Source organism: Malania oleifera, chromosome 10 (assembly GCF_029873635.1).
Source record: "Malania oleifera isolate guangnan ecotype guangnan chromosome 10, ASM2987363v1, whole genome shotgun sequence".
In the NCBI taxonomy this organism is placed as follows: Eukaryota; Viridiplantae; Streptophyta; class Magnoliopsida; order Santalales; family Ximeniaceae; genus Malania; species Malania oleifera.
Window position 1 is genome coordinate 25431426 of NC_080426.1, and position 72089 is coordinate 25503514.

At 36.0% G+C, this 72089-nt stretch overlaps 2 protein-coding genes across 7 annotated transcripts; one reads left to right on the forward strand and one right to left on the reverse strand.

Annotated features, from left to right (window-relative positions):
- Positions 1–6945: 6945 nt before the first annotated feature.
- LOC131167119 (small ribosomal subunit protein uS2-like) lies at positions 6946–10612 on the forward strand. The gene is made up of 5 exons (XM_058125938.1): positions 6946–7211; positions 8168–8430; positions 8631–8828; positions 9362–9575; positions 10293–10612. Exons 1-5 carry the CDS (start codon positions 7079–7081, stop codon positions 10400–10402), a joined length of 918 nt encoding a protein of 305 aa, XP_057981921.1. The 5' UTR covers positions 6946–7078; the 3' UTR covers positions 10403–10612.
- A 1306-nt stretch (positions 10613–11918) lies between these two features.
- LOC131167120 (phosphoinositide phosphatase SAC2-like) lies at positions 11919–37795 on the reverse strand. Of its 6 annotated transcripts, none has more exons than XM_058125940.1 (17): positions 37607–37795; positions 37142–37373; positions 29021–29225; positions 28763–28928; positions 27859–28081; positions 27169–27245; positions 26638–26825; positions 26460–26557; positions 26172–26305; positions 25948–26076; positions 24714–25071; positions 23394–23515; positions 22695–22808; positions 19392–19580; positions 17592–17786; positions 14195–14282; positions 11919–12650 (listed from the first exon to the last, which is right to left on the reverse strand). In XM_058125940.1, the coding sequence occupies exons 2-17, from the start codon at positions 37235–37237 to the stop codon at positions 12531–12533; spliced, it is 2502 nt and encodes an 833-aa protein (XP_057981923.1). In that variant the 5' UTR covers positions 37238–37373; positions 37607–37795; the 3' UTR covers positions 11919–12530. The 6 variants fall into 6 exon arrangements, with proteins under 6 accessions (XP_057981923.1, XP_057981922.1, XP_057981926.1 ...); XM_058125939.1 differs by having other exon boundaries at positions 37480–37794; XM_058125943.1 differs by having other exon boundaries at positions 17592–17768; positions 37607–37792.
- Between the last annotated feature and the right edge of the window lie 34294 nt (positions 37796–72089).

Sequence of the window (72089 nt, forward strand, 5' to 3'; positions counted from 1 at the left end):
AGTGTGTGACTACTGAGTTACACATTTAAATCTACTGGTATAGTACTTGAGACTGTAAAACTGCTAGTCTGGTATACTGAACAGGTCACGTTTATTATAGCTTAAAATACAATTGGATAATAAAATTGTTGCTGCACTGTATATCTGTATATATATATATAACTGTGATAATTCCCTAGGAACTGAATGTCATGATTTAACTCCTCATGACATGGTTGTGCGACCTGTAGGCGGGATTTACTTTGGTTGGCCTACCAGGCAAGTCAATCAATATCTCTATCAACAATCTGGCCTACTGCAATCTCTCCGGGCATACTACTACTCTATCTCATCTAACCGACCACCTCAACCCAGCTTTCTTGGGAGACTACAATCTATCCTAGCGTGGTTAGACGGAATCCACACACTATCTGAGATATGTGGTTGCACTATAATCTGAAATAGTAACGGTACCGTGCTTTGCTGTCTGAATCTGACTGAATATCTCCACAGGGTCTGATACTATTTATTATATATATATATATATATATATATATATATATTTATATTTATCTTCCTTTTTTTACCGTGATATAGAAATAACCATAACATCTTTACTGCTCTGCATAATCTGAATTTCTGATTGAATAATTGAATAAACTGAATAACTGAATGTTATGGATCTGAAGTCATGGCATTCTAAATTTTACTTTAAATCATATTTTTGTAAAAACTGATATCAATATTTGCCTGCTAATAAGTTGTAAAACATGATATTTGTAAAATTGCATAAATACCATACTAAACTATAATAAACTCATGCCACACAATAAAGTAATTAAATCCTATGTTTTAAAATTTGCATCTCCTAATACAGTAATAATAAAATTCTGGAAAACTGAATAATAATATTGATACATATAAAATTTTCTGGCAACCTTTCTAAAATTTCTAGCATAGAATATTTCCCTTACTTGACTACTGAAAAGCCTCTATAGTGTCTAGTCTTACATCCGCAGGGTTCCCCGTTCAACACCCTGAAAACAATATCTCCTTAAACAAAATTTCAATATTTCTTCAAGTACTACATTTCCTACAATTACGAAAAAGCCAAATACTAATTAAAAAGTTTTATCTTGAATTTGGGATGGAGTTCAAGTCAGCCCCACCAACGATCTACTCCAACAGACTTGAAGAGAACTTTCCCAAGAGCGTCATGGTGGCTTCAGATCATCGAACTAGCAAGATCCAGCCCAAAATCTTAGAGAGAAGGGGGAGGTGACGAATAGGAAAGAGAGAGAGAGAGAACGGTTTTTGCATGTAAATCTGCAGAAAAATTCGAGTTTAGGCTATTTATACACTTGCACTTGTCGATGAGCCACGTCACTTCGTCGACGAGGCCACGAAGGAAGTTCGTTGACGAATGCCTATTCCTCGTCAACGAAATTCAGAGTTGAAAAAAATGGCTTCTTGGTATCTTCTCATCGACAAGACACGTGTCCCCGTCGATGATCCCAATAAGCCACTACGTCGACGAACTCTTTGCGTTCGTCGACGAAGACCTACTGTGACCCTCCCTTTACAATTTCCTTTCTTTCTCCTTTTATTATTTAATTACTATAATTCCTTAGGGTCTCTACAAAAGCTCTCGGAGCAATCATAATGACATTGTCAAAGTCTATGGCATTTAATATCAAGCATATATTATCCACCAAGTCTTTGATGGATGCACTTTCTAATATGTACGAGCAGCCGTTAGCTGTTAATAAGGTACATCTTATGAAAAAGTTATTTACTATGATCATGTCTGCAGGTGAAAGTTTTTAGTAGGCATTTAAATAGTTTCAACGAGTTGTCGGACCAACTCGCTTCAGACGGGATTACATTTGATAGTGAGATTCGTGTCCTACAGATTCTCAGTCGGTTGCCCAAAAGTTAGAATGGTGTTGTTACTGCAATTAGTAACTCCGCAGGGAAATCAAGGTTAGTATACGATGAGATTGTCAGCAAGATTTTGAAGGAAGAAATCAGAATGCAGTCAAACCATGGTTCCACTTCGAGTTCAGCCTTAAACATGGAAAGTCAAGGCAGAGGAAACATGCATGGACAATCAAACAACCGCAGCAGATCTAGGCCCAGGCGGTTTAATTCTAGAAATCCCAAAAGTTCTCTAGACACAGCTTCCCAGGGCGGCACAAAAATTATTGAGTGTTGGAACTGTGGAAAAATTGGTTATTACAAGAATCAGTGCAAAAGTGTAAAGAAAGAATATGAGACAAGGGCGAAGACAAAAGCAAATGTTGCTTCAGAAAATGATGATACGTTGATATGCTCTTTGGAGAGCAAAAAGGAGTCTTGGGTGTTAGATTTTGGAGCTTCATTTCATGCCACTTGCAGTAGAGACTTCCTAGAGGAGTATACATCAGGTGATTTCGATAAAGTATACCTTGGCAATGATCAACCTTGCGACATTATCGGTAAGGGGACAGTGAAGATCAAGATGAATGGGCAGTATGAAAGCTAAGAGATGTCAGATATATTCCAAACTTAAGGAAGAACTTGATCTTAGTTGGTCAACTAGTAGATGAAGAATATAACACAACTTTCATTGGTGATGAATGGAAGATTTCGAAGGGTGCATTGACAATTTCACGAGGTAAGAAAAGTGGTACTCTTTATGTAACTCCTAATGCATGCATGTCTATTATAGTTGCTACAGGAAATGATGATAGCAACATATGGCATCAACGACTCGGACACCTGAGTGAGAAGGGACTCAGGGTGATGTACTCAAAGGGTAAGTTGAGTGATTTACAGTCGGTGAAGATTGACACATGTGAGGATTGCATATTTGGGAAACAAAAAAGGGTCAGTTTTCAGACAAACATCAGTACCCCAAAGAAAGAGAGACTTGAGTTAGTCCATTCAGATGTATGGGGACCAATGGCAATTTCATCCACAAGTGGGAAGCATTACTTTGTAACATTTATTGACGATCATTCATGGAAGGTATGGATTTACTTCCTGAAATATAAATCTGATGTTTTTGATGCTTTTAAAATTTGGAAAGCAATGGTAGAAAATAAAGCTGGTTTGAAAATCAAGAAGTAGAGAACAAATAACGGTGGTGAGTATGATGACACTGAGTTCAATAAATTCTGCTATGAGCATGGTATTAGAATGGAAAGAACTCTGCTAAGTACGCCTCAACACAATAGCATAGCCGAGCGGATGAACAGAACGTTGATAGAAAAAGTCAAAAGCATGCGTATGTAGTTAGGCTTGCCAAAGATGTTTTGGGCAGAAGCGGTAAACACAACAGCTTATTTGATTAACAAGAGTCCATCAGTACCATTAGACTATAATCTACCAAAAGAAGTATGGAGCAGTAAAGAAGTAAGACTTTCACATTTGAGAGTTTTTGGTTGTGTTGCATATGTACATATCAATGATCATGTCAGGAATAAGCTTGATCTGAAATCCCAAAAATGCACCTTCGTATGTTATTGTGGAGATGAATATGGGTATCGTATTTGGGATGATGAAAACAAAAAAGTGATCAGAAGCAGAGATGTGATTTTTGATGAAAAGGTAATGTACAAAGAAAGACACACAATAGAACCTATAGAGTTTGAAACAACCTTTGTAGATGTGGATGATGTCTTAGAAGGCGTAAGGACACGTCAGCGGAACACTGATCCTCAGCATAACACCGAGAATCCTCAGGCAGAGGAACCTGTGGAGTTGATTGTTGCATCACCACCTCTTACTCCAGCACCAGAGCTTAGAAGATCTTCTCGGCAGCATATACCAAATAGGAGGTATGTGAATCATTTACTTCTTATAGATGGAGGAGAACCTGAATGCTATGTCGAAGCATGTCAGGCAAGAGATTCAAGCAAGTGGGAGCTTATAATGAAAGACGAGATGAGGTCTCTTAACTCCAACAAAGCATAGGAACTAGCTAAGTTGCCTAAAGGTAAGAAGGCTCTTCACAACAAATGGGTGTACAAGATAAAAGAAGAGCATGATGGATCTAAGAGGTATAAAACCAAATTAATAATCAAAGGTTTTGAACAGAATGAAGGAATTGACTACACTGATATTTTTGCACCATTTGTGAAGCTGAAAACCATCAGATCTGTTTTGAGTATTGTTGCCTCAAAGGGTTTACATCTTGAGTAGTTGGACGTGAAGACGACATTTCTTCACGGTGATCTTGATGAGGAGATTTATATGCAACAGTTAGAAGGTTTCTCAGTGGAGGTAAATAGAATCTTGTATGCAAATTGAAGAAGAGTTTGTATGGTCTCAAACAAGCTCCTAGGCAGTGGTACAAGAAATTTGACAACTGTATGCAGAGGAATAATTTTCAGAAGTGCAATGTTGACCACTGTTGCTACTTTAAGAGGTATCATACTAGCTATATTATCCTATTGTTATATGTTGATGATATGCTAGTTGCAAGATTAGATATAGAAGAGATCAGAAAATTGAAGCAGCAATTGTCAGAGGAATTTGATATGAAAGACTTGGGTCTTGCAAAGTAGATTATTGGGATACAGATCTCTAGAGATAAGCAACAAGGAATGTTGCGATTATCTCAGTCAGAGTACATCAGCTGTGTTTTACAGAGGTTTAACATGAGCAGCGCCAAAGTTGTAAATACACCATTGGCAGGTCACTTCCGTCTCTCTAAGGATCAGTCTCCCCAGACAGATGAAAAAAAAGATTTCATGGCTAAGGTACCATACGCCTTAGCCATTGGAAGTCTAATGTATGTTATGGTTGGTACTAGACCAGATATTGGCTAAACAGTGGGAGCTGTCAGCTGATATATGTCAAATCCAGGGAAGACATACTAAGAAATAGTGAAGTGGATTTTGAGATATCTACATGACACTATTGATAAGTGCCTATGTTTCAACAAAAGCGATTTGAAAATTCAAGGGTTTGTAGATGCTGATTTTGCAGGTGAAATTAATCATCGCAGAAGCACCACCGAGTATATATTCACTGTTGGTACAACAACTATTAGTTGGATGTCACAGATATAGAAGATTGTTGTTCTATCAACTACAAAAGCTGAGTATGTAGTAGTGACAGAAACTAGTAAAGAGATGATTTAGCTTTAGGGTTTGTTAACAGAGTTTATATTAAAACAGGAGAGGAATTTTTTGTACAGTGACAGTCAGAATGCGATGCATCTAGAAAAGAGCTCCGCATTTCATTCTAGAACTAAACATACTGGATTGCGTTATCACTTCGTCATATCTCTGATAGAGGACGGCGTGTTGACACTTAAAAAAATCCAAGATAGCAAGAATCTGGAAGATATGTTAACAAAGGTGGTGACTATAGAGAAACTAAAGTTGTATTCAACTTCAGTTGGTCTTCATGCCTGAAGACATATTTTGAGCACATCATTTATTCATATACTGATATTGGTTGAGGAGGCGTCTCCGTCTCCAAGTAGGAGATTGTTGTGTTGGAGTCAGGAGACGCGTGAGCTGTGATCTGCAAGTTGGAGACGCGTCCACAGCTGTAATTCGCGGCCATTAATTGTAAATGAATGAAATTCCTCAATTTTGATTAATTGTGATTTATTTCAACTATCTATAAATAGAGGAGTTACTAAGAGATAGATAGAATAGAGAGGAAGAAGAGAGTGTAGAGGAGTGAGGAAGAGAGAAGAGAGGCCTGAGAGATTGTATTTTCTTTCCCAGTGGTTTAGTGAATTGTGGTGTGCTCCGTGGACGTAGGTCGATCTTGACCGAACTACGTAAATTTCTGGTGTCTCTCAATTTCTGGTGCTTGTTTATTGCTCACAGGGTCCTAACAGTTATTATTTTTAAACTCTGTTTTAATATTTTTTTTTATGAAAAAAGAATTAAGTTCAAATTTTGAAATTCCATTTTGACCAAACTGACTTCCAGGGAGCGACTAAACCGCAATGATCTCTGAGCACTCACTTAGATAAGATCTTTTTTAGGCATCAAACATGAAATCAATGATCCTAACAGAGAAATACTTTCATTTTGATACTAACTAAATGACCATTATTATTATTCTATATTTTTGGGGTTATTACATGATATCCTTTGAATATCTTTTGTTACCAATGCCCAAATTCTTTTTTAATCTAATTTTCATCTTTGGGTTTAGTAGCGTATATTATTATTTTTTTATTATTTTTTTTCACAATTTAGAGTCTTAGAGCTTATTTTTGTATTCCTATTTGGAATTTTTATATATTAAAAAAAAAAAACATTTTAGCCATCAATGGTCTAAAAAAAGGTAAAAAAAGGTACCAATTTATCTCTCATTATAATTAAGCTTATCTCAAATGAAAATGCAAAATATCTAATATAAATGAAAAATAATTGCACTTAATTATAATATTTTATAATTTAAATATATTTTTTCTAATATTTTATATATTTGTTTATTTTGATGCATAAACAAGCGTTTCACGACTAGTTAAAATGGGAGATATGTAAATTATCTAAAAACTTAATATAATGCGAGTAGCCACAATTATTTATTTTACAACAATATCGTGACTTTCAAAAGACATCTAATTCAATATTTGTCATGACTTATCAGATTCATTGTATTTTAAAAATAATTTTTTATTAAAACATAATTTAAAACGATCTCATAATAATTTATTTTTTAAAATATATTGATATGACTATTCAATTGCAATCACATGCCTTGATGACAAATTTATTATTTTGACGTAAAAGCCCTTTATCAATTTCTCTATATTTTTTAATTATAAAGAAAAATATAAAATTAAAATTAAATAAAATTTAAAAATAAAAATAGTGTCAATAATATTTTTCATGTGCAAATAACGACATATTATTATTATTATTATTATTATTGTCATGACTAATCTCCATGATTTTATTGAAAACTGGGAAAAAAAAGGAAGCTTGAAGAGGGGCACTTTGGTAATTCAGGAACTCAGGGTTTCTAACCTTGGGGACTTATAAGTTATAAATGAGCAAGTTTTGATGGAGAAGGCCTCTGCAAAAGAAAAGTTAGGGTTTTGTTGGGCCTCCTCCGAACGACGGCGAGCGAACTAGCAAGCATGGCTACCACGACCAGAGCTCTGTCTCAGAAGGAGGCCGACATCCAGATGATGTTGGCTGCTAATGTTCATTTGGGCACCAAGAACTGTGACTTCCAGATGGAGCGTTACGTTTTCAAGCGCCGCATCGATGGTTAGGCATCACTTTCTTCGATCTCTCACCTTATTGTTATGTTGTATTCGTAGAATTTGTATCATTTCCTGCTGATCTTAGATTGTACATTGAGTGGCGAGTGAACATGTTCTTTGGCAAATCCATTAATGTTATTTTCTTATTATTTGCTGATTTACTCAAGCTTTCTGCTGTTTGTTATTTTACGAGCATTCTCTACTACCCCTACCCGTTGGTTTTTAAAATGTTTGCTTATAATATGAGATAGAATACGTTCCTCAGGAGATTTTTCTAGTTTAACATCAATATCCTTTTATTACGAAAAAATTCAAGCTTTGGACGGGAACCTGGTTTGTCACGCGTTAAATTTATGAAATCCAGTATTTAAGTTTTGTTCGTTCTCACATTAATTCATCTGAGAATTCGCCCAACTAGAGATTATTGCCGTTTGATCTATCAGACGATTCAGACTTGTTCATCTTTAAGTATTATTTCTGATATGTACATGTGCTTTATAACTGCCTTATCTATAACTTGTATTGACGTGCTCTATAATTGCAAACTCAATCAATTTCATAGTTTGCTCATGTCTAGTTGCAAGTTATTTGTTTCTCTTATATGTTCATGGCGCTATTTAAATCTCTTCCTGGACTGCTTGTCAAGTCAGTGTCAATAACTGGTCATTTGATGCTGGCAATGTCAATGGGGCAGTGTCCGATATACTTCAGTCATCCTATTCTGATGTTTGCCATTCCAAACCCACACATACATCATCATTTAATATCATAGTTAAAATTTAAGAGACATAATTCTAAATTCTATTGCATCAGTTGGATTTTTGCATGGGGTTTGTCATGTGTGATGGTGCAGTTTTTCAACGCTTTGACTTTTGCTTTAGATTCTAAAGCTGTCTTGATCCAATGCTTATATCTTAATTAGATAACACTCCCCATAATTATTTCTCTATTAATATCTAGGATTATACATTATCAACCTTGGCAAAACATGGGAGAAGCTTCAACTTGCTGCCAGAGTAATTGTTGCCATTGAGAACCCTCAGGACATTATTGTTCAGTCTGCCAGGCCGTATGGGCAGAGGGCGGTATTGAAGTTTGCACAGTTCACTGGGGCTCATGCAATTGCTGGCAGGCACACCCCTGGAACATTTACTAATCAGCTCCAAACATCATTCAGTGAGCCTCGTCTTCTTATTCTCACTGACCCAAGGACAGATCACCAGGTGAGTGCAATTCATAAAATGTTTTAGAGGCGCCATGCAGTAAAAATTGTGCAATTCATATGCTGATCTGGTTCTTTATACACGTTTTTTTTTTGTCATTTTCCATTTTTTGGATGTCTAGTTTAGCTTTGTAGGGCATTGTAAACACTGTTTTTGCTCATCTGGTCATTTTTTTGGATTCAACTGCGTACTCTTTGCAGCCCATTAAGGAAGCTGCACTTGGGAACATTCCGACTATTGCTTTCTGCGACACTGACTCACCCATGCGATATGTTGATATTGGGATTCCAGCCAACAACAAGGGGAAGCATAGCATAGGCTGTCTGTTTTGGCTGTTGGCAAGGATGGTTCTGCAGATGCGTGGCAGTATTCTTCCTGGACACAAGTGGGATGTGATGGTAAATTACCAATGGTGCTTTATACAATGTTCTACATTACCATGCCATGTTTTTAAGTATGAATGATGGACTATTGATATCTATATTATATAATGCGGTTAATATGGTTTGCTAATATCAAGTTTCATGGATATTTTTTCCTCCCAATTTTGTAAGAAGAATGGACACATTGTAACAATGCTGTTTTATTGTTTCTAGTCGGGAGAGGACTTTATTATGGAAGCCTCAGAAGACACCTATTTAGAGGACTTTTTTAAGAACTTTGTAGCAAACTATTTTCCACAATTGATGTCTATTGTGTAAGAGAACCCAATGTGGACTTTGCCTGTTTGGAGATCATGGGTTATCTAGTATCTTTCTAGAGAACATTCTACATGCGGTATTTTACCTCTTTATGTGGATGGGACTAGGGATTTCATAACATCTACTCTGATGATGTGCTTGATTTCATATCACGCAAGTTAGTGTGGTTAAGCTTCTCTCAAAATTTTGGATTGATCTCATGGCCATGTTTTCCATTTTTATGCGTGTAGGTGGATTTATTCTTCTATAGAGAGCCTGAGGAGGCTAAGGAACAGCAAGAAGACGAAGTTGTTGCTGCCCCTGATTATGGGGCAGATTATAATGCAAATGCATTTTCTGCTCTTCCAAATGATCAATGGGCTGCACCAATCACCGATGCTCAGTGGACTACTGATATTGCTGCAGCACCTCCCTTGCCTCCAGTTGCAAGTGTCAGTTTTCCAGGTGAGAACAATTGATCTTCTATTGAATTAATTTAAGTTGTATTTTATTAACTCTGTCAACTCTGTTCAAATTGCTGCCATAAATTTTTTTGACAATATCAACTTGGCCATAAAGAGTTTTTTTTTTAAATAAAATTAATAAATGGTTTAATTTTGTTTTCTGACCTCCAAACCAATAAGTGGAGTAGTGGTAACGTGTAGTTATATCGGATTAGTGTTCTACTAGCTTCTCTATCAACCCGTAAGAGTACCTGTTAATGTTTTGTTGGTGTACTTTCTTGTTGTCTTGGGTTTGATGAGATGGGTATTTTTTCTCAAAGGGTTAACCTGTAGCAGAAGTGTTAACCTGTGCAGTTAAGTAGATGGTTATAGCTTGTTACTTATTTTCATTCCAAATGGAAGTTTAGGATAATGGCTTGTTAGTAGTTGTATGGTTTGTCCTTGCACTTGTTTTCTTGGGTTTGATAAAATGGGTATTTTTTTTACCCAAGAGGGAGGTTAAAGCTAGGTACTTGTTTTCATTCCAAATGAAATTTTAGGATAATAGCTTTTTGGCATTGTAGAAGTGTCCGAGGCAGGCGCTTATTATGCTTTAAGTTGGAGATTGTAGATTTTTTTCCATAAATTTTTACACAGCTATTTATATACCCTGCCCCCAATTTTTCTTTTTAATTTTGCATTGACTTTTGCCTCATGTCTTCATGACTTGTGAATGCAGTTGCTGCTCCTGTGTCAGCGGATGGCTGGGATGTTGCTGTGCCTCCACCAATGCCAGCCACTGGCGGGGATGTTATTCCTCCTCCCCAACCTGCTACTGGCTGGGAATGAACCAAAGATTTAGGTTACCATGTGTTTTTTTTTCTCACATTTTTGCTGCTATAATTTTGATTTGTTTTAGACTTGAAAAGTCTTTTGCTCTTGGGAGATGGAACTGATTATGCCGCAGCTTAGGTGTAGATGTTAACTTGATATGTTTTGTTTTCATTTTTGACATTGAGCTTGTTTAATTTGATTATATGGACCAAGCAAGTTTTTAAACTCTCTGAATGCTAGGGGTTTACAGTGTTATCTGTTTGGTCAGTTGAGAGATTTCTTTTGTTGCAGTGTGACGGATAATTCCTTGCGGCTGTGCTATCTTCTTTTCCCTTGCAGTGTTTTGAATGCATGTTTTCTTTGTTCAATTTATAAATATCCCAAACAGTTATCCAGAGAAGGATCAAGATTTTACCGCTAGTAGTTGCATTTTGCTTTTCAATCTTTATTTTTGGGCTTGGCTGCTTATGCAGCTGTTAATTTTATGGTATACCATTTGGACAAGAGGCTGGTGATGCTTCATTTACCATATCAGCGAAAGCCTTCATGAATTAGGGGGATTGATTATTTGTGAGAAATTGTTGAAATCTTGCACTAGATGGATTCAAAATATTTTTTTGTTAAAAATAATTATATATATTTTTTAAAAAAATATTTGCTTTAGGTTTTTTAACATGAACGAGAGATTTTTCACATTTCAAAAAATTCCCCTGGCTGTAGATGGAGTTGTACTTAGCAGTTCCATCTTTGGCTCTGTGGTAGCACTAAAGTACGTTAAAAGTGGCCTAGCCAAAACGAAGTGAAAAAATTATGTGAAAAGTACTGTTTTATTATTGGGTAACCCTCCGGGAAAATTTATTAAACTGCGTAGTACTGTTTCTATGGAGAAATAACTAAATTTATTTCCGCCGTATTCTTTTCATTTTAATCTTTTGATTTCTATCTTGATATTTCAACTTATTGATAAGTGCGAACCCTAAATCCTTGAATCAAATATTTTCCACCTGAGTTACATCATAATCATATAACTATTTATATATTACAAGAAAAAACTGTGGACTGAATAAATGATGTTGAGGCAAGAACTCTTCCATTTATCAAAAATGGGATCATGGAAAATAGAATGATTTTTAAAAAAAATGTTATTTTCAGTTTGTCAAATAATAAAAATGCTGCTACTTTTTATGAGAATCGTATTAAAAAGTTGAACGATGGAAAAAAGAGACGCAGATTTCCTGCAACATGACGAGGTGCAAAATAGCCACTCGAGACTTCATAGAGTAACTCGGTCGGGCAGTAAATTTTTCGTTGATAATATAATTTTCCCACACTAGCATATTTTTCTTTTGTACAATAGCTGGAAATGACGGTTTAGCGTCTTTGGATACCCTTTCAGCTGGGTTCAATTCTCAAATAAAAGTCGTGAAGACCCACGAAGGGTAACAATTAGAGTACTCCAGGCTCCGCAACAGTTTACCATGCGTCCTGCTATAAATTAAAGAATAAAAAAGATTTGAGTGGAGAGGGGGGATTAAAACTTAAAATATTGTTCAAATAATCATCGCGAATGCAGCAGCACAAGGGAGTTTACAATGATTTTTACACCAATAATCAGTGCTAGAATATCCTATGAATACAAGTTCTAGAAAAAATTTAGCAGGGAATTTCAGAGGAGCATTCAGTCATGGACGATGAGCAGTACCCATTTCCTTGGCCACAAAAATATAAACACTGAAAAGAATGTGAAGATCATGACCTAAACTTGTAAAAATGGAGCTTAATCCTGTCGAACATTTAAATAAAACATATTTACAAGGATGGAAATATATGGAGTCGGGAACTTCCCCACATGCAGTGGGATCCCCAGATCTCCAAAAAGAATTAGCTAGCGCTATTTACTCTTGTACTCCCTCTTAACACGCTCCATCAGATGAAATTAAGGCTGTAAATCTCGTGTCACGAGTCTTCATTTAGATGATGAATCTTTCAAGTGAATGATGAAGCCTCCCTTGATCTCCCTTTTTATGCATTTTTTAGGGGAGCTTGACCTCTTATTTTCTGTTGGGAACCCAAATCCTTCGGATGGGTTGAATGTGATACTTGAAACAAAAATTGATTCCGGTGACAAAACTCAAGCTTAACTTCAAGGGAACAGCATCTCACCATAAGTTACCCAGTCTGCAAAGCTATTGGAAAATTCAGCACTAACATCAGAGTATGGCATGGTGTCATAAGTGAGCTCAGTCTCATTCTGCTCTCTTCCCTGTAGAGGGGGAGGGGGGAACTGGTGAGCTTCTTTTAAATATTCCATACACTAACCTGTTTATAATTGTTATATGCTCGTACCATACTATAAAGGGGATGCATGTATCCACCATCACAAAATATTCCTATTGACAATAACTTTGAAGCAGAATTTGACATTCTTTTAAAAAATGCGTCGATTTGAGAAAAGAAGGGGAGTTTAGGCACAATGGTAAAGTTGTCGACCTGAAAGTCACAAACAGCCTCTTGCAAAAATTGCTAAGGTTGCATACTCTAGATCCATCATGGTCTGTGTGCACCAGGTTGGCCTTTTTTTTAGTTGATTTGGGTAAAAGGTTAAATGAAAAATAGGCAATAATGGTGTAAATATGTTTGCTGGCGTGTAAAAGATTCAGGATCCAACATAGATGGCTAGGAAAAATCAAGTCTAGACTCCTTCCCTGTACATTTAGTGGATCCATTTTAACTGTTAGATTACTAATTCACCTGAAAGCTTAAGCTGTTCGGTAATGGGCCAACAATGTATATCAGGGCCTAGTACCTCCCCGCACATGCAGCCCGACAGCACATGCAGAGATAAACAAAAGATAAACAACACTCATTATAGGGAATAAGATAATTCTTAACAAACAAATGACAAAAGCTGGCAAACAAGACTAGAACCCAGGACCTCTTGGTACTCAGCTCTTATACCATGTCAAATTACTACTTTACCTTAAAGCTTAAACTGTTAGGTTGTGAGCCTACAGTGTATGTCAAACCTTAACAATGACTATAGGCCTTGCCATACAGGGTCAAGGAATCTATAGGCAGATTCAGTACAATTTAGATGGCTTCAATAGTTTCAGAGCCAAACTCAAAATCTTAAAACATGAGTCTGCAGACACAAAAAACTGAAGTTCAATATTTTATTGGAAAAGGCAGATACTACATGGATTATACGTCAATAACAACCATACCTGTTTACTTTTTCCACTTTTTTTCTTTTTAAAAAGAAAACCATCCCGAAATAGAACTAAAATCAAAGGTCTAGTTTTTCCATAATTTTGTTGCCATTGGTTTATTATTTATTTTTTATATGGTTACTCAATTCTGATTTGATGACTGAATTAAAACTAAATGGAAAAACTGATAACTGAATTTTATAAAGCATAAAAATTATTTTTATTTTTCTAAATCTTATGAGTACTAGTCACTGTATTTGTTACACACGGGAGGCTGGGCCACCAAGCTATATACTGGAAAAGAAGCCAAGCCCCCACCTTGGTTGCTTAAGCCTTAAATCCATGAAGAGAAAGGAGGGTGGTTTATTAGAAGCGAGCCTCACTTTTCTCCAAAAACACATTCCAACCTTCCCACAGATGTGGGCCACAGAAAAAGTTCTTTCATTAGTACTCTTTACCAAAACTTTATGACTGAGGGTTTATCTACCATATGTGCGCAGTGTGGCAAGCACGTTGTAATTATCAATTATCTTCTAAATAAAGGATAAACATGCCATTTCATAACAGTTTTAAGATTCACATTATTTATAATACTTACTTTTGAGCTGGTTCCAGATTCACTTGCAGATCCATTCACGACATTTTCCAATGACAAGCTGGCAACAGAAGAGTTTATGAGCGTAGACCTGCAGCCATACATTTCAGTGGCACCATTACACCTTAAGAAAATGAAAGGAAATTTATCAACTGCTACTATTCTCATTTCATTAAAAATACCCAAAACAAGAAACTGGGTCAGGCAGGGTGTAATTGAATTTTTGAAGTTGTTAAGTCAATGGGACATGCAGTTTTGCTACTTAAGCACCTTTTGTTAAGTCATGTTGATGTATGGTTCTCTGATTTTTCCCATCCCTAACTGCTGTCAGTAAAAAATGCCCCTGTTCAAGTTGTCCCCCTTCAAGTAGGTGGGGGTGTTAGTATAAGTAGGGTTCAGCTGCCTCCAAAAATTCTCTAGGCTTTTGGAGTGTGGCATGCCTATCTCATTGGTCATATCAATGTGCAATCCTCTGATTTCCAACAACCCCACCCCCCCCAACCCAAAAAAAAAACATTACCCTTAGCAGAAAAAGACAGTAGATGGATCAACCTAAGAGAGATCCACAAATAATTCAGAACTGGCAGTTGATTATGCTGCATGGCATTACATATTAACTGCAACACTGTTTGGATTCCAAACAAATAATCTGTTAACACGCTAAATTCCAACTTATTTTTTTTATTTCTAAAAAAAAAATCCTTTAAAAAATCTAAATAAGTTCTTGAATTTTATTCCTCCAAAAACAGTGATATTCAAATTTCTGGAACTACCCAACTCTGCTCAGCACTGAAATAATCTGGATTAAGGAGCTATTGTGAAAACATTGGGAGCAATCAAACTCACCCTTCAAACTGTGACTGAATCAAGGCATGCAAAACTGTCTCTAAAATACAAAAGGTTACCTCAGGAATTGATTCCTCAGTGTACTCATATATCAGAATTTTGTGAATTATTTAGGCGTATTGGATTATGAAATAATTTGACTCTAGAACAAAATTAAAGTTTAGATGGTTCATGGTTGATGAAAAAAGGATTGCTCGTAAAGAAAATGAGAAGCATGCATTGTCATTCCAAGATTCAGGGTTTCCACAAATACAAGGGATTATTCATAGTATTCAGGATACAATCTTAAGACCATGCTATGCCTGGGAAAAATGGTATGGAATGAAAATTTAAATGGAGAGGATGACAAAATCAAGTGATAAATTCAATTTTATTCCATTCCTATGTACCAAACATGTAGTTCGAGTAAAACTTTTCATCCATCTTAGAATTCACAAATTTGGAAGCCAAATGAGACAAATTCCAATTACTTATTACATATAATTCACTGCAATTTTACTTTATTTTTTTTGGCCAAAGCCATCCAAAAGAAGATAATTCGAGTTCACAATTACTAAATAAAAAATGTGAGTACAGCTAATCCATGACAACAAAAACATATTAAAAAAATCTATGTAAAAAATAAATTAAAAATTTTTATTTACACTTAACATTTTAACAATATAAGAGGTCAGCTGAAAATGAAAATTGTCAATTACTCATTACCATTAATTTATAGATATTTTTCCACCTTACACTACTTAAAAGGGCACAAATCTAGCGCACAAATTAGCCCTCAAAAAATATGTTTCTGATGCATGTTATCAACTTAGCATGTTTCTATACCAGAATAAACGAGGATTTATTAAAAAAAATTTCAAATTTCATACAAAAATACTTAAAAAAAAACTAAATATAAATTTATAAAGATTCCACATCTTAATAATCTAGGAGGCCAACTGAAAAAAAAACACTCACAATCAGTTAAGAAAACTAATGAGGTAATTCCAAAGAGAGAGAGAGAGAGAGAAAGAGATTTTGTTGTTGTTGATGAGGACTTCAAATGAATCTCAAACTGAAACTATTGAGGGAAGAGTTGTGGATTTAGGGTTAAGTAGAAGTGAGGGATAAGAGGCGTAAGCCATGAGTAGAGATTAGGGTTAGCTTCTGGAGAATTAAAATAGAAAATTGCGTTCTCTATATGTTGTATTTTTGGGAAGATTGTTGTTTATTGGAATTTGATGGTTTTTTGCATTACATTGCAGAATTCTTTTTTATCATACTGCATTATTTTTATTGTAATGAATGTGAAGGTCATTACAGAAATGTATTTTTTCAATAGGACACACACTCCTTTTAGATTATGTACTGTTGGGAGGATTTTCATTAATTGAAAAGATGATAGTCTTCTGGAATTAAATTATAGGATTGTTTCATTATGTTGCATTTTATTGCATGCAAGGAAAAGGATCTTTCCATTTTGGGAAGCTGTTTTTTTTTTTTTTTCTTTCTCCAAGACATGAGACTTGAGAGAGGCTGATTTTTTGGGATGTGCCAAATTTGATTTCACATTCTTGTATTTGTCAAACTGTGTAATAAAGGTTGCAAATTGTACTGCGATGGATTTCATTTGCATATATACAGCGCACTGTACTTTCCTTTGTGCTGGAATTTTTCAAGGAACTCTCATATATGGACCATTGATACAGATTAATTGCACTTGTGTATTGTATTGAGATTAGGATGCATGTTTATTTCCCTTTTTTATTGGGCGTTATACATAATGTTTATATAGTTTTGGAAACATCAAGATGACAAATAGGGGCATTGTCAGCATAATGTCTGATGTGTCAGACAAATTTCTGGACAAATTTGGGGTAAAAAATCGACAAATTTGAGAATGACTTGAGAAACCAATTTCATTTTGAACGACCAGTGTGCACCACTACCAATACCATACAATCACAAGAGTTAAAAAGAAGACTTTTATGGGTATTCCTAGCACCATTCATTTTGTCCACACCTCATCCCTGCACCCCCCCCCCCCCCCCAAAAAAAATAAAAAAACGCAGAGGCTATATAAAACAATATATATTGGGCCTCTCCTTGCAATCATAAAAAAGCAAGTTTCAAATTACTGCTTATTGCTAGTGGCAGAGTGGCTCTAGCACTCTGATGATGATCATGCTGGCATTGATGATGTTGCTTTGTGGGAGAGGCACAGATGTGGCCGTGGTATCATACTAGCAGTGTCATCAGTAGCGGAGGTGGAGGTGGATGTGATACATCATACAAGTTCTAGAACAAAAGAGAAATATTTTTGGAAGAGCCTGAAATGGAGGTGGTGCTGACACCGATGAAGATGCTTTATGGGAGAGGCAATGAGGGTGATTGTAATTGTGATGGCAATAGAAGCAGCAAATTGGGGGAAGGTGGTGAGCCAGATGTGGCAGTGGTATCATAATGGCAGCTTCATCAGTAGTAGTGATGGTGATGGATGGGAAATAAGTTCTAAGAGAAGTATTTTGGAAGAACACTTCCCAAGTGCAATGCTAAAAAGATTCACAAGAATTACCTTTCATAAGTTTCTTCTTCACATGAATTTCCAGATGATGAAATCCAATCAGCATCAAGAAAATTTGAGCAATTAAATGTGCTTCCATGTTCATTGAAACAAATGTGGCAACTTTCCAGATACTGGTCCTGTTGCACATCTGAGAAAAGCTGCTTTCGCGACATTGATGGAGTATACCTAAAATGACAGCCAAACCTTTAACAAGATGGGTTACAAATGAATGCTGACAGCACCAGAGGTAGATCAACACAGGGTCCAACATTCTACAGAAAATTTTAAAATTAAAAAAAATACTACCATTCCCAGACATCTTAATTAGGAAATCACAATTTTAATTTTTGGAGCAGTGAACAAAGCAACAGAGGAGAGAATACAACTGATATCAATAGGGTACTCACAAAATACAAGTAAAACCATCAAATTATTCCAAACAATAATGCATGCCACATAATGATACAGGTACATGAAGATTAGCAAAGAATTAAAGCTAAAATTATGTAATACAAACAGGGGAGGGAGTGGGACAGAGTGAGGAAGGGTTAGGTATATTGGTGATTTTGCGAGCCTTCCTTTTTCGAGTAATTATCACTGTATAAAAAACATCACAACAAAACAGGGACAGGCACTCCAAACTAAGTTTTCATAATATTTATATTAAGAATTTATAACCAAAGCCTTTTTGTTTCTAAGCCTTCCCTTATTAACATGTTTTCAGCAAGAGGAACTAAGTCACCAGCATAAATACCATATTTTCATGTTTTTTTTTCAAGAAAGCAGCAAAGTCAGCGGATGAAGATGGTCAGCAGACGAAGATGGAATTGAAGCCCTTCGGAAAGACTTAAACCACATCTTAGGTATGGCATCTTCCATATTTTAAGGGGCCTTTGGTTTGTGGCATAAAAAATATTCCCATGGAATGACACATTCAGGGATGGGATGCCTGCCTCATGGGAATATTTTTGTTTTATTTTGTTTGAGTTGTAAGATTCCCAGGAATGCATGCAAGATTTCCATGTCAATGCTCAGTTGAACCTAGGAATCCTAGCATCATTTCAAGAAAATGACCATTATACCCCTGAAATATGTATAAGTGTATAACCAATATATGAAGAGTAATCATATTTTCAACACAAAAAATTAGCGAGAATATGTACTTGATTAAATCCATATCATAAAATTCTCAACAATCATAAATTTTTTTAAAAAAAATCAACACTTCAATAATCAAATAAAACCAAAATAATTGAGGTAATATAGTGTCTAAATTTTAATAATTTTATTATATTATTACAAAAGAATGATAATATTATTTTATTTTATTATTAATTTTGTGTTTTAAATATAATATTATAGTGTAATAATAATCGACTATAGGGGCATTATTGTCTAACTTGCCAAAATAACAAGGGCAAATTAGTCCAAAAAGTAGGATATCCGTTCCTGTGAAATTTACCCATGGGAGAGGATGGCAATGAGATGCCCATGTTTTGTGGGAATGCTTCATTCCTGGAAATGTTAAGATGCCAGCCATGCAGGATTCCCATGCCCAAACAAATGTGTGAATGGCATGCCCATCGGCTGTACATTCCCAGGATGTTGAAAGATGCCGCAACCCAAATACTTTAGAATGTTTCACCACAATTTTATACTGCAGAAATTACTGAATCAAACAGCTTATTGTTGTCCAATTAAATTATTTATGCAAGCCAAGCAACATCCAAATGAACTGGCAGAAAAACAAAGACAACATGATTATGATGAAGGTGCTCCTCAAGGCAAACAAATTAGATGTAAACTGACCTTGAATAAGATATATCACTTTCACAAGTTGAGATTTCTGGTGTGGAATCAGAAAGACCCCTGTTACCCCCAGGCGACTTTTCAGGCAGAGGCTGGCCAGAACTACTCTCCCCAACATTGCCGCGTGTCATAGGTGAGTTGCTTTCACAGAGAATATTGCCATCTGATAGTGATCGTTTAAAAAAGGACCTACATAGAAAAAGTAGCAAGTGCATTACAACTGCAAAGAAACAAGTGGCTAATCACCACAAACGTCTATTGTGTAACTATTAGACGACCGCTTTATCTAAAAGTTTAAGTTGATAGGTTGTGATCCAACAATGTATATCAAACTTTAACACTTGCCCACACGTGCAGCCCAATGAGCAACAACAAATGATAAATAACTCCCATTATAGGAGCAAGAAGATTTTTAACCACTGCCAGAGGTAACGTAGGCAACAAGACAAGAACCTAGGACCTCTTGGCAAACATAACTCCAATGCCATGTTAGAGGACCACTTCACCTAAAAGCCTAAGCTGTTAGGTTGTAGGCCAACAATGTAAATCATCAAACTTGAACAGTAACCACTAAAAATCATAGCCACTAAACTATTTTCCACTCACAGATACAGAGAATGGTTGCATGCAAATATGCAGATACATTTTTAACTTTTATATTCAATTCCTCGAGTGAAAACTAGTAACCAGGATGTTCAGCGCCAATTATAACCATGAAAAGAATGAATGAATTAACTCATTAATTGTCAAACAATAACTGACTCAAAAAATAAATTGTTTCAACAATAAAACAACAAAATAATTTAAAATACCATATTACTTAAAGAGTTTCAAGCGAATGTCCCGTCTCCAGATGTGATTTATGATTGACATAAAAAACAGTAAGTTGTGAAGATGAGTATCTTTCTAAACCAGAAACTCTAATCCAAATGAATCTTGACTTCTTTAATATTAAAGTAAATGATTTACAATTTTTAAAAAATATTCTTCAAAGCTCCAGGAAATGAGTGAGGATTTTTTGAACCTTGACAAATAACGTGGATTGTCCATTTACTTGCCATTGCCTGGAGGCTTTTTTGTTTACTATTCACCTTCTAGGTTAGTGCTATTGGGTAGTCTAGATGATACTTCAAAAATGCTAAATTATGGGCAATAAATAATAAATAAATAAAAACATGATTATTAGAGTAGGAAAGCATATGAAGGAAGACCCCAGTAAACTGTTGAGAAATACATGAAGTCAGTAACATAAAAACAGTGTCAGGGAAACTTAAAAAAGCATCAGAAAAACGAATAAGCATTGAAGAATTCATGTGCAAAACCTAAGTACCATCCCAATTCTGCAAAGTTAATCTTTGAAGCAGATTCGCAATAGCCAACAGCATATTTCCTCTTCTCCAGGAAAAAAAGCAATAGTACTGGAAGGAAGAGAGGGAAAGAAGTGACAAAAGAGACATTTGTCTCAGTAGTCTGAAAGTTTGGTGGATGATTCTGTTATTTTAATGGGGAAGGAAATTCTTAATAAGAGAGGACTTTCACTGGGCCTTCTGCAGTGGACAATTTTGGATTTTTTTTTTTTTGGGTTGGGGGGGGGGGGGGGGGGGAGGAGAAGTGTGTGTCTAAAAAAGAAAATTATTTTAAGGATGAAATTCAGGGGAATACTCTTTTTTTTTTTGGGAAAGGGTGGGGGGAAGTGGAATCAACTGGTAAGGAAGCTAATTTTGATGGGCCAAAATATTTCCAGCCATTGGAAGGCACTGCATGCAGATGGGTGTGAAATGAGGAAAAAGTATGAAGATATGTGAAGATCATTCTGTTGAGAGAGCAAAATAACTTTTGATTCAGGAGGAAGTTGAAGTATAGTGGAAGAGACAATTGTAAAGATGGGAGACAAGGGAGAGGGTGAGTTTTTTCAAGGAAAAAAGATTTTGGGGGATGTCTCGGACAACAATAGTGTTTACTTTAGAGATTCTGATTGTGATTGGGGTTTGCTTTTGGGCAAGATTGGGAGCAGTATTGATATGTTTCTGATTCATCTGATCTGATTGGGGATTTAATGCATGTGCAGCGACATCCAACGGAAGGATTAGGGGGTGGCTTTTAGCACTTTTCAAAATGATGGCTTGGATTCAAAGCAAATGGATAGGGAGGGTATCATCCCAGTAGAGAAGATCACAGGGAAGGATCTTCAAGCTCAGCATTTAGATAATTTGGGTTGACATTTGTCTGGTAGCGGAGGCATCAAATTTAAGTTAGATGGTAGTGGTAAAACTAAGGTGAAATGGACCAGAGGAAATTAACTAACTCAAAGTGTTGGGTGAATTACGAGGGAAGGGTTTAAAGAGGTGTTTTCTTGGTTGACTATTGTTAATTTTAATTTTAATTTTAATTTTTCTTCTTTTTTTATTTTGTTCTTTGGAGGGTGTCAAGTCCTCCTCTAGAAAGTAATTTCTCTCTCTAGCTCTCTTTCGCTCTCTTAATTATCTTCTTTGTTTTTTTAGATAAAAAAATCATGTGCAAACCCAATATGAAAATTTGATTAATTATTTCAAAAAATGTGAAACTTTCTAAGATTCATGCTGAAAAGCTCAGAGGCAATAAAGTGACAATTAGAAGGAAATGAAAATTATTAGGGAAAAAACAATCTCAAAATTGAGAAATTCCATGGAATTTCCATGACTCTTTTGATTCCCTAAATGCTTCCAGGCATTTCTGCAACTTTACAAAGCATTTTTCAGAACCCAATATGAAAACTTGGTTAATTATTTCAAAAAATGTGAAACTTTCTAAGATTCATGCTGAAAAGCTCAGAGGCAATAAAGTGACAATTAGAAGGAAATGAGAAATATTAGGGAAAAAACAATCTCAAAATTGATAAATTCCATGGAATTTCCATGATTCTTGATTCCCTAAATGCTTCCAGGCATTTCTGCAACTTTTACAAAGAATTTTTCAGAACACTGGCCTCAGAATACACAAAAGAATTCCTCTGGAAATGCATTCCCCACCTGGTATTATAGTTTCTTGGTAACTATGGATTGGAAGAAATAGCAGACCAAATATGAAAATAAATCTTTACAGAAAGGAAAATCATGAGGGATACGCTTAATAGAAATTAGGAAGCAAAACTTTTTCCCTGCAGTGATCATGAACTTCCCTCAAAGTACTGTAAGTAGTTTCAGTATATTTACTATATTCCTGATTTCTTTCTTTTCTTCCTTCTATAGTTCGCAAACAGTCTCATCATCATTTCTTGAAATTCAAATAAAAAAATATTAAAAAAAAAAGGCTAACACTTTGTACCTAGCATTATCATCTCCAAGGCTCAGACCACGCCTCCCAACATTGTAATGCTGGTCTGAATCCAGTTCCCACAGTGCTGGTTTACCCTGTTGCGGCTGGAAGTGTCCCAAGAACCTGCTCCAATATTAAGTTTAATATTATGTGAAAAAACAGTAAAACACATGTCTTAGCAATGTTCTAAAGATGAAAAAACCAACAAAGACTACAGCCTGACAAGCAAAAGGAGTAATCACCAATCACCATAATACATTTGTCTTTCAAGCATCACATTAATTCAATGTTAACTACAAAGCTAATTCCTATTGCATGTAAATGCAATCAGTACACAAAATGCATTTGCAGGTACCTTTGATTTTCTTTTGTTTCTAGCAAAACTACAATGACCTCCCCTGAGGGTTGATGATATAGTAGGGGCCTCTCTCAAGGTTTGGAAATTTCCAATGATCTCCCCCGAGAGTAAATGTTATTTCACTTATTTCTTCTTTGTGAATCGACCATCAGTTATGATTTCAAAATGGTTTAATCCATGGCAACTAGATATTTTTTACCTAATATGGTGAATATCGGTTCAGTAACTATCCAAACCTCAGGGAGGTACCAGCAGTATGATCAAACCTCAAGAGATGTTAGTGTCATTTGCTCTAGAAACATTTACAGTGTTAATTAAGAGGGGGAACTTATGTCAGTTTTTTGACTTACACATTGATGGCATCTTGTTTCTCAGCATCCATGTAAGCATTACTGTAGTACCGTTGTAGAGTTCTGAAGAACTCCTGGGATTGAGTTGCTGCTTTCCACTGACCCCTTCTTTCTGAGAATATCTATTCAGTATCACAAAAACCTTGATATAAGACCAGGATTCAAAAAAATAGACAAACTCACAAAGAAAAAAAAAAAAAAAACCAGGATGAAGTTGCAGAAGTTTGTTTGTGTTTCAGAAGGAGCACTCTAGAATAGAGGGACAAGGATGAAACCATCACAAGGATATCAACTGGTACCAAAGTAGTAGAGACACCAACAGCTAACTAGAAGACTTGCCTGGCTAGAAAAATAAATAGTCTGCATATTGCCTCGTTTTCCAGGCTGGGAAAGGACCAAGTGTTAAACCTTAGATGGAAATCTATATCACCTATTACTCCAGGCAAGGCGCCCCTTTATTACCCCATTGAGGGTGCCATGATGCACAGAATTATTGTTTAATTTGAGGAAACCCACGTAACAATGAAATTGTTTAATTTGAGGAAACTCACGTAACAATGAAAATCATATTATCACAGGAATAAATAAAAATAAAAACTATTATTATTCATTGATCCAATTGTGAAACATTCTCAGTGACCGACGTTAGGTAATTCATTATGTTTCTTTTCAAAACTAAACATAGCAGGACAGTCAGTTGTTACTCAGAGCTAAGTATCACAAGACACAGCTGTTTGTTAAGGGATTTACACACCTAATAGTGTCATACAGAACCACTAAAATAGTCTATCATGTTGATGAATCCAAATTTTTAGTTGTGAGTTCAATGCTTCCTAATCAAGCCATATTCCATGTCATATAACCATACCAGTGCGCCAAAGATTGAAAGTTTAAAACTGAGTTCATACGCATCCTCCTTTAAGTCCAGTCATGATAACTTAAAGCTCAAAGTTATTACCTAAGGTATCAAAGGACTTAATGCAATCATTTTTTAATAAAGTCATACACAAAAACACAAGCAAAAGAAATAAAAATCTGTACCTGTCAACCCAAAGTATGAACTCAGAATTCTCTTATTATATTAATTGGGTTGACTGTACTGCACACCATAATCGAGCCTATAAAGTCCAATATGAAAGGTCATGCAAGATTGACAATCCAGCCACTCAAAGCATATATTCAGGTGTTATTCACTTCTCATGGGGTGGAGGCCAATCTGGTTAATATCATTATTTTGAGTATTTCCTAGACAGAAGTCATCACTGTTAGCAAATATATAAGAATAAAGTGCATGTGCGCGCACATATATATAGGGATTACCTTATTGTGTGCTGCAGAGCCACCATACTGCAAGGCAAGTGTGTCACCCATCAGCTCATAAACCCCCATTAACTCATCCGCCAAAGGGTCATCCAGATCAATATTTGGCACATCTATAAATCCTGAAGCATGCAGCTGATGTCCTAGAGCAACCAACCCATATGCATATTGGGCAACATTAGTGCGATCTAAACAATCTATGCAATTGGTCCTCAAAACTCCTTTCTGGAACATTTGGGCCTTGACAGACAGATCAATTGTATCACTGCCACCACAATTAACCTCTCTCCCCAAGTCATCGGCCCCATTGCTTTGATCATGAAGTTTCTGTAGAAAGCTTTCACCACCATCTTTCTTCCTGTGTCAAAATGAATCATCAATGATGTTAACACCTACCCATATCCAAAGCAGAAACAAAATAAATAACAGAAATTTGGCCCAAATGGAGACTTTGGATAGGCAATGCTTCCCAAAAGCACCTGTTCCCAGGGTAATAGGCCAGCAGCAGGCCCAGAAAATATCTCTGGCAGGGCATTATATACACACTTGCGCTAACAGGAAGAAAAATATAAAAATATATAAAACATAATTTTTCAAACTAATTTGTCTAGAGTTTGAACTTGAAAGTTATAAATAAAATGAAAGTGCCTTGCGCACCAAAGAGAGAAACCATTGAGGCCAATTAAACAAATAATCTTTCCTTCGGATCAATATTGCTATTATAATATTTCAGTGAGGACACAATCAGATTTTTAACTTGGATATTTTTATAATTTAATTTTATATTATCCTTTGAAATTCCAGCTTACACTTTGGATCCACCCTTGGTATAGGCACCATTTGTAAATTATAGAACAATGGGTTCGTGGAAAAAACCATAGAATTTCTAGAATCTAAGAAAGAATAGTCATAGCCCATCATATTAAATAATTGTTCAAAAATGAGCATCAAGACAATATTAATTTTAACAGTTCTGTTCACATTATTATATAACTGCATTAGAAGACATGGTTGGATAAGAGAGTTTTTTTTTTTTTTCTTTTTTCTTCTTTTGTCCCCAGTAATCAGTTGGCCAAGTCTTACCAGAATACTTTTTGAGTTCAACAAAATAAAGTGTAAGACAATAATTGATTTGTTCAATCAATCACAAGTTTTATGAACACTATTACTAATAAAAAAGGAACATGACAAGAATACCGTGCCATAGGAACAGCATCCTTTTATGTGAACTTACACAAAATTGGACTGATTCAGCAATCCCTCAGGCCCTATAGTTGGTGGCACTTGGCAATAAAAAATGCCAGTTAAGGTCAATGCATAAGCAGCCACTTTTCCCAGAAGTGACAACACGTTGGCAGCTTTGCTGGAGGAAAAAATCAAATTACATTAATGTACATCAGACGTTAACAACAAACAAAAAATATCAGGAGAGACATAAGCAAAGGAAAGCAAGAGTACTTTCTAGACTGTTTGTGTAGATCCCAGTGAAGGAACTTTAAACGATTCTCCTCGGATAAATCTTTATTAATAATATCAATGGCATTAGCAAATTCTGCACGAAGAATAGATTCTCGGGGCCTCTTCTCATGTGACTGTTAGTTACCAACCATTATAACAAATAGAAAGGTAAATGACATTGAAAAGAGGTTACAAAAGAGGATTGCAAAAATCAATATATAAGTACATCAAATTAACAAGCATGGACACAAAAATTATAGGTCCCTTTATCAATGTTCAAAGGCCTACCTTAATCAAATTCAATATAATTATTGGATTTCCATATCTCTTCACGAGATTTTCAAAATGAAGTCTTGTGGCATTGTAATTATGGTCCTTCTTTGATACTGGAAACAGAAACAGGTATCAACAAGAATGGGAGGTCAGCACCTTTAAAATTAAAAAAAAATATATTTGAGAGTCATACATGTAATGTCAGGTTTAATATTTAATCGTGAAGTCTCCTGGGACCAGAAAAGGGGGATTGAACCCCGGTTCTGCACAACAGAACTTATTTGGATCAGGCATCCTTCAGGAACATCTTCAAAAACAATCTGTTCTGTCTCAACATCATTAGCTACTCGACCCTTTTCATTTACGCCTCGCTTTAAATATCTACACCATAAAGAGAGATAAGAATAGGACAAATATTGAAAACATCAATGCCAGCACAAGATTTGAGAAAAGAAAAATATTCAAAATTGACTAGGCTGGTTAGCGTGCTAAAGGCTGCACAGTTGAAAATTTGGGTCAAAACTCAAAAGTAAACTTGTTTTCAGAAATTCTTAGTTTTTTGAATCCTTAGTGTGGCGTGTCCTAAATCCGGCAATAGCACAGCATATGTAACATGGAAGGGGAAAAAATTTCTACCATGTGCATAGATTAAAAAAGGAATGGATTTAAAGAAACTAATCCCATGGATCAAACATGTCTCTCAGTAGCTCAAAGTTATTCAAACCTGGTGCCAGCAAAATGGCGTGATCGCCTGGCAATGAGGGTCAATTTGAAGTCCCTGCCAGAAACTGAAAACTTGACCTGGTTTTACAAAGCATAAAGACATCAATATCACAACAGAGATTCCAATCTTGCAGCACAGATGCATAGTTGCTTAAAAAAAAATTTTAATAAGCAGAGTTTTTTTATATAAATTTTCCATCACTACCCAAAAAATGAGGGAAGTTGTTAGCCTGCACAAATGACTAAACAATTAAAGCTATCTTTCACATTAACATCCTTGCCCAGAAGCATGTTCCTGGTTGTCTGTTTATTGAAAGCTTGACACAAGGACTTTGTGTTCTCAAAAATTATCATAACCAACAAACAAGTAAACTTGATGGCTCAACAAAAGAACAATCAAAATCAACTAATGTCATTTATGATAAAAGATATAAGAATATCAGAACAATTTCCCAAATACAGAAATTGGCCATCCTGCTCTCATAGTAGGTGAAAGTTAAAACACAATAAGGAATTTGGTTCCCAAAAAAGAAGTTTTGGCAACCCAACTCTGAGAGCAGTGTCTCATAACAGAGGAATAAAGATGAAAAAAAAAAAAGTGTTTTGAATTACACTATATCCAACTTCTTAATTATTTCTTGTAGTTGTTTTAAACAATAAGCATATTCAGTAGGCAACGACGCACCAATACCTGCTTAAAAAAGCCATACACTAACGCAACTGTCCAGAGAGTATTCTTGAGCTGGTTCCGAATTCCACGAGTTAGGAACTCGTTCCAAACAAACATCGTTTCATACAGGAGTTGACCTGTCTCACTATCACATAAGTTCTTTTGGAGACTACGCATGACATGGTAGGAGTAGCTGAAAAAGAAGTCCTTCGTAAGATCCACTGTGCATAGGAGCTTCTTGTATCTATGTCATCAAGAAAGAAAAAAGAAGGCAAAACACATAAATACAAGTCAGATAATTTAATCAAAGGAGGAACCACAAAAGTAATGAAGCAGTTGCTAGAAGTATAAATTTTTTAAAAAATAAAATATTAAAAAACAAATAAGATTTCCCCCCTGTGAAACCCTGATGATACCTTGTCTCACCCAACATGTTACAATAACATCACAACAGCAATGAAGTTTGCCCCTGTACATTTGCTGGAAATAAATTGACAATAGCCTCTAAAACAGTATCACTACAGAGACTGCAATAATAATAATGTAAAAGTTCCACATAATAAATTTGGGATATGCACTATTTGTTTTATCTTCTAAAAATATAAACTACAGCTACAGAACAAGAGAAAATCTGAAGGAACATAGCCGCATCATTTATTTAACATAAAGCCGGCACTCACAAAATTGTATAGAGTTTGAACTTGTACCTCCACAATGTAGAACTTGTCTATTATTGAAAGTAGATACCAAAACTCAGATTATTTGTTCCAAAAGAAATAAATTGAAATCACAACAAAACTACTACAACACAAGACAAGTCTCATCTATATACACAAGACAATGTGTAACTCCAAATGCTAATCTCCTAGGTCTCCTTAGATGTACCGAGGACATTTTACATTTGCATGCAGAATGGACAAAAGACCTGTTCTCATTCTTAGAATATTCCATTTTGGACCGCACAGTAGAATTTGGAATTGGAATCATTTCTGTCTTGGTAATGGCATATATTGCATGGCCGCAAATTGCACCAATCTTCCTCCTTTTTGTTATAAGCAGCATGTAGTAAGGCCCCAAAAATTTGACAAACCCTAAAATTTGGGGAAAAAGGAAAAACGTCATGAGTTCTTAAATTCACAAAAAAGAACATGCTGTGGTAGGAAACCTTGTAGACGTAACTCACCGACAATTCCATAACAAGTGGTGACAAATTTAAGTCCACCAGTGGGCCTGTTTCCTTCATGTATCCGTCTCAAGAGGTCATAGCATTCAATTTGGGAGTATACTGTGGAATCTTCACGAATGTCTAGCTCAGAAGGTTCTAAACGGTCAATCTTTAATACTCTCCAAAAGGTCCTGCTTTTGTCTCTTCCAATCATGTAAAAGTTCTGTTGCATAAAGATGGTACATGAGCACATGTGACGAGAGGCAAAATCAATCAGGCATTTGAAAAGAAAAAGTAGTTTCTTCATTTAAATCAAGGAACATAATGGATCTGATTAAAAATGAAAAATAGTGCAATAAAGAGCATAGTCAAAGTAATCATAGCTTTAGAAAATAAGGCTCTATTTGGATCAAGGAGTTAGTTTGAGAAGAGAGAGGAAAGGAAAATAAGAACGAAATTCAGTTCCCATTGTATTTTCTCTCTATATCAAATACTATTAAAAATAAAAACTTGTTCGAATATGATTAAAAGTTAAGAAAAATCAAATATTAATCATGTGTAAAATTTAAATTCTGTTTATCAATTGCTATATATATATATATATTTTTCTCATTTTCCTTGATAACATAAAAAAGTGGATTCTTCTCGTTTTTTCTTTTTCTTTTCCTAATGTTTTCCAAGTTCCAAACAAAGCTTTAAAGGAAACGGAAAAGAATATTGTATAAGAAAGAAGATATCAAATCATAACTATGAATTCGGTAATGCAACAATACCCTAATAAGTTTCAAGACGATTTAGAAGGCTTGCTTAAAATGCTGATCATATAAAAGCAATGACTAATGAATGTTTCATGGGTATACCGTATACCCCTGTGCACACAACTCTTTTAAGGGATTTGCACACTATCCTCCCCTATAGGAAGTCGGGAGTAGGGGTGTACTTGGTTTTTTTCGGTTCGGTTTTACCCAAAACCGAACACTGAACTGAAACATATCGGTTCCCATATTTAAAATCATTGCTGCCCATAAACTGACGGTTCAGTTTTAAAAAAACGGTTCTTCGGTCCAATATTCAGTTTGTAACCGAACTGAACCTCACCACAATATTATTGCTTAAAAGCCCATTCAAAACTGTTAAATGGACTTTAATTTGAGCGGACCAAGCATGAGTAACATTTTTCCTGCAGCTCAAATGGAATGGATACGAGTGGAGAGGAGGCCAGCTTTTATAAGTGGAGAAGGTTCCCTCAAAGTAATTGGCAGCCGATGTGGGATGTGGGAATCAAGGGTGAATGGTGAAGGGTGAAGGCTGCGACTGGGTAATGGCTGGGCTTGGGGGCCCCGGGGGGGTCTGAGAGTGAGAGTGAGGGTGCAGTGTGTGCTTCTCTGCATGCTACCAGCCTACCATGATTAGTTGATTACAACCTGGGGCTGGGCAATGGATGGGCTTGGGACCCCCGCGCGCGCGGGGGGTGGGGGGTGGTGGGGGAAGGGGCTGTGCGAGAGTGGAAATGAGGGTGCAGTGTGTGCCTCTCTGCATGCTACCATGAATCATGGTCCATGATTACAACCTAGTAATACATGGGAATCATGGCTAATACATGGGAGAAAACCTCTCGTCCTCATGCATAAAGGGTTCTAATCTCTCCCATCTCTTCTGCCATAATTAAATATTTGTGTATATAATTATAATGAATAAAATTTATTAAATAATTGGGTATTGTACAATTAATAAAATTAAGAGTTATATATTGCGCAAAAATTTTTAGATATATATATATATAATTTGGTTTTTTTTGGTTCAGTTTTTCTGTATAACTGAAACCGAAACCGAATACTGGTTTTTTAAAATTGGAAAACTGAAACCGAATACCCAAACCGAAAAACTGAACTGAAATGTTAAGCATTCGGTTTTGGTCCAATTTTCTGTTTTTCGTAAATTTTTGTACACCCTAGTCGGGAGATGAGCTAATGGCACACAATACTCTAACGACTAATTGAAATAGGTGTTTGAAACTTTTATTTTCAAATGAATAGAATTCTTAATGATGGAAGATTGGTTATACAATAAAATCGGAATCATTTATAACTATGCGAAAAAATGGAAATATATTACTTGATCAAGAATGCCATGATCCAGGATAAAATTGTTTTTCTACTAAACGTCTAAGATAATTTCATATCTAAAAGAACAAAACCAAGAGTGGAGAAGCACAAAGCACAACTCCAAATCAGAGATATGCCAGCCACGAAGGGCTTGAAGTGCGCAGGAGAGTTCCATATATAATCAGTTTGGGCCAGCAAATTTCAGAAATAGGGTGTTTGTTTAGATTTAATATGTTATTTTACTCCTGCCCATAAGGTATCTTTACTATATATGTTCAAAAGCACATAAATTTACTTTAAATTAGGTCTGTCAAGTAAACCTGCATGATCTGCCTACGGGAGTTGAGAAGATAAATATGTAGTCATGTTCGGTTCAAGTAAAGAGATTCATTCAAGTTCATCTGGGGTCCAAACAGAGACTCAGATCCAGGTCACCTTCCTGAGGCATGCCCAGTGCCTTTAGGCCTCTCCTATTTAACATGCAATGTAAAGCCGTACAAAGAAAAAAATTATAGATTACAAAAGCATGCCATAAAGAGATTATGGTGAATGGAGACATGTTTTGGAATTCCCTCTCCTTTCTTTTCAGTTTACCTGATATTCAAGTGTATTTTGAAGTAAGAATTATGCAATAACTTCAAATGGATCCTCAGTGCTCACCTCATATCCTAATGCCCAATATTCCTTCCTTTTTATTAAACACCTAATTTTGTCAACCATGCTTTCAAAAATAAAAGGGAAAGAAGTGATATGGGAAGAAGTTCCCAATTTTTTCATGCAGATCCATAATTGAGTTCAATCCAAGAAGCAACTATATTCTTTTGAGCTTCAAAATAATGTTCAAAACAAGAACACATCATGTGTGTGATGCAGGACAGCATGGAGCTATAGCCAATAGAAAAATTAGGAGAAATAAAGGGAGGATAGGGGAAGAAAGAAGAAGGAAGAAGGAGATACAATGGGGAAAGTCACACTTCACTTTCAATTCAAATTCCTCAAAAACTAACTCTTGCATGGCTTTCACACCCTTTTATAAATAGGGCAAAGACACTGATCTCCCCTAAGGTTTAACAAAAAGATAGGGACATCCTCTAAGATTTTAAAAATTCGATTGAACTCCCCTTAGATTTGCAAAAAAGACAAAAATCTCTCCTAAAAAAACTTATTTTTTTGCAAAATACAAGGGGAGAGACTTGTATCTTTTTGGAAAATCTTAGGAGAGGTGCCTGGAATTCTTGAAACCTCACAGGAGGTCCCTACAATTTTTGAAACTTCATGGGAGGCCAGTGTCTTTTTGCCAAACCTCAAGGGAGATCGGTGTATTTTTCCCTTATAAGTAAGCCTAAATATATGAATTACACTTAAATCCCAAATCAGCATGAGATTACAAATGAACCTCTAAAAGACATACTATTACAAACCAACCCCCAAATACGCATAACCTATTACTAACTAAACAAAATACACACACAATGAACTAATTAACTAAACACAAAAATTCCTTTAATCCTATTCTTCTGAACTAATCTCCAACAAGGGTCTAGCCATATTCATTATTCTCTTGTATTGATTGAAATATTTACATAGGTACGTTGATATGGAAGCTAGGGTTTTGCGAACAGTTTCTCTCTCCCCTCTCGGGAAACGATCCTCTCTTCGTCTCAAGCGTACGACAATATGGAGTCTTATGCAGTAGGTCATGTTGAATTGGTTGATTCACATTGAAGGAAAATCCTTCGATCTATGCTTGGATAAGGTGGGGGAGTTTCTTCTCTTCTCATGGTTAAGAACAATGTGGGGCGCAACAGATGGTTAATGTTTTCTAAAGAGGTAGTTTCTTGGTTTGCTGATGGGTTGTCAGTGTTCGCTAGATGGAAAGGAGGTACCCGAGTTTCAGTATGGGTATCATACAGTACAGGATGTCGATTAGGTGGACAAAGGTGGGAAGTTTATGGAGTTAGGGTTGTCATGAAAAGGAAGGAAATTTTCATTGTTCATTCCTAGTGGCACAAAGATAAAGAGTTGGTGAAACTTTGCAAACGACTTCTGCATGATTGCAAAGGAATTTCAAAAGGAATCTGAAGCTGTAGTTGCAGGCGACCCATCATGTCCTGATCGTGGAGTCGAGTGGTGCTGAACGGTAAAAAGTGCGAAGGCGTTGGTCATGGTAGTCAATTTTGCTCTGGAAATCTGGGTATGGTGGGTGGGAGAGAAGATTGGTATTGTAGATGTGGGGGGTGTGATGTACTTGAAGGAACCTGGCTTTTCAAAGTCAGGACCCATCACAGAATGACCGGAATTGTGCGACCAGAATGGCAAGGAAGCTAGGTTTTGGCAGGATTAGTAATCTTCTTAGATACAGTTAGGTCTGCTTGTGGAGAAAAAACTGCAAAGAGGAATGGGTTGAGCAGTATTTTCTGGTTTTGGAATCGACCCAAATAATAGAGAAATAAGGTAAATATTTTTTTAATAAACTAGGGCAATTATTTGATCAGCCCAACTTTAAGGAAAGTTTGAAGTGGGCTCAAAGGGAGGTTCTGATTCTTTGGCCTTCATGCAGATGGACCAAGGTGGTAGTCTAGCTTATGTTTTATATAATAGTGATCCAGGTACTTCCTTGCTGGAAACCAAAAATAAGCAGGCCCAAAATTCTTTTCTTACATCCCAGAAGCCAATAATTGGGAAGGACACTGTACCTTTTGATAGTACTTTACATTCCTAGTCTACAGATTCCAAAGATATCAATTTTTGGAACAAAATCAGATTAGCAACAAAGAAGATATTAAACAAAATTGTGGTGGTAAAAATGCAACAAGTTTTAGAAGAGGATTAGAAAGTGATGTGCAAAAGAGTAAAAAAATAGAATGTGCTCAGGGGGGGGAGGGGGGAACGAAGTGTGATGGTTTTGGTCTTAATTATAACAATTTGAGGGAAACAAGGTTTATGCTTGTTGGAGGGCTGTTGTATGGGTGCTGAAATGAGGAAGGTGTTTGAAGATAAGAGAAAATCTGGTGAGTGTGGTAAAGTTATTAAAGAGAGATTATAAAGGACAGCTTAGTAAGGAGGCTGGACGTAGTTAAGGGGTAAGTAAATAAAAAGAGGGAAAGAAATGGGGGGACTTCTCAGATTTAGAAAGTGATGATATTAGTGAGTTTGATTGTGGCGGGGGCTGTGTTGGATGAGATTTGAGAACAATATGGGTAGGTTTCGGATTCTTGTGAAGAGATTGGGGATTTATCCTATGTCCATCCACCCCCATTGGAAAGACTTGAGGAGTTTCTATCTTTGATAATGATAATCAGGTTAGCAAATGACAGTGAAGGGATGGAATTTTGCCTACACCTGTGGAGAAGGTTCCTAAGAAGGACTTAGATGCACAAGATCTTTTGGATAAATGTGCTTAAAGTTGACTAGTTTTGGTGGAAGTGAAATGCACATGGATGGTGGCAAGAGTTAAAAGTTGAAGGCACAAAAGGATTAGCGAAATTGATGAGCACGGTAAATTATGATGGAAAGGGGTTGAAACAAGGATTCCTTGGTTAACGTGTTGTACTGTTATTTGCTAAGGTCAACTAGTGTTTTTTGCTTTTATTTTTTCCTTTTTTATTTTTCTTAGGGGATTTTCTTGTTTTATTTGGTGAACTCTTTGTCCGTGCACGTTGTATCTTCCTTTCTTTCTATCTAATATAGCTTATTTCTCCATAAAAAAATTTTAAAAAAAAATTAAATAAAAAAAAAAAAACAAAGGGTCTACCCATGGTCCAACTTCTTGTCCTACGTCAAATCTCCCCCAAATTGGAAAAAATTCAGCCTCAAATTTTGAAATGTTGGATCAAACTGAAAAATAGGAACATGTTGAAGACTTTTGATGTCTCCAAACACATGCATTTCCTTGCTTGTAGTGTCTTCAAGTTGAGTAAGCTTGACATGATCAATACTGTATGATTCTTTCCCTTGGTTGATTGGAAGAGTAGGCTTCAAAGATGTTATTCTTACCATAATAGTAAAAGACATATGTGTTCTCATGTCCTTAAGTCACACCCAAGTCATCCAACCAAGGAAAGTTAGGGAGTACATGGAAAGCATTCATTATCACACCAAACACTGTCAAAATAGTTACTCTCTTGGATAGGAATTGGACATCTTTTACAAACATACAGGGTAGAGTTATCACCCCAAGATCTCTTATAAGGCTCTGGGTGGGGTTCTACCGTTCTGGATGAAGTTGCAAACAAGTAATCTCAATTCTAGAAACCACATTCATAGCGCATCTTCCATCAATGATGATTTTGCAAACATTTTCTCCATATTTGAGAAAGGTATGAAATGGCTTGATATTGTGCCTAGTGTATGACAAAAGTTATTCCTTTTTCCAATAATTTGTCACCATGCTGCTGGATTTATACATATAAGCCAAACATCTAACACAATTTGCCCACAATGCACAATCTACTCATGTATAAGTTAACCACCAACTTGGTTCCCAATTTCTCAAGAACTTTATTCAATTTCTCCTTAACTGCAGAGTACAGGGGAGGGGAGCAAGGTCTCACAAAAGGGCAGTCCGGTGCACAAAGCTCCCGCGTATGTGAGGTCCGGGGAAAGGGCGGACCACAATGGGTCTATAGTACGCAGCCTAACCTTGCCTTTTTGCAAGAGGCTGTTTCCACGCCTCGAACCCGTGACCTCTAGATCACACGGCGAGATCTCACAAATAATCACAAAATTCAATATTTTAGAAGTCCACACTGAGATAACTCCATGTTTCATAAGTTTTTGAGGGAACATGAGAACTGATTAACAACTTCAAGAAGAATTCCTGAAATAGTTTGGCAAACTCGTGAAAAATGTAATAACCATTGAATCAGCTCCTTGTTTTATGTTATGATTATGGACCAATGCCAGATCCACTTCTAAAAATCTCAGGCTGTCAATCACAAGGTGTCTAGGCTCAGGTCTTCAAAGCATCCACAATTCATGCAAAAATGCAAATAGTTAAGATTTAAGACAAACCCTCCCTACCCACTTAACGGAAGCATAACTATGGAATGGTATTTTTATGTTAGATTATTATTTGTTATGAGTCTTATGACAGGAATCATCTACTGGAAGTATCACTTTTTAAAGTTAAAATAGGAGTGCTCATAAATTCTTTTGATAACATTGTGTCACATTTATTTACTGCATATATACCCCGATGACTTGCAAGTTTTTAGCAAGAGCTGAGGTTTCAGGTTTGCCCATAATGCATCTCACGACAGAGATGGAGATGAGGAATGAGGGAGCTGGGGTGTTGGGGTGGAATTTGGTGTGAAAGTGAAACATACGTAATGTAGAAAAAATTGAGAAATTGAGAAATAGATAAAAAGAGGCAAGACAATTCTGTTGTGAACTTCAAATGCACACAAGATGTTCCATTTGATGTCATCTATACAACATCAGAGAGTTTTAATTATGAATTTTTCAACCATAAATTTTTTTTGGGAGTTTTTTCCTCTTCTCTTTTTTTTCTCAGGGGGATGGGGGAGGAAGTTTTGCAGCAAGCAATGATAATTAAGCAAATTGCATAAATGAAATGTTACACTTACAGATCACATGTAAATTGAATAGAGATAGAGGTGTGGGGGTGTTTTGCAGCAAGCAGTAATTATTTATGGAGTTCACATATGTGAAATATTACTCCTATAAATCACATATGTAAATTGAATGGAGAAAGTATTCAAAAACTCAAACAGAGAGAGAGAGAGAGAGAGAGAGGCTTGTAAGCATAGAAATTGAAGAATACAAAAGCACAGACAACAGCCAATAACAGCAAACATACATAATTAAAACAACAAAAACTCATCAAAAATCACACCACCAATAACACAGACAACAGCCAACAACAAATATAAATAACTGAAACAACAACAACAGCAATAACAAATCAGCAAAAAACACATCATCACCATCAGTATTATGAGTAAACCTTAAAATTTGTGGCGTCAACAAAAATACCGAATCGGAATAAAGAAGAAAGCATAAGCATATATACCGAGCGAGTCTCGTAAAGCTTGAATTTCTGCATATAGGCAGTGTTGAGGCCGGGCAGCTCCTCGATCCAAGGCTGCTGCTCGTTCTCTGACACCATGGCGCGGATCCCGAGCCTCAGGCCCGGGCAGATTCAGATGAACATACAAAGTAAGAGATCACCGTTACTACAAGCTTAAAGAGCCCTAGATTCCGCTCCGTTGCCCCAAGCACATCATTCTCCTACGACTCCATCACTGCAGGAAAATTTCAAGTTCAATCCATGCAAAACAATGATGTAATGCAATTCACGAACAGAACACAAACTTCAAGGCTTAATCCACATACATTAAAGGCACTCACAAAATCATCAATATCAGAGTAGTGATTTCAAAAGCATTAAACAAAAGAAGGAAAAAAGGAACCGCGAGAGGAAAGAGCTCCCGTAAACAAAATATATGTGCTTGGAGGATGGTGGAAAAGATCAAACCAGCAAACTGGAGAGAAAGAGAGATCGAAAATGAAGGTTTTGATTATTCTGGTGGGAAAGGAGAAGAAAGGAGGGGTAGAGAGTCCGATCCTGAGCGGAGGAGAAAGCCACAGCTCCAACGACTGTATCCACACAAAAATACCAAGAGGGCCAATTTTTGATTTTGTTTTGTTGGGGTTTTTCAGTTTTGGGTTTTATATGTTAATTCTTTCACGAAACACTTTCAATTTTCAAATTTCAATATTCTATTCTAATTGCTTCTATTAATTCTCATAATAATTTCCAGAAAGAATGTAACGTAGTTGTGGCTCACCGACTCGGCCGGGTCGGTAACGCAACTCGGACGAGTTTTTGCTTTTGCTATCAATTAATGTGTGGATGTGCGGCTCTTAACTTTGCTTCTCTTTCTCTCCTTTTTTTTTTTTTTTCTCGCCTCTCTTTCTTTTCATATTGGTTGTGGGGTTAGTAAGATTTATAAAGGAAATTGTTAAGGCTTATGATGGCCTTGAAGATTTAATTATTGTTATAAAGAGTATCCCATGATATATAAACTTTTTAAAATATTCTTGAGATTAATTTAAGGCTTATGATCACCTTGAAAATTTAATCGTTGCGCATATAAGGAGTATTTCGCAATTTATAAATTTTTTTTGGATATTTTTTAGATTGATTTTTTAGAGAGTGCATACTCGTTATTTTAAAAAATACTATTAATGTTTTATTTTTATTTTTTAAAACATATTAAATGATAATTTTATTTTTTAAATTACATAACCTACGAGCTTTTCAATTGAAATGATAAAACGATAAGAGAGACAAAAATTGTCATTTCATTTTATGAAAAGATAAAGGACAAAAGATAATGACTTAGGTTTCAAAAATTCAAAAAAAATTCTCTAAAGTTTCAACAATTCCAAGCACATTCCCCGAGTTTTGCAAAAATGACATAAATCTCCACTTATATTTTGTAAAAAGATAAATTTTATAGGGGGGATCTGTATCTTTTTTGGCAAACCTCATGAGAGATCTGTGACATTTTGCAAACCTCAAAAGAGGTCTGTGATATTTTGAAATATCAGGGGAGGTCTCTGTCTTTTTGTTAAACATGAGGGGAGTTGAGTATCTTTTTTTAATATATTTTTTACAATGATGGCTCCATAACTATCTACAAATGGCCTGAAGAGATAATAAAATTGTAATTGCAAGATAACTTGTTGAATAGACTAAATTAGGATAATTTATACTCAAATAATCAAATTACTCCAAAAAATTATGGTCAATGGAATTTGAATTTATTTATTAACTTGTTATTTGCAAGTTATTTATTTCAAATAGAACATTATATAAATAGTTAAATACATTGTGCACGTATGTATGTATTGGTATTTAGGGTTCGATACTCCAAATTAATTTATAATCATGCTTCTAAGTTCTATAATTTATCAAATTAACATCTAATCGACTTTCAAGAGCATGACAATATATGTGTGCACATATGTATATGTCCGTATTTGTTAAAAAAAATTATAAAAAAAATTCAAAAATACACTACCTTTTTTCTAACATATTTCTAGTAAATGTCTTTAATTTAAGAGTTATATCGTTTCATAAAAATTATTTATTGCTAGTAAATATCATATGAAAGATATCTCATTCCATAAATGGCGTATTGATCAATTTTTATATTAGTATATATTGATTGTCCACTAAACTACACACAGACATAATAATAGTATTTCCTCCTTTTTTTTCCTCCATAGTGTTTACTCTTCCTCTCTATTAATTTATATTTTATACTCATTTATATTGATATTAGGATCAAAGATAAAGTTGTTCGTTAGTAACCGATTGGTCATAGGTTCAAATGTAAGAAAACAACTTCTCTACATTAAAATAGAGGTAAGATTGCGTATACTATGAGTGGAGCCTTGTGAATCGGTAACACTATATATATATTCGAGTATAAAAATATTCTTTCACTAACATGATTGAATAATGGGGTTCAGGAATTAGTTAGTGCAAGTTGTCTTGTCAAAACACAAATTCTAAATAAATTTTAGAATCTTATTAAACATTTTTTGAAACAAAGATTACTAGAAGAAAGAAATGAGATTGTAATACTAGGGAATTAAAGCAAATCAATGGAAATGAAATATAGAAACATTAAACAGAACAAATAAAGCAATAACAGTAATACTTTGGAAATGAACTAAAAATAAAATGTTGTTTGGTTGAAAAATTAGAGAATAACACTTTGATCGTTTCTTCTCCTTGATCACTTTTTGCTTTTATCATATATCTGGGATCTTTCTTATTCAAAACACACAAGGTAGAGGTCCATCCAGCCGAATCAGCTCAAGTGGTAAGAGCGATTTGTGACTTTAATGACCCAAATGTCACGAATTTGATTCCCCTTTAAGGTATTACACTGGTAAATTACCAGGAGTGGGTCAATGGGCAGACAACTTTCACCTCTCCGGATTTGGTGTCGCACCATAGTGTCCAAAGTGGCGCGATGGTGACTGGGGTCTCCAAATTATAACCAAAAAAAAAAAAAACACACACACACACACACACACAAGGTCGAGTTAACAAAAAATCTTCTTCTCATTTATTTTGGCCAAAATTTCTTTAGCCTTATGCATAACGCATGCTTGTTGGATATGTAACTCATATGTCAAATTATTATGTAAATTAACGCTCACCTACATTTTTTCACTTTTTAAAGATATAATTATTAACACATCTTGATTGCATCAAATTTGACTTTTTTAATAATTATTACAATGACGTTATGTATCTAAAAAAAATATTGGAGTACTAATGTATATCATTGAAAGCCTCAATTGCGAGGAGGCATGTGGTTTCCTTGAAATGACGCATTTTATAATATGGAGTCGCTTATGGTTCAATGATCAATTAATTGCCTTAGTGGTGTCTAATTGTTGCTTTCGCTTTGACGGGTTCATAAATTTAATATAAACTTGCTCTTACTAAATAACTCATTGGGCCGCCGAGTCAACTCGGTCCTTGTAATTATTGACTTGTATATGTTGTTCTGTGGTGAATCTGTTTTCAAATTTTTAAATGATTACAGGAAAATACAATTAAAGGTGTTTTTTGGGTCCATATATATTTGTCTTATATTATTTTTCTTATTGTTATTTTTAACATCCCACTCAATAGTCTTTCTACAAATAATTATACGTTATTATAAATAAGCACCATAACAAGAGACATAATTTTTATCAATTAATTTAAATAAATTTCTAATTCTTATCACATAGTTTTTTTTTTATATATATTAAAAAATCATGTTAAGTTAGGTCAAATCTAGCATACTATAATACATTTGAGCTCATGTGACATGAGTCCTACGTGTGATATATGTATTTTGTGTTGTGTTAATATGACTTGAATACCATTAAGCAAAATATGCTGCTATCTTTTCATATTTTGTTTTTTTAAAGAAAAAAGAGACCAAAACTATCATACTCACACAATAAGCTATGTATAAAATTATTAAATTTATGTTTGATTTGCTAAATATTCATTCGTACAAATAAAGAACTCATAACATAGATTTTTTTTTTCTTTTATGAGTTATCAAGTTCTTGCAATGTGACTATTTTATTTTCCCAATTAAACATTAATTTTACAAGTAAAATGTAATCAATCACTCAAATTTTTCACTCGATCCATAAAATGACTGTATCATACGTATCTTTACAACACTCAAATTCAAAATTTGCTTTCACGACAAGATTCTTCCCATTTTTTGGTAATTGCCGTTTTGGGCTCGGTTTTTGACATTGCTATTTTTGTAGTCATCTAAAACTAAAAAATAAAAAAATAATTTTGATTATTGTTGCTATTATTATTATTATTATTATTATTTGGTTTGGGGTGGGCAATCATTATTGGTGTTCACAATCAAAAGGGAATTAATAATATAAAAAAATAGGGAAGAAAAAACACATTAAGATGATCTCATTGCAGAGAAAGAGAATATGCTAATGTGCCTTAGGTTGCTGAATTATTTGGTAAACATACGACAATCAAGATACTGTAATTACCAAAATGTCCCCGCACCCATTTTTAGGTGGCAATCCATTCAGATGAGAAGCAATCCATTCAGATGAGATATGCTGATTCTGTATTTTCCAATTCCGTGACCCTTTCAATTTTGCTGGTAGAAATCACATAACAGAGTAGGTCACTGAATTGCATATCATTTGACTAGCCAAATCATTTAAGTGGTTGGCATTTTAGCTCCTAAATTTCAATCATTTATTTTAATTTATGTGAATTTAAATGAATAAAATTTATATTTGTATATTCATATCGAATTGATTTAAGTTTAAATTTAATTTGCAATCACGGGTTTTTAATTTTTTAGCCACTATAAAGTCTCTTGGAAATCGTTCGGTTTGCGGCATCAAGAATATTCTCATGAAATTACATTTTCAGGAATCTCATTCCTAAGAATAAGTTGCCTACTTCATGGGAATATTTTTATTTGGTTTGTGCTGTAAGATTCTCAAGAATATATACAGAATTCTTATACTACTGTTTGGTTTAACATGGGAATCTCTCGATATTTTAAGAAGATGATTATTATATCCTTGACATATATGTAACAAATGTATGAAGAATAATATATTTTTCGTAAGTGCGAACTTCTGACTTTGGAGACCCAAGGTCACAAGTTTGATTCCTCCTTGAGGCATAATCCCAATAAATTACTATGGGTGCGTCAATGGGCGGACGACTTTCACCTCCCCGAATTTGGTGCCGCACTATAGTGTCTAATGTGGCGCGATGATGACTGAAGTTCTTAATTTATTAAAAAATATATATACTTTTCAACACGAAAACCTACTAAGAATATATATTTAGTGAAATTTGTATCTTAAAATTTTCAATAATTATAAATTAAAAACTGTTAACATGTAATAATTGATTAGTTGAAACAGTTGGGGGAAATATAGGGTTTAAATATTAATTATTATTTTGAAATTTATAAAATAAATAATATTTTTTTATTTAATAAAATATGAATGTCAATTGAAATGTTAATCAACATAAATATTAACACTTTTAGTAAGCATTCTCAATATTATAGTTTAAAAATAAATTAAAATTTTTTAATTAATATTTATAGTTAACATTTGAATATTTTTTATTAAGTGCCTATAAGAACTCTTCCGCTCAAAATAATACTAATAATAGTATCTTAATCTTATAGTTGACCCTCATATTAATAGTTAATTTCATTTTTAAACCTTGAAATGAAAATGCTTACCTAGTTAGCAAACTCTACAATAAATAAATATATATATATATATATATATATATATGTACATAACTTAAAATTTTAAAACAAAATTAGAAGTGACAAAATTGAAGCAAGGTTTGGGTGGGCCATGGCTCGTTATTTTTTTTGAAAAAAAAAAAAACGAAGTTATAGATTAAAATTGGCCCCTTTCGACTTAGAATAAATGTGTATAAAAATTGATGCCTTAAATAGTTTTGGATACATGTAAAAATATTTTTATTGAACCACAACTCTACGGGTTTTACATTTCGAACCCTAATCTCTAAATCAAATCAAAATAAAAAAGCTCGCTCATTTCTCTTCTTTTTCATCAACTTTCTCCAACCAAATAAACTATAAAACATCAAATATTATTTTTATTAGATGATATAATTATTTCTCTTCCCTATTCAATTATACGAACTCTTTCCTAAACCATCTCGATATAACTCGAATTAAAACCTTTTTCAAAATAAAAATCTCAACTCAAATTAATGAAATTTGAATTTAGCTTCAAATTTGTGAACTAATTTTCTAATTTCTCATTTCCTTTAAATCACACATATCATTAAAATTTTAGTGGTAAACAAATGTAACTTTATTATTACTCTTATTATTATTATTATTAGGTTAAAAGAAACTGACTTCTCTTAAAATTTGACAAAAAGACATGAACCTTCCTTAAGATTTAGAAAATTCTATTAACCACTTATGAGATTTCAAAAATGTCATATACCTTCACTAAGGTTAGTCAAAAAGACACTGACCTTCGCACATCAAGGGATGCCCTAGAAAATTTTGAAATCTCACGCGAGATCCTTAAATTTTTTTAAATGTCATGAGAGGTTAGTTTTTTTTTACCAAACCTCAAGATAGGTCAATGTTTGTTGTGCAAATCAATGCACAGCGGAAAACTGAATCACACAATGCAACAACCAATGATGAAATATACGAAAAACACAATCACGCAGACCATATGAAAACAATAAAACAATGACACAAAGAATTACGTGATTCGACAATGCTTACATCTATGAGAGCAAACAGTTGTGAATTTTTACTATCTTATATCAAAAGACATAGAGTTACAACATATGATAACGTAAATATGATAACCCTCTTCAACCTTCGAAAGTTTTTCCCTTGAAACCCAATCGATTCAATTTCCCAATTCAAAATTCGAAAAAACATCGCTGAGTAATTGAGCAAAATCGTCGACGATTTCAAACAAACGGTTGACGGTTTAATGCCGAGACCAAACCATCGATATAACTATGTAAAGCCGTCGAGTGTTTCCTCTTACCTTAAACAAAACTGTCAACGGTTTCAGGCAATTGTCGCCAATTTCTTCCTACAAGCCAGTTTCTCTATTTTTTCACCATATTTTTTTTTTGTACATGTATTCTACTCAACATATGAGTCACATATTATAACAATATATTTTATCATTATTATTATTATTATTAAATGGACATGATCATTTCTCTAATTATCTTTAATTAAATTATTAATTAACGAGTGTTTTGCTCCGGTGTTGAAGACATAATTCATGTTTCATGCATAAGTAAATATATTAAACATGCCAATCAAGCAAGTTGGTGATGATTCATGTCACTTTAATAAAATATATATAAATTAAAAATAAAGTTGAACATCGGCAGATTGATATATTAAAAAAATATATGCGGACAAAAGTAAAATTCATGAACCCAAATGATTACAAGATTAAAAAATAAAGTAATAAAAATAATATATAACGATTATTCCTAGCTATTTTTTTTTGTCACAATCAAGAACACACATGGAAACCAGGAGCCAAACATTTTGGAAGAACTCCCGCCGGCTGGTCCACCCCTCCATGCAATTAAAAGGAGCATGCCCTAAACATGGTTGGTCAGCTATAAAAATAAAAAATAAAAAATGTTAGGTACACTGTATTTTATAGTTAGAAAATATTTAAAATACACCAAAATATTTTAAAAATCAAATTAAATCGAACGAAATTAGAATCTTAATCGAATAAATGGATTACAATTTAGCATTATTGTCAAGTTTAGTTAAAATAAATGGATTAATTTTATTTCACATGAATAAATAGCAAAATATTTGATTAATTGTATTTTAGATAAATAGATAACAAAATTTGATTAAGTGTGTGGCTGGACGTGCCTGGTGGGTCAGATGTACGTACAGATGCCAGCTGGCTCCTTCCTCACCCCTCCCACTCTTTCTGGAAATGAGAATATATAGTAATTTTTTTTTTGGGTGACGAGGCTATGGGGGGCCACGTGGCCGCGAATGGCGGCATGGTGATCGGACGGCGGGGGAAGTGATCGTGCGGCGGAGAGTTAGGGAGGGGAAGGGGGGCGGAAGACGACAAAGACGTGAGGACGGGGTCTCGTGGCCCGTGGGGTGGCCTTTTCAACGTGGCGACATCCTAGTCGTAGCTGGATACAGCCCTCAGACGGGTTGACGTGGCATCTCTGTGACGTTTCATCTCATCCCACGTGATATCAACTCTCCATCTCTCTCTCTCTTAGCCGACAGCGACGCCACGTGTACCTGATCCCAATGTGTGTGGTGCACTCTGAGCTCCAACCCACCCATGGCAGTCGCCTTCCTCATTTTTGAGTTTTGACAGCAAGGTTAGCTAGGCTCGATCAACGGAGGAATTTTTTTAAAAAAATATTATTTCTTAAAAAAATATTATTTCTTATATCAAATCCTACTATTTAAAAACTACAATAAATTAAATGTTGTAGATTTATGCCATTTATATATATATATATGTTAAAAAAATATTTTCTATATATCAACATAACACTAATCACTTACTTTTACTTTCATTTATCTTTAAAAAACTTTCATAACATAAGATTATAAAACATATACAACTTGAAATATAAGATCACAAATTAGTGAGTGGAGTGCTCTCTTTATTTATACACAATGAAAATTTTGAAGTTTGAAAACTTATTAGTGAAATATAGAAATTTGATATAACACTTAGCATTTATGTATTCATTTTAAGCTTGTTCAATAATTAATGAGAATTTTAACAAGTTAGAGCTCGACTTATATAGTTAACAGATTAAGTTAATTTACTGATTAAATTAACTTAAGCTTAATTTTGAAGCCTACATATTGACAAGTCAAATGTTAGCACCGGATGAGCCCATGGGTGGGTTTGATACACATAAGTGAATTTCAACTTAACCCAAAGGCTAATACACATGAATGAACACTAATTTGATCCAAAAGTTTAAACCTTTGGATCAAGTTGGTGTTCACTCATGTGTATCAAGTCTACCCATGGACTTCTCTAATCCTAGCAAGTGGTGTCAGAGTCATATTGGAAGGTGTTTGACAAGTTTTTTCGGAACCTCGATTTGGTCATATCATGGCATAGTTCGTGCCGAGACGATCACAACAGTGAAAATGGCGTAAAAAAGGGACTCCGAACGAAGTCACACAGACCGCCACAAAATCCAAAATCATACTTTGTTTTTACGTTATGCTGCAATTACAATTTGCAGTGGCTAGAGGTTGGAGAAGAAGGTACCACATCACCCTTACCACGTCATCAGCCACATCACCTCAGAGTGCCACATCACCATAAAGGCCCACTACCACATCATCGATGGGCTCCACTATCGCGTCATCGTTAGGCCCCACTACCACGTCATTATTTTTGTTATGATATATTGTACTAATTACATGTCTAAGGAAAATTCTGTCTAAGAAAGTAGGACTTAAGCGATCCATTGTGACTCCCCACTTTCTTTGAAATTTACTTGGTATAATTTAGCGCAATCATCACTGGGTCCCATTGCCACGTCATCAGCACTACCTTAACAAACGACAATAAATATTCTGTTAGTCATGGAATATTTCGTTATTGAGTTAACCCACTCTAGAACAAGTTTTTGGGCCGAGTCAGCCCATTTCAAGTTTATTTTTGACAAGGTCAAACTTGTTTCTAAGGTTTTGGGCTGTTATAGACACAACCGTGCAGTCGATTTTGTGTGATTTCACTCCGATTATATCATTTGAGCAAATAAGAAACAAAAAACTCAAGTCCATTCTATAAAGGATTCAGGATTTAGAGTCATGGTCAAATTAACGACATCAAATTATACTTTATAGAGACCGAGGATGGAGGATTTCTTGAATTGTAAGGATCTGACAGATCCATTGGAAAATGAAGGTAAAAGACTCGAATCAATTTATGTTCAAAATTAGAATAAAATGAATAGGAAAACTATTTGTTTTATTAGACAATGGATAGACCACAGTGTATTCCATTATGTTGCCCAGGAGACCGAAGCCTATACCCTCTAGAAAAAGTTGGAGGATATGTATTAGGCTAAGATGGCTAGAAATAAAGCCATCTTTATAAGACGATTAACAAGCATGAAATTGAAAAGCGGAACCGGCATAGCCGAGCACACCAGTGAGTTTCAAAATCTGGTGAACTAGCTCGTCAACGTAGAGTTGAAGCTTGATTATGAAGTTCAAGTCATATTACTACTTAGTTCTCTACCAGACAATTGGGAGATGTTGGTAGTATCCCTAGGAAATTTAGCTCCTCGAGGCAAACTTACCATGTCATTGGTCAAGGATGCTTTACTCAGTGAAGAAGTCAAACGAAAGGAAGTAGGCATGAATTAAACACATGCCCTTGTCACTGAAAACAAAGGAATACCTCAAGCAAATGCGAGAGGTAGGAGTAGAGGCAGGAGCAGAGGCAGAAGTAGAGGACGGTATCAGACACATGATGGCAAAAATCAACAAGGTAAATATGTTTGTTTTTATTTTGGCATTATTGGACATGTTAAAAGGAATTGTCGCAAATTTCTCAGAGATCAAGGTCAAAGCAGCAGCCAGCCGAAGAAAGAAGGGGGTGAATCTCTGGTCACCTATACGGGGGACGTATCACTTCTCTCAATTGATGAAGAGACGTGCCTTCATGTAGCAAGTCAAGATACTGAGTGGGTGGTAGACACATCAGCTTCATACCACGCCACTCCCCATGGGAATTTTTTCACTTCATACAAAGCAGAAGACTTCGGTACTACGAGGATGAGAAATACCATTTTTTCGGAGATCGTGGGTATTGGAGATATTAAAATCAAGAAAAATGTTGGCTGCACAATGACTCTAAAGGATGTTCGGTACGTCCCTAACCTTCATCTCAATCTTATTTCTGGAGCAGCCCTCGATCGACAGGGCTATGACAACCATTTCAAGAATGGCAATTGGAAGTTAGAAAAGAGAGTCATGGTTGTCACTCGAGGTTATATCTGCAGTATCTTGTACAAGAACCATGTGAAAGTGATGACAGACAACCTCAATGCAACTGAAGATGGGGCATAACCAAATCTGTGGCACAAGAGACTCAGACACACAGGAGAGAAAAAATTGTTCACATTGGCGAGGAAGGCACTCATCAATGTGTCTAAAGGTATACCATTAAACCCTTGTGATCATTGTTTATTTGGGAAACAACATAGAGTCTTGTTTAATTCCTCTACTAAGAGAAGGTCAGATTCAATATAGTACATTCTGATGTTTGTGGTCCCATGGAAGTAGAAACGTTAGGCTGTAACAAATATCTTTTGACATTTATTGATAATGCTTTGCGAAAGGTGTGGGTATATTTTTGAAAACAAATGCATTAGTCACCACGTTTGCTTTCCCTGGATGGTAGCCAATAGTACAGTCATAATCTTTAAAGTTTTAGCCACCTTCTTTGCCTCATATTTAGCTCTTTCTCAGTGAAGAAATATTTTAACCTTTTGTGGTTCGTAAAAAGTTCACATTTTCCTCCATACAGATAATGCCTCAAAATCTTAAGAGCGTACACCACTACAGCTAATTCCAAATCATGCATAGTATAGTTTTTCTCATATTATTTAAGTTGCCTAGAAGCATATGCAATAACCCTATCGTACTGCATCAATACGCACCCAAGTCCCTTTAGGGACGCATCACTGTATATTACGAACTCATCATCTCCTGATGGAATAGTTAACACTGGGGCAGTGACCAACCTCTGCTTTAATTCCTAGAAGCTCTATTTATAGTCATCGGTCCATTCAAACCTCATATTTTTCCTCGTGAGTCGCGTCAACGGACCCAATAATCTGAAAAAATCGTCAACAAAGCATCAGTAGTTGAAACGACCTGCTAATAAAATAAAATATTTTTCCTTAGTTTTAAATTCAATCATTAACCTAAATAGCGGAAGACCAATCATATAAAATAAAACCACACATAATACAATACCGGAGTGTCAAACCAACCCCCAATATACAATCATCACTGTTTTCCTGAAACTACCCTTACTGATACCAAGGGTTTACAAAAACATGCTACCCAAAAATACTCACTCTTAAAAAGGGTAGTACAACAACCCCTCTACCTGCGAGCCTACTCTGCTTGCCTAATTGGTTCACATGAAAAATAATTCAACACTGGGATGAGTCAACGTTTAGTAAGACGAAACATGCTATTACTAGGGTGTGGTTATTGAGCTATAGTTTCGTAAAAATAATCTGATTTAAGAATATTATGAATAATTGACTCCAAAAGTGCTGATATTACATAACGTATAATAAAACCATTAACTACATAACTGAACATGCCAATCTGTATGAAATTACTTTTCATATTGATACTACTATTTCTGAAAGTCTGATAGTACTCAAAATATCTGAAAAATTTTCCTGGATGGTTGTAAGTCATGATTTAACCCCTCACGACAGGGTTGTGTGGCCCGAAGGCGGGACCTATCCTGACTGGCCGACCAGGGTAAGTCAATTGAACTCTGACAGTCTGATCAACCCCCTCAATCCATATCTGAAGGAGAGCCTGTCCCGATGTGGGCACGATCGACCTCATACCACTTACTGTCCGAGTAAAGTGGTTGCACTCTGAACTAAATATCTGTAGCTATGGTACCGTGCTCTACTATCTGATCCATCAGGGTCTGATACTATATAGGTAACTGATATCTGTAATATACTGTTTTTACTGTGATTTCTAAAATAACCATAACCCCATAGAATTTATCTGAAATTCTAAATAAACTGACTGAAAATCTGATTTCTGTATAACTGAACTGCTGTTTGAATATCGGTTTATTGGGGTGTTATGAGATTGATAAACATGCTATTCTGAAATTACTAAAAATGCATATTTCTGAGTATACTGTGTAACATCCTCAAAATTCTTACCATTTTTATTTTTATTTTTATATATGTGTATCTACATCCATACCTAAGCAGCGAAAACACAATCATATAACCATTTATATATATATGCTATACAATACCAGAATTCAGTATATACAAGCCACAACCATACAAAATAAACCCCTCCAGCATCATCTACCTCAAAAATACAAAACCCTGTCATAACTCACCCTACAACCAGGGTAATCTCGTAAACTTCCTATCTGCGAGCCTAATCTGCTCGCCTAGCTTGTAACAACCTGAATTTAAAATGAAATTTAAATAATAAAGAGAGGGAAATGGAAACCGAAAACAGAAGGAGGCCGTCGAAAGCGTTCGTCGACGACATTGAACTTTGGAAGGACTAAAGGAAAGGGGGTCAGCAGGGCTTCGTCGACAAATATAAGGGATTCGTCGACGAAGACGTTAAAGGTTTCATCGACGAACACAGGGCTTCGTCGACGAGAAAATACCGAGAGGGGTTCTGAGGCGGCCTGAATTTCGTCGACGAATACAGGGTCTCGTCGACGAAATTTGTGAAGGACTCGTCGACGAAGAATGAGCTCGTTGACGAAATTCCCTGTTTTATATATATGAAAATTCGGGTTTAAGCTTCTTTAAGAAGCTAACTTTTTTCCCTCTCTCTCCCCTTCGGCTCTCTCTCTCTCTCTCTCTCATCATTTTTGGGCCAGATATACGTCGGATTGACAATCCGAAGTCACCACGACACTCCTGGCAGAGTTCTCTCCAAATCTGCTGGAGCGGATCGTGGGAGAAAGTTAGTTGGAAATCATCTGAGAGTTGAGGTAAGGCTTTTTAAGCCATATTTGGTTTTGCACTAGTTATAAGAAATGTTTTGCGCATGAAAATACTAAAGTTTAATACTGGGGGTTTTCAGTTTCAGGGTATTGGTCAGGGAACCCCTCAGGTGTTAAACTTGAATGCTTTTGGGTAAAAAACTTTCTACTCAATATGTGGGTTTTTGACAATTGAGGAAAGTATTATATGCTTAGAAATACTGAAGCTTAATTTTGAGATTTTTCATTTTCAGGGTGTTGAGTTAGGAAACCTGCGGGTGCGGGGCAGTTTTATTAAGGGCTTTCCAGGAATCAGGTAAGGGGATAAACTAAGCTAGTTGTTTTGAGAAAATGTATGTTTATATTTATATAGAATCTCAATTGCGGAAAATGTATATATATATATATATATATATATATATATGATTTATATTTGAAAAATACTGTTTAAATGATGATATATTGAATATGTGAAAATTTGATTGTGTGGCATGAGTATAAAATGTTGTAAAATACTGTTTTCTGGGAATGTGGGTGATATGAATTTTATGATGGAAAACCGGCGTACGGGCTGAGATATTTTTATATATTTATGATTTGCCAGCGTACGAACCGTGCTATGTGGATGAGATTTGCCGGTGCATGGGCCAAACTATGTGATTTGCCAGCGTACGGGTTGGGCTATGTGATTTGTCGGCGTACGGGCCGAACTATGTGATTTTCCAGCGTACGGGCTGTGCTATGTGATTTGCCAGCATACAAGCTGTGCTATGTGATTTGCCGCGTACGGGCCGAGCTATGATAAAATGTGTAATACCGGTGTACGGGCTGATGATTTTCATGATACACGTATATATGTGAAATGATATGATTGATGTGAAAATAAATTATATGAGATATTTATGTATCACGGTTTTAGTATATGTATATGATATTAGAACCTGATTGGCTTGGTTTAAGCTAGCACTTGCATGGTACCGTTGCTATGTGTCCATGGTCTTCGTGATCATGATATCTGTGTTAATGCCGCTGTACGGAGTGGTGTGAGATTGGATGGTCGATGTGGTTATTTTCAAGAAGTGTGCTGTTATCGTCCCTGGTGTACGGACCAGTCTGGGTAGACCCATCGGACCTACAGACTAGACTATTGACTTGGCAGTGGTCGGCCAACCATTCTCAGGTCCCGCCTTCGAGCCACACAACCCAGTCATGTGGGGGTAATACATGACAACAGTCAGCTAACCTACCAGGGATGTTTTATGTTATTATTATGATATGAGATAAGATATTATGTGATGAAAATGCAGTATGTTCTGCCATGTTTTGATATACTTATGTTATCCCAGATTTGATAAATAGTATTGAATATGTTATGAATGTTATATATATAGAACACGGATTACTCATGTTGCCACACACTAGTATTAGTTTATTTTCCTTACTGAGAGGTGTCTCACCCCAAAATTTTATAAACTTTTCAGGAGCCCCAGATAGGAGAGCGGGAAAAGCCCCGCTGACATAGTGTGGATTATCAGCCCTTTTTGGAAGGGTAAGTTTTTGGTAGGGACAGTTGGGTTTTTGTGGGAATTGTCCCTAGATTTATTTTTGGGATGTATATACTGAGAGATGGTGTTTGTAGTACTTTGGTATATGTTATGCATATTATGATGAGATGTATATGATTTTATACTTTTTGTTCCATAGGCTTCTGTTGTATGTTCTGTTATATCCCTAGTACCCACGAGTCCAGGTGGATGGTGACCTGTTGAGCTGGAATGTGAGATTTGTAGTATTGATGTGATGTTGATTTCATTATTATATACAAAAAAATTGAAAAAAATGAGCAGGTCGTTACATAGCTGGCTCACTTGAAAAATGTTAAAGTAATGGGGTGAGTTGAAGCTCAGTAAATGGAAATATGCTATTACTAGTGTGTGGCGACCGAGTCATAAAATTATAATAATAGTATTTGAAAACTGCATAATCTGGCAATTCTGTACAACACATGTATAATAACTTAAAACATTTGTAACATCTGAACTTTCTATTATTTATAGTGCTACATCATACTATATACAATAACTGTATGTCATGATATACATAACTGTGTACATATACATAACTGTGTTCTTTCCCTGGGACTCTGTATGTCATGATATGACCTCCCATGACATGGTTGTGTGGCTCATAGGTGGGACTTAACCTGGTCGGCCCTCGAGGTAAGTCACTCACTCTACACTACTACAGTCCGGCCAAACTGCATACACTCCTAAGCTCAGGACTAGATGCTACCTCGTCAAACTGGCCCCCTCAACCCAGCGAACTGGGGAGCTGCATACTCTCCGAGCATGGCTGACAGTACCCACACACTATCTGAGATATGTGGTTGCACTTTATCTATATCTAGTAACGGTACCGTGCTCTGTATTCTGTGTCTATACTGTATCTGTCTGTACTCTTTCCACAGGAATCTGATACTATATATATATATATATACGTACTATACTCTTTATACTATTTTCATTATATTTCCAAAATAACCATAACACTATTTTACTATACTGTAAATACTGTAATATCCATAGCATCTTGATGCTATAACTATGTAATCTGTCTGTACTTTCTTTCTATATAATCTGTCTGTACTTTCTTTCTGTATAATCTAAGTGTTATGACATTTTGGGAAAAACATAACTTTCTATATACACTATATACACTGTCCTGAATAAATATCTGTATACTGATATATATATATATATATATGCAAATTGTGTCTGTATAAAATCTGCAATTATCTCACTATATCTGTATAATTTGAAATACTGAAAAACTACATAAAACACCATGTCAATATCATATACTCAAGCCACACATGCTTTAAAAATTCATATCCTATATAATATATGGTATACATGCATACATATATAATATTTCTGATAACATAAGTAAATTTTCTAACATAACATATTTCCTTTACTTTAACTTTGAAAAGCCCCTATAAAATTCTGGCTCTATACCCGCAGGGTTCCCAACTCAACATCCTGAAAACAAAATCGCTCAGAACAAAATATCAGTATTTTCTTACCCACAACATTTCTCATAACTGAGGGAAAGACAAATACTGAATAAAATGCCTTACCCTGAGATTGAGACGAAATCCAAACGAACTTTTCTAACGATCAGCTCTGGCAGACTTGCAAAGAACTTCGCTAGGAGCGTCGTGGTAGCCTTAGATCTTCGATCCGACAAGAAACAGGCCCGGAAACAAAGAGAGAAGTGGGAGAGACTGTGAGAGAGAGGAGAGAGAGAGAGATGAGAGAGAGAGGAGCACTGAAATTGGATAAAAATCCAAATTTTTCACTATTTATAGTGCTAGATTCGTCGACGAGTCCTTTAGTAATTTCGTCGATGAACCTTATCTCCTCGTTGATGAAATTTAGACTGCCTAAAACCCCTCTCGGTATTTTCTCGTTGACAAAACTTGTCTTCGTCGACGAGACCCTTAGAAATTCTCTTCCTCTCGTATAATGTAGGTTGAACCATTAGACTGGCAATAACTGCCTGAGGACTTTTCTCTACCAATTTATATTAAGCCTCTCCAAATCCATCAGAATTGAGTGCTGAATTTCCATAGCTTCCAGTATGGGTCCCCCTGATTTCTTGCTCAGAGCATCTGCCACTACATTTGCTTGTCTTGGAATGTAACTAATCGTGCAATCATAATCTTTAATAAGCTCTAGCCACCTTCTTTGCCTCATATTCAACTCCTTCTAGGTAAAGAAATATTTCAGGCTCTTGTGATCCGTGAAAATCTCGCACTTTCCACCATATAGGTAATGCCTTCAAATCTTAAGAGCATACACCACTGCAGCAAGTTCTAAATCATGTATAGGATAATTCTTCTCATATTCTTTAAGTTGTCTGGACGCATATGCAATGACCTTGCTGTGCTGCATCAGCACGCATCCAAGACCCTTCAAAGAGGCATCACTGTATATTACAAAACCATCCTCCCCTAATGGAATAGCTAATACCGGAGCTGATACTAATCGCCACTTTAATTCTTGAAAACTCTACTCACAGTCATCAGTCCATTCAAATTTTACATTTTTCCTCGTAAGTCATGTTAATGGACCTGATAGCTTGGAGAAAGCATCCACAAAGCGCCGGTAATAACCTGCTAATCCCATAAAACTCCTGACTTCCTGAACATTTCCCGGCCTTTCCCAACTCACTACTGCCTCTATTTTACTTGGATCAACTGATACACCTGCTTCTGCGATCACATAGCCGAGAAAAGTAACCTGCCTTAACCAGAACTCATATTTCTTGAATTTTGCATATAATTTCCTTTCCCTTAATACCTGCAACACCAGTCTCAAATGATGGTCGTGCTCCTCAAAACTTCTAGAATAGACCAATATATCATCGATGAATACAACTACGAACTAATCTAAGTATTGATGGAATACCCGATTCATCAAATCCATGAATACCGTTGGTGCATTAGTCAACCTAAATGGCATCACTAAAAACTCGTAATGCCCATATCTGGTACGAAAAGCGGTCTTCAAAATTTCCTTTGCTCTAACTTTCACCTGATGGTAACCCGACCGCAGGTCAATTTTAGAGTAACCTGGGTCCCCTGGACCTGATCAAATAAATCATCGATCCTAGGGAGAGGATATTTATTCTTGACTATCAATTTATATATCTCCCTATAATCGATGCACAACCTCATGGTTCCATCTTTATTTTTCACGAACAGAACTGGCGCTCCCCAAGGCGACACACTGGGTCTGATAAAACTTTTATCCAGTAATTCCTGTAGCTAATCTTTCAGTTATTTCAACTTGAATGGAGTCATACGATATGGTGCTTTAGATACTGGTGCAAATCTTGACAATAAGTCTATAGTGAACTCAATCTCATGATTAGGTGGCAAACTAGGTAATTCTTCTGGAAATACATCTGGAAACTCTCTTACTATTGGTATATCAGCTTGTCTCAATGCTTCTTTTGGCAATTCTTTTATGTATGCGACATACCCCTGATAACCATCCTGTAGCAGTCTTCTCACCTGGATAGCCGACACCAGTTGTGGCGAGGCATGCACGCGTAAACCCGTAAATCTAAATTCTGACTCACCCGGGGGTCTGAAAATTACTTCTTTTTTATGGCAATCAATACTAGCGTAATAAATAGATAACCAATCCATACCCAGTATCACATCAAATCCTTGCATATCCAGGACCACAAGATCGGCTAAAAGCACTCTCCCCTGAATATTTACTGGAAAATTCTAAAGTACCCTCCTGCATCTAACCATAGATCCCATCGGCGTACCTGCAGACAATTCTATATCTAATGGTTGTGTCTCTATTCCAACTATTTTCACATATCCCGCCGATATAAAAGAGTGGGTAGCACCTGTATCAAACAAAACAATAATTTTATATGGTAAAGCAGTAATAGTACCTGTGACCACGTCTCTAATCGTCTTAGCGTCCCCTGGTGTCAACGCGTAGACCCTCGCCGGTGCAGTGTTCCTCTACTGACCACCGCGGGGCGCCTAATATCCACTTCGAAAGGGTCTGGGAGCCTGTGCATACTTCGAGGCATCTGACATGATCGAGCTATATGATCGGGCTTCCCGCATCGATAACAAACATTTTCCCCCAGTCAACACTCACCAGAATGTCTCTGTCCGCATCTAGGACAAATGGCAGGAAGCTGTCCGCCCTGAAATCCACCATGCTCTACCATCTATCTCTGGCCTCTGCCAAATCTACCCCCTCTCCAAGGGCCTCGATTAGGACCTACCTGAAAACTTGAAGGCGTCGTCCTCTTTCTTTAACTCTGCGTCTTAGTCTCCCTAGGCAAACTTTCCTCTGCTATAATAGCCCTAACAACCAACTCTAAGAAGTCCTGGATCCTTAGTACTTCCACCTTCCTGTAAATATCACGCCTCAAGTTTCTCTCAAACATTCTAACCTTTTTTACTTCATCGGGGACAATATAGGGGCAGAAACACGATAGCTCAATAAATCTCGCAGCGTATTACTAAATAGTCAACGACCCCTAGGACAGACTCAGAAACTCCTGTACTTGAGCATCTCTGACTGAAGCAGGATAATATCTATCAAAGAACATGTCCCTGAATCGGGCCCAAGTCATCTGCACTGGTATCGCCCTCTGCTCCTCCAATGGTCTAGTGGCTGACCACCATCTCTCGGCCTCCCCTGCTAGCCTATATGTAGCATATAAGACCCTCTGTTCATCGGTGCAGTGAAGTACTATCAGAATCTTTTCTATCTCCTACATCCAATTCTCAGCAACTGCAGGATCGGTCGCTCCAGAAAAAGTTTGCGGATTCATCTTCATGAATTTCTCTATGGTACACCCCTGAATTAGAGATGTGCCTCCCTGCTCTCTAGAGCTCCGTGCTATCTCAGCCATAACATGCTGAGCCACACTACGAAGCACAACATCTGAATCTCCACCTCCTACGCCAGAAGGACCTGCTCCATCATCCCCACTGGCATTAGTGCTACTACCTCCTAGGTCCATCCTGCAAACATATAGAACACCGTTTTCAGAATCCTATTTCCTACACATCAACTTTTCCCCTTAATCCTATCCCAGAATCCAATCTTGCAACCTACACACATGACTCATCGACAGTTTACTATGGTTTTCCTAGAATCGTCACCCTAGGAAAAACACAGAAACTACCACGAAATCCTCTATCTAGATCAAAAAATAAAACCTCAAATTTTTTTCCTATATTCTGGTATTATTTTCCGCTGCACTCTAGAGTCTACAGAACCTAACAACCTAGGCTCTGATACCAAAATGTAACATCCTCAAAATTCTTACCATTTTTTTTATATATAGTGTATCTAAATCCATTCCTAAGCAGCGGAAACACAATCATATAACCATATATATATATATATATATATATATATATATATATATATATATATATGCTATACAATACTAGAATTCAGTATATAAAAGCCACAACCATACAAAATAAACCCCTCCAACATCATCTACCTAAAAAATACAAAACCCTGTCATAACTCACCCTATAACCAGGGTAATCTCGTAAACTTCCTATCCGCGAGCCTAATTTGCTCACCTAACTGGCTCACTTGAAAAATGTTAAAGTAATGGGGTGAGTCGACGCTCAGTAAATGGAAATATGCTATTACTAGCGTGTGGTGACCGAGTCATAAAATTATAATAATAGTATTTGAAAACTGCATAATCTGGCAATTCTATACAACACATGTATAATAACTTAAAACATTTGTAACATTTGAACTTTCTATCATTCATAGTGCTACATCATACTATATACAATAAAAGCTGTAAAACTGTATACATATACATAACTGTGTTCTTTCCCTGGGACTCTGTGTGTCATGATTTGACCCCTCATGACAGGGTTGTGCGGCCCGTAGGTGGGACTTAACCTGGTCGGCCCTCTAGGTAAATCACTATACTCTACACTACTACAGCCCGGCCAAATGGTATACACTCCTAAGCTCGGGACTAGTTGCTACCTTGTCAAACCGGCCCCCTCAACCCAGCGAACTGGGGAGCTGCATACTCTCCGAGCACGGCTGACGGTACCCACACACTATCTGAGATATGTGGTTGCACTTTATCTATATCTAGCAACGGTACCGTACTCTGTATTCTGTGTCTGTACTGTATTTGTCTGTAATCTTTTCATAGGGATCTGATACTATATATATATATATATACGTGCTATACTCTTTATACTATTTTCATTATATTTCTAAAATAACCATAACACTATATTACTGTACTATAAATACTGTAATATCTGTAGCATCTTGATGCTATAACTATGTAATCTATCTGTACTTTCTTTCTATATAATCTGTCTGTACTTTCTTTCTGTATAATCTAAGTGTTATGGCATTTTTGGAAAAACATAACTTTCTATATACACTGTATACACTGTTCTGAATAAATATCTGTATACTATATTAAAACTGTCTATATAATCATCTGAAACAAACTATATATATATGCAAATTGTGTCTGTATAAAATCTGCAATTATCTCACTATATCTGTATAATTTGAAATACTGAAAAACTACATAAAACACCATGTCAATATCATATACTCAGGCCACACATGCTTTAAAAATTCATATCCTATATAATATCTGGTATACATGCATACATATATAATATTTCTGATAACATAAGTAAATTTCCTAGCATAGCATATTTCCCTTACTTTAACTTTGAAAAACTCTTATAAAATTCTGGCTCTATACCCGCAGGGTTCCTAGCTCAATATCTTGAAAACAAAATCTCCTAGAACAAAATATCAGTATTTTCTTACCTACAACATTTCTCATAACTGAGGGAAAGACAAATACTGAATAAAATGTCTTATCCTGAGATTGAGACGAAATCCAGACCAACTTTTGCAACGATCAGCTTCGGCAGACTTGCAAAGAATTTCGCCAAGAGCATCGTGGTAGCCTCAGATCTTCTATTTGGCGAGAAACGGGCTCGGAAACGAAGAGAGAAGTGGGAGAGATCGTATGAGAGAGAGAGGAGAGAGAGAGGAGCACATAAATTGGATAAAAATTTGAGTTTTTCACTATTTATAGGGCTAGATTTGTCGATGAGACACGTCACCTCATCGACGAGTCCTTTAGTAATTTTGTCGACGAACCTTACCTCCTCGTCGATGAAATTCAGACTGCCCAAAACCCCTCTCGGTATCTTCTCATTGACGAAACTTGTCTTCGTCGACGAGGTCCTTTTATTCCTTTGTCAACGAATCCCTTGTGTTCATTGACGAGGCCCCTGGAAATTCTCTTCCTCTTAATTATTCAAATAATATTATTATTATTCGGATTGTTACATATTGTACACTAAAAAAATTCGTCATTCTATAAACATGCAAATATCATGGTATTTCTGTTAATAATTATAAACATGATATTCAAAAATTCTATAAATATAGTATTGTTCTGTTATCAACTCAAGTCACATAAATAAATATTAAAATTATTAAGTTCTAGAAACTATAAATATATAATCTGAATAATAATTTGATAAAAATATATAGTTCGTGCAGAAATCGTTAGAAAAAGGTTTCCTAGCATAGCATATTTCCCTTATCTGACTATTGAAAAGCCCCTACTGTATACTGGTCCAACACCCGCAAGGCTTCCTACTCAACATCCTGAAAACAACATTTGTCAGAATAGAATATCATTATTTCTTTGTCTCCATCATTTCCTACAACTGCTAGAAGGTAAAAAACTAACTAAAAGTCCTTACCCTGATTCTGGGAAGAAATTCAACTCGATTCCACTGACGATCCACTCCGGTAAACTTGGAGAGAACTTCGCCAGGAGCATCGTGGTGACCTTAGATCGTCGATCCGGCGACTGATGGGGTTGGAATCGAAGAGAGATGGTGTAACGACCCCGAACCGCTACGTGGGCTCAGAGTGCTACTTTAGTGACATCTGTGTACCTAATACCTTGTTCATCATATATAAAACACACATATGCAGCAAAAATAAAATACAAAATCCTCAAATTACATTACTAGAGTTCTAACTATCTTTATACACCAATATATTCATTTTCAAATAATTACATCCCAAAAACTAAACAAAAATAAAATCTTTATCTACACACTACCTACATAAAATTTACACCACTAGCTCGGCTCCTCTAGCCTGCTAGACCCGATCTCTAGGATTCCCTGAAAAGACAGTTTGTAAAGTAGGGGTGAGGCATAACTTAGTAAGAGAAAGATTAAGTTAATGTTAGTGTGTGACCAGCATGCATTTAGTGTACATAAAATAACCAGATCACTAAATAGATAAACACATTTATGAAAACATTCTTAATTTACACTCACGCACACAATTAGCCGAGGATAGGGAAGATTACCCGCCCATACAAGTAGCTTCCCTCTGCTCTAGTACCATTACTGCTACTAGGAAACTTACCTTTCTCAGCAAGCCCTCAAAATTATCTTATTAATTATTTGTATTCACATAAATTAACAGACATGCATATAAGACACTCCCTGTGACAAACACGCCATTTTCTTTTTCCATGGCACGGGTTGTGTAGCTCGAAGGCTGGACTAAACCTAAGTGATCAGCGTAAACAAAGTCAAATACAACATCCTCTACAAACACATCTATAGGCATCCACAGCAAAGCTATAGGTCCGACGCCCTTACTTCAACCTCACGTAGGCAGTCGGCTAGACCCCCTGCACTTTTATCCAGACAGTGTGGGTGCACATGATCTAACTAGCAAAGGTACCGTACTCACGATACATTGGTCCCCAAGGTTCCTAAAGCATACCATGCAATTTAGATATTAGAAACCACCATTTAAAATATCAATTCACATATATTTCATGTTATTCAAAAAACTTGGCCCCCGACCACAAAATATAATCCAGCATGTAGCCATCAATTAAAACTCTGCCCTCGACCGTCAAATAATAATCCTGGCCCTTGGCCAATCAAATAACACCCGGCCATTGGCTGCCAGTTCAAAGTCCTGCATTTCATAAACAGTTCCAGTATTTTCACAAGCATTTCCAGTATTTCCCAAACAATTCAGTATTTCACAGATAATTCAGTATTTCAAAATCCCAAATCCAGATATACAATAATCCATACAAATTAAATCATTTGCCACACGATTTTTCACATTTTAACATATCTATATAAACAAACAAGCTTTCCACCATTCATTTTATTCAAAAATACCATACCATATATCCCAAGTTTGTAAAATCCATTTCGAACGACTGGTTTTCAAAATAACCTTTAAATTCCCAACCAAATAAATAAATAAATAAATTTATATAAACATAAAAATTAAATTGATTCAACTTTCATAAAATTGCTGACTTAACTTAATCTTCTTACCCGATTTCTGAAAAAGCCCGTTAACACCCTGGCCTACACCCTAGGCGTTCAAAAACCCCTGAAACGCTGAAATTCAAATTTAACCATATTATTTATCACCATCCCTAGAGTAACTTTCCCTAAAATTCTCATAGGTTTTGAATCCCCTAAATAGCATAATAAAAGCCTAAATTATCAAACTTACCCCCAATTTAGGATTGGTACCCCGAAACTTCAATTTGAAAACCCGCTCCGGCTAGATTGTAGAGAATCTCCCCACGAGTCTCCTGACAATTTTCGTTCGTTAATGGGGTTTATAGTTTAAGAGAAATTGAGGTAAGTTTGAGATTTGGTCTTTCCCTAAGAGATATGCCTATGCCACTCTCACGACAGATCCACTCCAATAGAAATGTTGGTGGCGGCAAGCAGAGCCCAACGGTATTTTTGGATTTTTGATCAGCCATATAACGAAGATGAGATGGAGGAAAGTGGGAGAGAGGGGATGAGGAGATGCGGGAGCCTTCTTTGGTCCTTTCTTATGCCTGAAGGATCCTATATATATCATTATAATATTATATTATTATTATATTATATTATATAATTAATAATAATAATTAATTAATATTTTTTAATTTTTTTTAAATCTTAATTTTTATTTTAAATTTAAATTTAATTTTTTTAATAATAATTTTTTAAAAAATTTTTTTAGGATCACTACAGATGGAGGAGAGACCGTAGGAGAGAGAGAGGGGAAGTTTTCCGTCGAATTTCTGCGATTAAACCAAGTTTAGGACTATACTGCGGCCTTCGTCAACGAGTCACGTCATCTCATTGATGAGTCTAATAGGAAATTAGACAACGAACTCTCCTCTTCGTCGACGAAATTCAGAATACCCTAAAACATTCTTTCGGTATTTTCTCGTTAACAAAACATGCCCTTGTCAACGAGACCCTCTTGTACCCTCGTCAACAAATCTCCTGTGTTCATCGATGAGGTCATTAGAAAATTCCTTGGGTTATTATATCCAAAATGCAATGTCGTTCTGTTTCTATTTCCATTTCCATCCTTCTTTATTATTTAAATATCATTATTCTTTGGGTCGTTACAGTAGTAGCCTGCCAAACCTAGAAAATTTATAACCTCTTGGACATTCCCTAGTCTTACCTAACTCACCATTGCCTCTATCTTACTCGGATCAACAGATATGCCAGCCCCAGAGATCACATGGCCGAGAAAAGAAACCTGCTTCAGCCATAATTCACATTTCTTGAATTTTGCGTACAACTTTCTTTCTCTCAATGTCTATTACACCAGCCTTAAATGATGCTCGTGCTCCTCAAAACTCCTCGAGTAGACCAATATATAGTTAATAAATACAACAACAAACTGGTCCACTACTGATGAAATACCCGATTCATTAAATCCATAAATACTGTCGGTGCGTTAGTCAACCCAAATGGCATCACCAGAAACTCATAATGCCCGTATCTAGTTTGGAATGTCATCTTTGAAATGTCTTCTGTCCTAACTTTCACCCAATGGTAACCCAACCAAAGGTCAATTTTAGAATATACCTAGGTCCCCTGGAGCTAATCAAACAAATCGTTGATCTTGGGCAGAGTATATTTATTCTTGACTGTCATTTTATTTATTTCTCTATAATCTATGCACATCCTTATGGTCCTATCTTTCTTCTTCATCAATAGAACTGGTGCTCCCCAAAGCGACACACTGGGTCTGATAAATCCTTTATCCAGTAATTCCTACAATTGATCTTTTAGTTCCTTTAACTTGGCTGGAGTCATTTGATAAGGTGCTTTAGATACCGGTGTTGACCCCAGTAGTAGATCCACGGTAAATTCAACTTCACGGTCTGGTGGTAAACTAGGTAATTCTTCTGGAAAAATGTCTGAAAATTCTCTAACCACAAGAATATCTACTTGTTTTAGTTCTTCTTTTGGAAATTCTTTTATGTAGGCAACTGAAATTAGGAATAGCTTTCCAAGAGGGGGGGTGAATTGGCTTTTAAAAATTTCTTTTGACTTCTTTTAAGAATCCTTAACTTCTTTAAACACTTAACCAATTCTTTAACTTGTTTGTTTAATTTCACCAATCACACAAGAACTTAGTTCTTTTATCCAATCAATAACACAATTAAACAACCAATCAATTAAACACAAGCTTCAAACCAAACAATCAATTTATTTGCCAAGTACAAGTTAAACATCAAACAACCAAACCAAGATATAAGGTATTCAGCACTTTGGTAATATAAGATCTTGAGATTGTTTGTTTGTTTATATAAGCCCCGTGATTATGAATTTGAAAACCTTGTGAAGAATGTAATTTAATATTCAACAATCCTTTCACAAACACAATAAAGCTTTTGTAGTCAGCCCTAGATATAAATTTTAATCAAGCCCTGTATATATGGATTTGCTTAATATGATGTTCAATACAACATTCAATTACTCTTTCCAAATATTCAAAACTCAAATAAACTTTCAGTTAATTTATCTTTGAGTGTTTAACCAAGAAACGTACTCCCGTATGGTTTCCGCAAGATATGGTTTCACCAACGTACTCCCTTTCGGTTTCCGCAACCCAATCAAAATTAATCTTTAAGTTTACTTGATTTCCAAATATGTGTAGTATATTTGATTTTCAATTTAAATCATCCATGCAATTTAAATATGTACTGAAAATAAAGAATAGGGAAAAAGAGAGTGAGACAGAGATTTTTACGAGATTCGGCTTATACCCAGCCTACGTCCTCGCCTTTGGCAAACCACCAAAGGATTCACTAAACCTGTTCCATTGACGGGTGGAACAAAACCGATTACAACATTCCTTGGTTAAGGCTAGAGCCTGCCTTCTCCAAACGATATTCCCTCGTTCAGTCACTCCTTACATAGGCTAGAGTCCGCCTCTCTAAGCAATATCCCCTTGCTTAGCCAACGATCCAAACACCTTGGAACGTCAATGAACTACAAGAAACGTAAGATAAAATTTGCGTACAAGTATACTCTCTCAAAGAAGAAGTTAGTACAAGTTCAGCACTATATACTTAAATGTAAAATATTAATAGGAAATAGAATGAAGCTCAAATGTAGAATTCACCAATATCCTTCTTAGAAGAGGATTAGCAGTAGGAATTCAAAGGAAGAATGATCAGCACTTTAGAGTTCTCAGCAAAAGAATTTTTCAATGAGTAAGCAAGAGAACTTAAGTACTTTCAGCTTCTCAAAACAGATTTTTCAATTCTTGGCTTTTTTATTGTTTTGCAAAACCATGTATTTATAGGCTTTCAAACTTGCAAAAGTTTCCTTAAAGAATTTCCCTATTTATTAGAATATTTAAGGTTCAAACGGCTATAATTTAAAACCTTAGAATTTTAAAAATTTGCCCGTTGAACAGTTTTTAAATGTTTGACAACAATGATCCTGTTTCAGTATTTTGACCATAACTTTTTTTCTATAACTCCAAATTAGGTTTTCTTGGTGTCAAAAGAAATATAAGAGAAAATCCTACAACTTTCATGTTTACCACTCTTTAAAATAATGAGTTTTTGATAGAGAAAAAAATTCACCTCAATGCGACTGTATAAAAACTGACAGCATTTGGGAAAAATTCTTTTTGGTGCTCTTTATTTCAAAAATGATTCTAACCTTTTTAAAATTATTTTTGACCTTATAAAAATATTAGTCAGGTATTTTAAAAAGTATCTAGGTCTAAGAAGTTAACCTAAGAGCTTCAAACTATTTCAAACGATATTTTAAACATTAAAGCTCTTACATGAGACTTCTAAAATATTAACATTCTAAGTTCTTAAGTCTTCATGCTTTGTCGTTGGATTGAATCCATATTTTCTTCAAGCTTCCATATTCTTTAAGCTTTCTTACTTTGCCTTTCTTTGGATCTTTTGACTTTAATATGCCTTGGCTTTCAACAACTTATTCATGTCCTTATGTTCTTCAACAAGTAATTCATGTCTTGGATCATTTAAGCTTCATTTGATCCTTGTGAGCACTTTGACCTTACTTTCACATATATGAACCCTGAAATATCATTAATCACACAATTATATTAAATTTCACTTGTTTGTTAGCATCAAAACAAGATAACAAGATTTTAAACCTTGTTAGGCCAACAACTTGTCAGGATCAAGTGCTACCAGTTCTTCTAAAACCAATTGGTGGTAGAAAGGGCGCAACTTTTTCCTTTAAATGGCAGCGCAGAGCCCCGCACTAAGCATCATGTGGACATGAGGGGCTACACCAATTCTAAGCAGGGGTGCCGACGGGCTGGCACGCCAAGCACTGTCGAGCTGGGGCCCACTGCTACGATCCCTCGCAACAGGGTTGACTGCTGACTTCCCATAAAGCCAACAATCACCCCCTAGTAGCTACCCTGGGAGGGCTCGAACCTGTGACCTTGCTCTGATACCACTTGTCAGGATCAAGAACAAATCCCTGGCAGCCATCTTGATTTAGTTTTCTCACCTGAATAGCTAACACAAGCTGTGGCGAAGAGTGCACACGTGAACCAAGAAATCTGTATTCTTGCTCACTAAGAGGTCTGAAAACTACTTCTTTCAAATGAAAATCAATACTAGCATGATTAACTGCTAACCAATCCATACCAAAAATTACATCAAACCCTTGCATATCTAGCATCACAAGATCAGCTGGCACATACTTTTCCCTGAATGGTCACTGGAAAATTCTTAAGTACCCTCTTACACCTCACCACTGATCTAGTCGGTATAGCTACAACCAACTCGACATCTAACAACCGTGTCTCATACCCAGTTAATTTAGCATACCCCAGCGAAATAAAAGAATGGGTGGCACCTGTGTCAAATAAAACAACAACTTTATAAGAAAAAGAGGCAAAAGTACCTGTAACTACGTCTCCAGCTGCCTCGGCGTCACCCGGAGTCAATACATAGATCCTCGCCAGTGCGGTGTTCTTATGCTAACCTCCACGGGGCGCCTAATGACCACCCCGAAATGGTCTGGGAGTTGGTGCCTAAGTCGGCAATCCCTGACATGACCAAGACCGATGCCCGGGTCTCCCACAATGATAGCAAACGTCCACTCCCATCCTACATTCATATGGATGCCTCCAGCAACATCTGGGAAAAATAGGAATAGTTCGTCCACCTTGAGGACCACTGCACCCCATCATCCGTCCCTAACTACCTCCATATCGGTGTCCTCTTCATGGCCCCCGACTAGAACCTGCCTGAAAATCCCGAGGCGTAGGTCTCTTCCTTTGACTTTGAGTTGCGGCACCCCTCTACATGCCACTCTTGATGACAACAGCACTGTCCACCACCTCTACAAATGTCTGAGCCCAAAAATCGATGACTTGCTCAAAAAAATTCTGCCTCAGACCTTCCTCAAATTTTATTGCTTTCTTCTCCTTGTTTGGTGCTAAGTGTGGGGAAAATTGAGACAGCTCAATAAACTGTGTTGCATACTGTGATACTATCATCTACCCCTGAGTTAAATGCAAGAATTTTACTGCTTTTGCACTCCGAATGATAGCAGGGAAATATCGCTCGAATAACAGCTCCTTGAATCGACTCCACGTCATTGACACATGATCAGGCCTCTGTTCTTCAAACAATCGTTGAAGTGACCTGGGAGAAATTATGGTATTTTGAATAATAACAGAGAGGGAGAAAATAGAAGTTTGAAAGGAAAAGAAGGAGGCAGCGCGTTCGTCGATGAAGTTGTAATTGGGCTAGTCTACGAGGGTACATTTCGTCGATGAAAAAATACCGAGAGAGGTTTTGGGAGGTTCTGAATTTCTTCGACGAGAAGAGGGTTCGTCGACGAGTTGTTTTCATGACCTTGTCGATGAGGTGACGTGGCTCGTCGACAAAGGCCGTAGTATAAATAGTGGTTAAACATGATTTTTCAGCTTAATTTGGCTGCCTAATTCCTCTCTCTCCCTCCCTTCAGTTCTCCTTCCTTTTATCTTAATTTTCGGGTCCGTTTGCCGCCGGATTGACAATCCAAAGCCACCATGACACTCCTGGGAAAGTTCTCTGCATATCTACTAGAGTGGATCGTCGGTGGGTTGAGTTCGGAATTCATCCCAGATTTAGGGTAAGACTTTCTACTCATTATTTGGCTAATTGATAGTTGTAGAAAGCGTAGTACACGTAGAAATACTGAAGTTTAGTTATAGGGAATGTCATTTTCAGGGTGTTGAACGGGAAACCCTGTGGGTGTGAGACTGTTTATCTTAGGGGTTTTTCAGGAATCAGGTAAGGGGAGAAACTAAACTAATTATTTTATGAAAATTTATGTATGTTATTACAGCATCTGATTTCAAAAAAATAAATATATTTATATATGATTTATATTTGGGAAATACTACTGAAAATGATGGTATGTTAGATATACGAAAAACCTAGTTCGTGTGGCATGAGTAGAAATTATAAAGAAATACTGTTTTCTAGGAATGTGATAAAGATATGGATTTTTATAATGAAAAATTGGCGTACGGGCCGTGCTATATATAGGATTTGCTGGTGTACGGGCTGAACTATGTATATGATTTGCCAGCGTACAGGCTGAGCTATGGATATGTTTGCTGGCGTACGAATCGAGCCATGGATATGTTTGCCGGTGTACCGACTGAGCTTTGGATATGATTTGCCGGAGTATGGGCCGAGCTATGGTAAAATATGAAATACCGGTGTACGGGCTGATGATTTTCATGATATACGTATATATGCAAAATGATATGATTGATTTGATAATTAATGGTATGAAATATCCATGTATCACAGTTTCAGTATATGCTATATGTTATCACAACCTGGTTGGCTTGGTTTAGGCTAGCACTTGCACGGTACCGATGCTATGTGTTCATGATTTATCATGATATTTGTGTTAACGCTGCTATACGGAGTGGTGTGAGATTGGATGGTCAATGTGGTTTTAAGAAGTGTGTGAGGGCCCATGGTGTGCGGACCAGGTCTGGCAGACCCATTAGAGTTACAGACTATACTCTTGACTTGGTAGTGGTCAGCCAACCATTGTCAGGTCCCACCTCCAGGCCACACAACCTAGTCATGTGGGGGTAATATATGATAACAACCAACTAACCTACCATGATTGTTTTCATATTATGTTATACGAGATGAATTATATTTATGAAAATCACATATGTTATGCAATGATTTGAAAATATATGTTTCCCAAATATGATACAGACAGTTATACTGATATGTTTATGTATGATTTTATATAGAACACAGAAATACTCATGTTGCCACATACTAGTATTAGTTTATTTCTCTTACTGAGAGGTGTCTCACCCCGAATTTCATTAAACTTTTCAGGAGTCCCTGATAAGAGAGCGGATAAAGCTCCGTTGATATAGTACCGTTGATTTGCCCTCTCTAAAGGGTAAGTTTTGGTGGGATGGTTGAATTTTGTAGGAAATGTCCCTAGGTCTTTCTTATTTGGGATGTGTATATAATGGATGTAGTAACTCTGGTATTATGATGGACGGTATTGTGTATGGTGTTATGAGTTATTATGATTTTTGTATTTCGTGCTACGTAAGCTTCCGTTTTGTATTTCTATCATATCCTTGGTACCCACGAGTTCAAGCGGATTATGATTTTATTATATTATGAAAAAAATAAAAATAAAAAATTTATGAAATTTAAGCAGGTCGTCACAATCGCGCTGATCTCCGCCAGCGTTTTGCCTCTCATGTTAGTTTAAATGTTGCAAATAACACCTTCTGTTCATCAATACATGAAAGCACCACCAATATTTCTTCAATGTCCTGAACCCAATTTTCAGCCACAACTGGGTCAGCTCCTCCAGCAAAAGATGGCGGCTTCATTTGTATAAACTGCTCGATCGTGTAGCCACGCTCTCCTGAGCTCCTAGCCATCTCAGCCATCACCCATTGGGTGATGCTACCCAACACTGTATCTGTATCTCCACCTCCCATATTGGAGGGTCCTAGGATCCATCACCTCTAGTATTCGTACCACTGCTTCCTGGGTCCATCCTGAAAAGACAGAGAACACTATTTAAGGATCCTATCTCTCGCACAAATATAATTTATTCCATTAAACTAAAACTTCAAATTTAATATTAACTATTCCCCCCTGTTCCTAGTTCAAAATCCAATCTTGCAACCTAGACACACGACTCGTCAATAGTTTACTATGGCTTTCCTGAAAGCGTCACCCCAAGAAAGACACAGAAACCATCACGAAAATCCTGTACTCAGACGACAAAACAAAACCTTAAATCATTTTCCTATATTCTAGTATTGTTTTCGCTGCACTCTAGGGTTTACAGAACCTAACAACCTGGCCTCTGATACCAAACTGTAACGACCTTCTTTTTCATGCTTTTCCCCCCCTCTTAATATATATAAAATATATATAGCAAATCTCTGTGTATTACTTGTTGAAAACATTTCAGACCCAAGGGAGCACTGATGAAACTCTGTATACAATACATTCCTAAGCAGCAGTAAACATAAAACTATAAATAATATTTACAATACTAGAAATCTAAAAGTCCCAAAAAATACATCACAAAAATACCCAGTGACATCAATCAAAAACCTTGAGATCTACCCCAAATCACCAACACCCCAGAAACACTCACCCTTCCAAAAAGGGCAGCGCAAGGACTTCTCTACCTATGAGCCTGATCTGCTCGCCTAACTAGATCACCTGAAAAATGTTAACTCACTGGGATGAGACAATGCTCAGTAATAGGAAATATGATATTACTAATGTGTGGCAACTGAGTTACACATTTAATATACTGATATAATGCTGAAACTATAAAACTGATAGGCTAGTACACCGTATAGATCACATTTATTATGGTTTAACATACAACTTATATTTGAGTTTTTTTAAGTACACATAATTCTAATATTATAATAAAACTGTTGCTGCACTGTATATCTATATATATATAGGAACAACTGTGACAATACCCTGACAACTAAATGTCATGATTTAACCCCTTATGATAGGGTTGTGCGGCCTGTAGGCGGGACTTAATTCTAGTTGGCCTACCAAGTAAGTCAATCTGAATCTTTACCAATCAACAATCTGACCCACTGCAGTCTCTCCGGGCATGCTACTGCTCTATCTCGTCTAATCGGCCACCTCAACCCAGCTTTTTGGGGAGACTGCAATCTCTCCTAGCACGGTTAGACGGAATCCACACATTATCTGAGACATGTGGTTGCACTCTGATCTGAAATAGTAACGGTACCGTGCTCTGCTGTCTGAATCTGACTAAATATTTCCACAGGGTCTGATACTATTTAGTACTGATATATATATAGTTATCTTATTGTTTTTACCATGATATTGATAAACCATAACATTTCAAAACTGATCTGCATAATCTGTATATCTGACTGAATAACTAAATAACTGAGTGTTATGATTCTGTAGTCATGGCATTTTGAAAAATACTATAAATTATATTTTCTAGGAATTACATACTGATATCTTATGCTAGTATACTGTAGAACATGATATTTTTGAAACTGTATTACTATTTTACTAAACTATTATAAACTCATGCCACACATTTAAGCAGTTAGATTCTCATGCTTTAAAATCTATAACTTCTATTGTAATTATAATAATAATAACATTATGGAAAAACTGAATGATAAGCTGGTATATATATATATATATATATATATATATATATATATATATATAATCTTCTGATATACTTTCTAAAATCTCTAGCATAACATATTTCCCTTACCTATCTGATCGACTGTGAGGCTGGCCTCCACTTAACACTCCACTCTTGCACCCTTAGTGTACCAACCTCAAAAACCTGCATTTATATACACATATTCTCCAGTAAAACAATACACCCAAAATTCCTGAAATTGTCTATTCATAAATCTCTTAAACCATAATTTTCCTGGGTTCCCGAACAAATACTTGCTGGGGTCCTCAACCCATGACTATAGGCCCAAAACACCCTATTCCTGAAAATATGACACCCCAAATTTATTCCACAAAACACTAGTATATTCTCATATTATACAAAATCAGGCCTTAAATAATACTAGTAATATTGAAAATACCTAAAAATCTACTTACCCTAATTTTGGGATGATTTCCAAACTGCTCAAATTGAATTTCCG

Excerpts from the sequence above, each read along its gene's own strand:
- LOC131167119 (XM_058125938.1), top strand. The coding sequence starts at position 7,079 with ATGGCTACCACGACCAGAGCTCTGTCTCAGAAGGAGGCCGACATCCAG. Across the intron at positions 7,212-8,167 it reads TTTCAAGCGCCGCATCGATG|GATTATACATTATCAACCTT; the intron begins GTTAGGCATCAC and ends ATTAATATCTAG. Across the intron at positions 8,829-9,361 it reads GACACAAGTGGGATGTGATG|GTGGATTTATTCTTCTATAG; the intron begins GTAAATTACCAA and ends TTATGCGTGTAG.
- LOC131167120 (XM_058125940.1), bottom strand. The coding sequence starts at position 37,237 with ATGGTGTCAGAGAACGAGCAGCAGCCTTGGATCGAGGAGCTGCCCGGC. Across the intron at positions 26,306-26,459 it reads TTATATTGAATTTGATTAAG|TCACATGAGAAGAGGCCCCG; the intron begins GTAGGCCTTTGA and ends GGTAACTAACAG. Across the intron at positions 26,077-26,171 it reads CTACACAAACAGTCTAGAAA|CAAAGCTGCCAACGTGTTGT; the intron begins GTACTCTTGCTT and ends TTTTTCCTCCAG.